This window comes from Python bivittatus, unplaced genomic scaffold (genome assembly GCF_059951505.1).
Source record: "Python bivittatus isolate LINGU-HERP-01145 unplaced genomic scaffold, Pbiv_v1 ctg000700_np1212, whole genome shotgun sequence".
NCBI lineage: Eukaryota > Metazoa > Chordata > Lepidosauria > Squamata > Pythonidae > Python > Python bivittatus.
Window position 1 is genome coordinate 60,065,376 of NW_028277098.1, and position 72,089 is coordinate 60,137,464.

Genomic DNA, 72,089 nt, shown 5'->3' on the forward strand with positions numbered 1-72,089 from the left:
GAATCCCTGTAGTCTAGTGCAATGGCATGTGGTGCAACGGTGTCTGCATAGCTGAGGGAAGAAAGCCACAGATCTGGGAGGCAGGGTTTGCCAGGGAAAGGGGCTTTTCCCCCTAATTGTGTGCAGCTTAGGTGGCTCAATCTGCAGAATAGAAGTTCTGGTATTTGAGGTTTCAGGCAGCTGAGCTGGGAGAAAATTGGTTTGGCTATCCATCAGGGATGTCTGGCTGCTCCTATGGGTGCAGTGCCGTTGTGGGTAGGACATATGAATGCATCATCTATATTCTTCCTCTCTGTCACTCAAATACAGGTAGTCTTCATTTAGCAACTGCCTCTTTTAGCAACCATTCACAGTTATGACGGTGATGAAAAAATAACTTTACAACCAATCCTCGCATTTCCGACCTTCACAGGTCTGTAAAGCAAAGGAAAGCTGAAGTAAGATCATAAGCACAGTTGCAATTTCATTTAGTGACTGCTTTGCATAATGATTGAGTTGCTGGTCCCAATTGTGGTTGCTTAACAAGGACTACCTGAGGTCTTAATGGTACAATATTACAAGATGACAGGAAGCATACATAGTTTTAGAGACAATATAATTATATCAAATAGTGAAAAGAAGACAGATTAAAATGTCAGAGCTATTATGCCAACTCAGTGTAGTTTATAGATTCATCCTAAAACATTCTAATTTAACTACTGTTGAGTACATTTTATTTTAGCCACATAGCCACAGCCATAGGCAGTTCTGAAATTGCAAATGGGCATATTCAAAGTTCTCTGAGCATCTGATTTGGCTTTGATTGCAGCTCTTGTGTTTAGAATAGTAAAAACACTACGTTCCAATATACTATATAAAGAATTGTACATGTGTCATTTCTTGAAGCACAGGTTCCTTAATAAGCGGCAGCAAGGCTAAAATCCACACAAAAGGGCTGAATAGAATATGTGGCTACAAATATGTAAGGCATGTGCATAACTGGACATTTGATAATTGCATAGATTACATTGGAAGGAATGTGCTTTCTCTGAAGACTTAAATGATGAAAGATTTCTCTTCCATATACAAATCAGTAAAGTTTATGGAGGGTAAATAATTAGGAACTGCTGCATGCTGAAATATAAGGCAAACCATGTATTCAGGATCCACATTCACTGGAGTTAAAATATCATAGTTCCATTTCACAGAACCATTGATTCTGGGACTGTTCAATGTTTTACTGAAGATTTAGTGAAAGAATAAAAGATCAAGATAATAGTCTGAGAAAGAAAGATCAAACATACCAAATTGTTAGGTTATGTGGCCATTGTTCATGAAATTTATGCACAGAAGATAGAATCTATGTTATAGAAACATAGATTGGACCATAGAGTAGTAAAACTGAAACATCTTTCTTCTATAGTTAGTCCTTGATTTTGTGTATTCCTTCCTCTTCCATACACCTTTCCTCTCTGGTAAATTCTGCTTACAGGGGCCTCTTTAAGGCCATCTCATAATGTGGGTCAGGATGAAAATTGGTCTCTTAATGAATGAGGGAGGCAAATCACAATCACACTCTTCTTCCTTTTCTTAGGTATCTTAGCTGATAACACCTGCAGCTCAATAACCGGGTCAGGCTTGGTTATATCACAGAAATCTTTGGTTTCCTTGCCCCAGTTTCCCACTTAAATAGTCTCCTGCTTTGTTGACCTCCTTGTTCCATTAGCAAAATCTCTTTATTGCTGATGTCCTTCCTTGTTGCCCTCAATTTATTTGAGAATTGCCCTTCTGTATGGAACGCAGCCGTTCCGAGTCATCTGCAGACTCAGTGAATCAGTGGAAGGCGAAGTTTGCTTGCTTCTTTTTCTCCTATATTTTAGCTGCCAGGAGGCTATTGGTGCATATCTTTCTAGAAATATTTCAGATTGCCCTTTAGGGTGGCCTAAAACTCTTGGTATCTCTTTTGAGATGCATCATTTGGAATCTTGGGGAGAGAATATGAGAATATTCTGTCATTTGGAAAGAGGGTAAAGTAGTAGAGGGTGTATTTTGCATGCAGAATTTTTAAAATTAAAGCCTGTTATTTAAATTCTGTTTCTATTTGAAAAAGAGGTAAATGAAGATCAGGCAGGAGATAGGAAAGACATCTACCAGAAATACTGGAGAGCCATTATTGTAGGTAATACAAGGCAAGATGATTAAATGATTCAACCTGTATGGGGCAGTTTCCTATACTCCAGATTTTCTTATCCTTGTATAGAATAAAGTCCATCTGAACCCCATTTGTGAAGATAGCAGTGAATTGACTAGCTTATTTTTTATTAGATCTACTAGACTAGCTTCATCCGCTTGATACTCCACCTGTGTTGGAAGTAGAGCATCTAAAATTCCCAGTTAACAGAGCCAACTAATCATTAAAAATATCACAGGCAAGTTTTTATCCCAGCCCCTTGCATTCAGAACAAAAATAAAGGTATTGCAATGCGTTTCCCCCCATATATAGGCAATTGGTTATTGCCTATAAGTGATTCCAAACAAGGGAAATAATAATTGTTGCACACCAGAAGATTAATGTTGCACAATGTTTACAAAATTAATGTGTCAGTAGGGCCCAGCTACAAATTACAGATAAATATGTGTAAGGAGAGCCCAGATAATCTGTAACATGAGTGAAAAATGGATCCCTTTGAGACAATTGGTATTGGAAATATACCAATGGAGAGGATGTTTAATCTCTATCCCATCCACAATTTCTTCATTCAGAATTCATTTTTCTTGGTGCTTTTATACTGATAGCACTTGGAACATGGAAAAACACACATGGGGAGAAAAAACATTAAGTATTCACTATTGTTTCTTTGCTTCTTAAATGTCCCTGAATCTCATCTTCCTACTTTATTTCTAATACAGACAGGATAGAGGTGTTGTTGGCCAATAGGAAAGTGGGATCTAATCTGTTCTAAATTGGGCTGACTTTCCCTGGAAGAGCATGTTCTTATCCTAAGCATATTCCTTGCCCATCACTCTTTGAGGATCCTCAGGTGACAACAATGGCAAGGAGTGTGTTGGCACAATTTCATCTAGGGCAGGGTTCCTCAACTTTGGTGACTTGAAGATGTGTGGACTTCAACTCCCAGAACAGCATGGCTGGCTGGGGAATTCTGAGAGTTGAAGTCCACACATCTTCAAGTCGCCAAGGTTGAGGAACCCTGATCTAGGGGACCAGTTGCAACTGTTCCTGAGTCAGTCTTACTTGCCCATGCCTTGGTTACATAACCATAGACTGCTGCAGCGTATTCTGCCCAATATAGATTGTGGTCAGTTTTATGTACTAATTATTTCAATCATCGCTTCAGAAAAAAGCTATTCCTGGGACTTCTTTCATGCGGTGTCATTTGGCACGGCCAATATTAATAAAGCACCAAGAAAAGAAAAACTATTTTCTTGATAAGAAAAGCCTTTCTGCTTACTCAATTATTCCTGCTATTTTTCTGGTTCTGGTGAAATAGACCAGGCTCGTAAATGCCACACACCCTTCTTTAAGCTGTTTTTCTTTTGCTGCATCAGGCAAACTCAGCTGTGATCCTAGAATTTATTAACACCTTTCTGTGACCTGGAAGGAGGGGGATGCAGGGGAAGCCATTGCATTTGAATGACAACATTGACACCTTGTGGCAGAAATAAAGAAATTTGAACTGAAGATGGAAACATGACATACTGCTTGTGCTTCTTTGAATGCTGATGGGAGATGATGGGAATTATGATCCAGCGCATCTGGAGAGCCCCAGTTTGGAGATGGCAAGCATATACTGGCTGGTGTGATTGAAATGTGTATCTAATTTATACAGCTCTGGATAGTTTTAATGCTGGATTATGAAGCCTTATCAATGTATAATGTCTGCATCTAGGAAGGGAGCAGAACGATGCCTTCTGGGACTGCAACATAATTTTTGGAAGAACCTAACAGAACTAGTGTATGCTGGACTCTCTTTGGGACAGGTTCATAAATTATGATGAATGTGAGAGTTTGATGTCCCTGCCCATTGCTTAGGAATATCAGAAGAGCTGTGTTCAGACTCTCTGTTCCAGTATTCTACTCCTGCAATAGCAAACTGAAGTCAATGAAACATCTGCCAAAAGAACCTGAGAGCAATCTCACTCTCAAATTTGTGACTCTGCCACTGGTAGAAAAGCACATCACCATCATGACTAGAAGCCACTGAGAGCCTTGCTCTTTGTGCATGTTTCATGTATGCTGGTACACTGGGCAATTCTTATTACAATGTACATAAGTTCCTCCTGGCAACTATTCATCTTTGATAATATATGTCATCAACTCAACACATGTGATGTCTAAAAGGTAGCTGTGTTTATTTGCTATTATGGTGATATATTAGGATTTAAAGATGAAAACTTTATTTGGTGGAAGAAAAGCCATAAATGGGCATGTTGTAAGAAATTCCACAATTTAGCCACCAGAGGGCAAGGTGAGATCACTGTTTCTATTGCTGAACAATTTCATAGGCTGGGTGTACCAGTGTTTCTTAGCCTCAGCGACTTTAAGATCTGTGGACTTCAACTCCCAGAATTTCCCAGCCAACATCTTAAAGTTGCTGAAGTTGAGAAACACTGGTCTACCAGATTTGGGTTGCAGAAATTCAAAAAACCATAAGTGTCCCGATTTTTGCAGCACAAATCTGACAGCCTTACATAGAGTATGTGCAGATCCAATGGGAATGACATTTGAAGAGAAAGACTGGCTTTTTGAACCAGAGTTTTATGAGCATAATGGTTACATTGATCCCCTTTAAGATATGTCTGCTTGAACCATTCAGTTTGGCAGTCAAACATTAATGCTAAAGCATGAGAAGCAGAACCAATGCTTTCCCCAGAACATAGTACCGAGGGAAGCCTTTCCTACAAATGTTTCTCTGAGAACTACATTTCTCATCCTTAGATTAGGCTCGGTGATAATTAATTCCCAAGTGGCTCAAGAGAATGAAATAGCCGAGCAAACATATCACATTAGAAGTGCAGCACCTTTAGGAGCTATGATACCCCAATATAGAGTCCACTGCATATCAAAATAGGGAAAACAATTAAAATGCTCTAAATCTCCCAATAACCACAATGATACCTGTGTTTTCACATGAGAGCTCACAACATTTCAGCCACTATTTTTTAAAATTTCATTTGATGTTTGCAGTACCATGCAAAACTGTGTGATGGTGGCCTCTTCCTGAAAAGGTTGCTGACCTCTGAGCTACGCATAATGCAGTTTGTGTGTGTCTGTGTTTTAGCATGTTATATGAACCTAGCCATTGTTTATGCTTATGATATGTGAACCTAGCCAATTGTAGCTTATAAAACCTTGGTTTAATTTACTGAACCCTTTCACTAAATCCACATATCTGACCCACCCCGCCCCGCCCCGCCCCGCCACCAAATAGCTAGTGCAGACACCTTCTTTTCAAAGTGCAGCCTTAAACATCTCCCTGGTGGATTTAATTTCTGCTCATTTCTCATTAACATCAAATGTTTCAGACTTCCTCTTGGCAATTGGTAGTTTTCAAGTCATTCCATGCAATTATAAAAAGGATTTTATTGAACAATAATGGTATCTACAATTCATGCATCTACATTTTTAAAATATTATCCGCATGCACTTTACATATATAAAAAGGTTTTGATGGTATTTTGAGCTTCTCAGAATCTCCTAAGACCTACTTTCTCCTTGTTCTTGTCTTTCCCTCCATGAATTTTATGAAAATAAAATAATTCAGTGGATGATAGATGAAAGCATCATTGATTCTTATGGTAGTAGTTGGTACTACGACATGCATGAAATTCAACACAGGCAATTCTACAGTCAAGCAAACAAATTACAGCAAATGTAATTAGACTTACAGGAAGCAAGAAGGGAATGCTGTTGTAACAAGGATTTAGAATGTACCTTTTATTGGACTACTGTGCTGAAAATGGGAACTTACAGAGCAGTACAAGGCTAAAATCCTCAGTTCTTCATTATATGCTGGCTGAATATCTTGCTTGAATGAAAGTGAGTCTTACCAGCCATTTTAATGCTTGTGGTTCTCATTGCATTTTATTGCTGGCTGGAAACATGCCTTCAAATAGTAGCATTCTTTATATGCACTCAAGCAGCACATGGAACGAAATATGAAATATGTATGCTGAAAGCACTGAGTAATTATCTGAATTGCAGTATAGCAGAAGAAAGAAACAAAAAACAACCTCTTCTGGTGGATGGAAAAGGTTAATAATATGCAGTGTGTAGGAAGGCTCAGATAGGGCTCAATGCCATAAGAAATTTACATAGTAAAATGTTCTTTTTCCTGAAAATGGAAAGGATTCTCTTACTCCCCACCCCAACAGAACGTGGTATGAATCAAGTTTTTCTATCCATTTGATGCCCCCTTCAAATTGTGAGAAAATGTTAGATTTGAGGGCTCTGTTAATCTCTCAAAGTGCAATGTCCTCCAAATCTGAGGCAAAAATATTACTTAAAATCCTCCTGCTACAAAAGCACTGACTGCAGAACATTAAGAGATTAAATAGGATGCTGACAATAAATCTTGGTTGCTGAGCATTATAGCAAATTAAGAACGGAAAAGATGGAGGGAAAGGTTCTTGCTGAAACTATTGAAGTGTAAAAATATGTTTGGGTCTTTCTGGGGAATTATGAATATTATAAATGGCAAGCATTTGTGAGGGTTTGGAAACATAATGGTGACATTTGATGTCTAGCATCACAATTAGCTGAGTGTGTAATTTTTATGAGTTGGTAAGCTTGTTGGGCTTTTGATTCCTCACTGATAATGTGTATTGTTGTACTGTGTACGTTAAAACTAATGGAAAAGAAAGATGAAAGTATCATAATGATGCTACTTAGTTGGCAACTAACACCTGGGGAGTTATACTCATGTCAACTAACTTGTCACTGTGTTTGTCTCTTGGTTTTGCTTTTTTCTTGTTCTCCACCTCATCTCTCTAATTGTCCCTTGCTGAGTGGCCAACCCTTTAATCTGTTTTCATTTTGTTTGGATTCAGTCTTGTCCACCCCCACTACATACATGCTACTTTTTCATTGCAGTCCTCCTACATGGAAAATTAAATTGCAAAGGTATCCCAGCTGGCATCAAATTTCTAATGCTACACACATGAAACGCTTGCAAAGAAAAACACTTCTCTACCACCCACCAAAGAGAATGGGTACCACCCAACACATGTCATGAAAACTAGGTAAGTGATTGCTGAAAAGAGGGAAGTAGAGAGAAAGTGGGAAAGAGGTAAGCAAAGATTTGGCTGGCATATGTGTTGTTACTGGATTGACTAATATAAACAACATCTCTCGGACCAAGTTACCAATTCTTCCTACATTATACCACTGCAGAAGCTCAGCCAAATGAAGCAGTAATATGAGTGAGGAAGAATGCTTGTTATGCCATAGGATTGCAGGAAAGACTTGGCCTTGTGCTTATGATGGAGGTGGTCTAAGGAAAGAAACAAGAGCAGTGGTTAAATCTCTATGACATTGGCCCACCGCAGGCAAAGTGGGGCATCCGAGGGCACATGATTGCGACGAATCTCATTCCCATCCAGCCTCAAGACTTGTAGCTTGGAAAAATTCATGATGTCTACAAAGCTGCAAAAACTGTTGATGGTGAATTCTGGGAACAAAAATAAAGAATTATGTGTCATTTACACTTTTCTTTTATGCAGCCAAAGAACTATGTATCACATTCTTATCAACAGAGACAAATCACATTAGCTCGGATCCCTCATGCAACTTCAGGAATTAGCTAATTCAAAGGGAGCTTCAGTTACTCTAAAGATATAAATCAGGGTTCCCCACCTGATGCCTTCCAGATCTGTTGGATCAAGCCCCAAAATTCCCTGAGTCAGTATGGATTTTGGACATTCTGCTTGGGTTTTCTAGAATTTGAGGTCCTGTAGGTCTGCAAGGCAACAATGGTATTGTGGACTCTGTTGTAAGGTAAGGTTAGCAGTTTCACCATGTATTGTGTAGATTGAAGCAGCAACAGATATAAAATGAGCCATGGTTGTCCTTTGACTATTGCTACCAGATCTGGGTTGCACCCAGCTGGATGACCATCAAATGGCAGAAAAAAGGTGCCTGTCTATTTTTCAGCATTTTCAACCCAAATATGGTAGCCCCATCTTTTACATAATAATAACAACAGTTAAATTTTTGACCCAGATTTTATTGGTCTTAGCAGCTGATCTCTAGCTATAAAGTTGGAAGCTGCTAGGGTTTAACATTTTTAACATTTGCATAGATATTATAGAAAAATTATTTGAATTGTATAATACTCCATTATAAATCTGAAAAATCTGAGACTAGGATCATTTTCTGCTACAGACTATTTTCATTATGAAAGCCACACCCTGCCATCTGAGAAAAGAAAATCCTTCCCCACCTGTGCCGTTTTCCTTTAATGATACCAATGTACCTTTTCAAAGCAATTCCTATTCATAGGTGACTAAAGCAGCACATAAATAATGAAATGTGTCTGTAAAAATATGAACATCACAGTTAAATTTAATAGGAGGCTTTTACCATGAATCATAGAATCACAAGAGTTAAAAGGGGCCATTTAGGCCATCAAATCCAATTTCATATTATGCAAAAGTAAAAATCTCCTTTAAATCAAACTGACTCCCAGTGACTACCTGGACCCAACCATGTTTCCTTGGCCACAATATAGAAGTGGTCTGCCATTACCCTGGTCTGGGATGTTGTCCCACTGGCAAATTATCCTTACTGTTAGGATACTTTTCCCCCTAACACTCAATTACCATCTGCCTTCCTTTAACTTCAATCCATTACTCCATTACTCATTTGCCCTCTGAGATGATGGTAAATAGCAACTTTCAGAGTTCTATTACATCTTCTATCTGTTTTCTAAGATAAAACATTCCCAGTTCTTCCTATCTCTTCAGAAGAATTATTTTCTAGTCCTCTGATCATCCTCACTGTCCTTCTCTGAACCTGCTTCATTTGTCTGAATTCTTCTTGATTTGGTCCTCAGAAGTTCACAATACTCAGGGTCTGATAGTGCAAAACAAAGAAAGGAACAATTCCTTTCATTGATGCAAACCAAAATTGCATTTGCCTTTTTTGCAATCACTTCACCCTGCTGATTCATTCCATTTGTATAGAGCAGTGTTTTTCAATCTTAGCAACTTTAAGATGTGTAGACTTCAACTCCCAGAATACCACAGGCTGGCTCGGGAATTCTGGGAGTAGAAGTCCACCCATCTTACAGTTGCCAAGGCTGAGAAACACTGGTATAGAGCTATTATTCCAAGATCTTTTTTATCACTTGTCAAACTAAGTAATAGGCTGTGAAGTTCTAGGAAGCACTCAAAAAAGCCAACAAAAATAATCAGGAAAACAATCTTAAAATTACAAGAAATCCACTTAAAACCAAAGTTAAAAGATACTATCTATTTTTAAATATATATTTATTTATTTATATTTAAAATTTGTCACTGCCCATCTCACAACAGAACGACTCTGGGCAGCTTACAGTAAAAAAAGAATAAATATTAATTAAAAGAAATAAATATTAATTAATTAATTAAAATACACTACTGCAACAAACTTCCTATATAACACTTCCAAGAGGCCAATATTAATTAGGTGTTAATAAACTCGGGGAGTGTCTTCAAGGTGCCATGCAAGTTGGCAAACCCAATTCCTTCTGGAAAATTGGGAGGCTACAGGCCTAGAGGTGAGTATTCCGTAGGGTGGGAGCCATCTACCTATTATCCCAAAGGATCAGAACCAATTTAAAACCCTATGTAAATAAACCAAGGGTAGAAAAACAGGAAAACGGCAAGCTTTCTTTTAAGACCTGAACATTGAAATAGGTAGCACTTAGGCTTTGAAGCGGTCACTGAAAAGGCCAGTTTCTGGGAAACTCCTTGTTCTTTCAGGCCAAGGGATATATGTGGGAGCAGCCAGTCTTTTAGAGTACTTTCATGAAAAAAACTCAAACAAAATTTTAAATTGCTAACTGATTATTTTCCTATTTACTTTCTCTTCTGTTTTCTTTTCGATTGGATTTTAGTTTTGAAATTCCTTGGGACGGGAACCTCTTTATTGTTTTAATCTATCAAGAACCTATGCTTTGTTGTTGTTTAGTCGTTAAGTCGTGTCCGACTCTTTGTGACCCCATGAACCATATTGCGCCAGGCCTTCCTGTCCTTCACTGCCTCCCTGAGTTTGCTCAGTTTCATGCTCATTGCTTCAGTGATGCTATCTAACCATCTCATCCTCTGCCGTCCTCTTCTCCTTTTGCCTTCAATCTTTCCCAGCATCAGGGTCTTCTCCAAAGAGATCTCTCTTCGCATTAGGTGACCAAAATATCTGAGCTTGAGCTTCATTATCGATCCTTCCAATGAGCAATCAGGGTTGATTTCCTTTAAGATTGACTGGTTTGACCTCCTAGCAGTCCAGGGGACTCTCAAGAGTCTTCTCCAGCACCACAGTTCAAAGGCATCAATTCTTCGGCGCTCGGCCTTTTTATGGTCCAGCTCTCACAGCCATACATTACTACTGGAAAAACCATAGCTTTGACTATGCGGATCTTTGTTGGCAAGGTGACGTCTCTGCTTTTTAATATGCTATCTAGGCTTGCCATAGCTTTCCTCCCAAGGAGCAAGCGTCTTTTAATTTCATGGCTGCAGTCTCCGTCTGCGGTGATCTTGGAGCCCAAATAAATGAAGTCTGTTACTGCTTCCATTTCTACCCCTTCTATTTGCCAGGAATTGATGGGTCCAGATGCCATGATCTTAGTTTTTTAATGTTGAGTTTCAAGCCAGCTTTTGCACTCTCCTCTTTCACCCTCATCAAGAGGCTCTTTAGTTCTTCTTCACTTTCTGCCATTAGGGTGGTATCGTCCGCATATCTGAGGTTGTTGATGATTCTCCCTGCAATCTTAATTCCGGCTTGTGATTCTTCCAGCCTGGCATTTCTCATGATGTACTCTGCATATAGGTTAAATAAGCAGGGTGACAGTATACAGCCTTGTCGTACACCTTTCCCTATTTTGAACCAATCGGTTGTTCCATGACCGGTTCTGACTGTTGCTTCTTGGCCCGCATACAGATTTCTCAGGAGACAGGTAAGGTGGTCTGGTACTCCCATCTCTTTAAGAATTTGCCACAGTTTGTTGTGATCCACACAATCAAAGGCTTTTGCATAGTCAATGAAGCAGAAGTAGATATTTTTCTGGAACTCTCGTGCTTTCTCCATGATCCAGCGAATGTTGGCGATTTGATCTCTAGTTCCTCTGCCTCTTCGAAACCCAGCTTGTACATCCGGTAGTTCTCGGTTCATGTATTGCTGAAGCCTAGCTTGTAGGATTTTGAGCATAACCTTGCTAGCATGTGAAATGAGTGCAATTGTACGATAGTTTGAGCATTCTTTGGCGTTGCCCTTCTTTGGAATTGGAACATAAACTGACCTTTTCCAATCCCGTGGCCACTGTTGCGTTTTCCAAACTTGCTGGCATATTGAGTGCAGCACTTTAACACCATCATCTTTTAGTATTTTAAATAACTCAGCTGGAATACTGTCATCTCCACTAGCTTTGTTGTTAGCAATGCTTCCTAAGGCCCACTTGACTTCACTCTCTAGGATGTCTGGCTCAAGGTCAGTGATCACATCAGCGTGGACATCAGGGACATTAAGATCTTTCTTGTATAGTTCTTCTGTGTATTCTTGCCACCTCTTCTTAATCTCTTCTGCTTCTGTTAGGTCCCTGCCTTTTTTGTCCTTTATCATGCCCATCTTTGCACTAAACGTTCCTTTCATATCTCCAATTTTCTTGTAGAGATCTCTAGTCTTCCCCATTCTATTGTTTTCCTCGATTTCTTTGCATTGTTCATTTAAGAAGGCCTTCTTATCTCTCCTTGCTATTCTCTGGAAATCTGCATTCAATTGCTTATATCTTTCCCTTTCACCCTTGCTTTTCGCATTCCTTCTTTCCACAGCTATTTGTAAAGCCTCATCAGACAGCCATTTTGCTTTCTTGCATTTCTTTTACTTTGGGATGGTTTTAGTTGCTGCCTCCTGTACAATGTTACGGACCTCCGTCCATAGTTCTTCAGGCACTCTGTCTACCAAATCTAATCCTCTAAATCTATTCATCACCTTCACTGTGTACTCACAAGGAATATGATCTAAGTCATACCTGAGTGGTCTAGTGGTTTTCCCTACGTTCTTCAATTTAAGCCTAAATTTTGCAGTAAGAAGCTCATGATCTGAGCCACAGTCAGCTCCTGGTCTTGTTTTTGCTGTCTGTATAGAGCTTCTCCATCTTTGGCTGCAAAGTATATAATCAATCTGGTTTCGGTACTGACCATCTGGTGATGTCCATGTGTAGAGTCGTCTCTTGTGTTGTTGGAAAAGAGTGTTTGCTATGACTAGCTTGTTCTCTTGACAGAACTCTATTAGCCTTTGCCCTGCTTCATTTTGTACTCCAAGGCCAAACTTGCCTGTTATTCCGATTACTCCTTGACTTCCTACTTTAGCATTCCAGTCCCCTATGATGAAAAGAACATCTTTTTTTGGTGCTAGTTCTAGAAGGTGTTGTAGGTCTTCATAGAAGCAGTCAACTTCAGCTTCTTCAGCATCAGTGGTTGGGGCATAGACTTGGATGACTGTGATATTGAATGGTTTGCCTTGGATACGCACTGAGATCATTCTGTCGTTTTTGAGGTTGTACCCCATTACTGCCTTTCCCACTCTCTTATTGACTATGAGTGCAACTCCATTTCTTCTAAGGGTTTCTTGCCCACAGTAGTAGATATAATGGTCACCTGAATTAAATTCACCCATTCCCGTCCATTTCAGTTCGCTGATTCCCAAGATGTCGATGTTCAATCTTGTCATCTCATGTTTGACCACATCCAGCTTGCCTTGGTTCATAGATCTTACATTCCAGGTACCTATACAATATTGTTCTTTACAGCATCGGACCTTCTTTTCGCTTCCAGATACATCCACAGCTGAATGTCCTTTCGGCTTTGGCCCAGCCGCTTCACTCTTTCTGGAGCTACTTGGAATTGCCCTCCGCTCTTCCCCAGTAGCATATTGGACACCTTCTGACCTGAGGGGCTCATCTTCCGGCGTCATATCTTTTAGCCTTTTAACATTGTCCATGGGGTTTTCTTGGCAAGGATACTGGAGTGGGTTGCCATTTCCTTCTCCAGTGGACCACATTTTGTCAGAACTCTCTGTCATGACCTGTCCGTCTTGGGTGGCCCTGCACGGTATAGCTCATGGCTTCACTGAGTTACGCAAGCCCCTTCGCCACGACAAGGCAGTGATCCATGAAGGGGAGAACCTATGCTACGCTGTGAATATTGATGGCTATTGCATAAAAACTTCATAGGAGCTAAAAGTAATTGGGAGATATACGTGCTGTGTTGTCAAAAGATCACAGAGGCCTTGAAGAATAAAAATAAGCCAGAAGCTCTGTATCTAACAATTATTCTAGTCTTCTCTGCTGTTCTTAAGTAATTGTTCTTACAATGAGATTCTGAAGGCTTCCAAGGCAGATGGCTAGAGAGATATATGCTGGAGGAAATGAGTTGTATTGCTTCTTTTAAGCAGCCAGAGGGCATCCAAGGCCTAACCCTTATTTATTTGTAACAGCTTCTACTTTTTGAGTGTGTGTGCGCCTTTAAGTCAGCCTTGATTCCTGGTGACTGCCTGGACAAGTCCCTGCAGTTTTCTTGGCAAGATTTCAGAAGTGGTTTTCCATTGCTTCCTTCCTAGGGCTGAAAGAGAGAGAGAGAGAGAGAGAGTGGTCCAAGGTCACCCAGCTGGCTTCATGCCTAAGATGGGACTAGAACTCACCATCTCCCAATTTCCAGCCAGGTGCCTTAATTACTGCACCAAACTGGCTCTCTACTGTACTACAAACTGGAAAGGGTAACATATCCCACAAAGCAATAGAAGTTGGGAGAGGTTTAACTTGCAACCAGTTAATCTTTTGCATACTTCTTAGAACATGAGAAGACAGCTGAATGGAAGAATAATGCATCACATCATTGTTGGTATATAACTATTTTACGGGGGGAAATTGAAAGAATCAAGTGGTACCTGAAGAAGGAGAGGAAAGTATCAAGCATTATACTTTCTAAATGGAAGTTTTCAGGAGTGAATAACTTGATATCATGGGCACATTCAAGCATAGCAATCTATCCTTCTTGGGTTAAAGATAAACTCTCTTTGGATAACATGGCAACAGAGAAACCTCCATGTGTTTATGCAGTCTATTGAAAAAACACTGATCCTATTGCTTTATGCAACATCTTCTAGCAGTCAATCAGTCTGTAGCTTAATTCTACCACACTTTTTCTACATTCAAATTTGACTTAGGGAAAAAAGTTATTTATTTGTTGTTGTTGTTGTTGATGGGGAAGGTTGAAATGTGCTTTCCAGATCTTTGTTCTTTAACTTTCCACAAATAATCAAACCAGACTTGGCCTCATGAGGGTTTTAGTGAAGATAAACAAGGCTATTTGGAACCAATGCCATTGCCTGGAAACTTCACTTGCCCTTAGGTAGTCAAACCGCATGGGCTACATGATGGCTTAATGGTTTCTAAATGAAAGACCATTAGCAGAGTGTCAAAGCAGCAACCAGTTAGAACTATGAACTTATTTAAAAAGGTATTCAAAAAGGAAAAGTAAGGAGAAGCAAGCAATCATCAGGAGTGGAAGCAATATGGGGTCTAAGAGAATCTACAATTTGCTGTATAACAGCACACTGAAGTAGTGCAATTTTTTTTCTTGCTTCCATAATAAACTGTAAAATGGGGTGTAGAAAATGTCAGCAAAACAAGTCCTCAATTCCATTTTATCAAATTGTTATCATTTTGGAACTCATCAGTGTACATGCAGAATTCTGCATGTTGCTGCAGGGCCAAGGAGAATAGCAACTCATGCCGTCTGTTAAGCCTCTACTTCCCGCATGATATACAGGAGTTGGGAAAAAGCCTGAGATAGGAAGCAGGCATGCCTTTTTAAGAAAGCTGAGAGTTTTGGAGCCCGGCTTGCTACACACTGCTGCATTTTTGCAGTACTGCAGGCTTTGGGCCAAACAGTTCTGGCTGATTTTTAGAAAGAAATTGCCTGCAAAGTCTGTTTGCCTGAATCCAAAGTAGTACCCTATCTACAGCATGAACACTGATTTCAAAATGCCTTCATCCTTCTGAAGTAACTGTTTTTTGTCTCTAGCCTCCAAATTTTCAATTCAGTCTTTTAGCTGTGATTACTGTTTGAACTCTGCAGATGAGCTGAAATGAAAAGAAAATGAGTGAGAGAAACATGACTATTTTTCATCTGAGAGGTGCCTAAAGAAGAACATTCTGTGTAAGAGATAAAGGTCAGCTTTATCTTAAAAGCCTAGCAGCTATCAGGTCTGTATGTAACACTAATTCTGCTCCTGTATCTTCTTGCTCTGCTGCTTTTCTCCTTTACTTTGGGGGAGAAAAAAAGCAAAGGTCTTATGAAAAAAATGTTAAAATACTTTAAAGGTCAGCTGCAGAACTTCTTGAAAAATAAGGGAACCCATAAAGAGGAATCTGGAGAAATGGTTTGTCTATCACAGAGTCAGATAGAGATTTGAAGAAAAGTTTGAGACTGGCAAAGCTGTGTTGCCTCCTTCCAAGATCTGATGATCCATCTTTAGACCTCTAGATCTCTGGCAGGCAAGTTTATGATAAATACAACAGGTGCACTGATTCAGAAGATTTTAAAGATTAATATACACCTGAGACCAGAGGTTTTTCTTTTGGGATTGATGGACAAACAGTTGGGAAAAGTCATGAAACTCTGTTTTTGTACATGGTAACTGCAGCAAGATTATTGTATGCACAAAGCTGGAAAGATTCTGCAATACCTACAATGGAGGAATGGTTGGTGAAGATGATGGAACTTGCTGAGATGGCTAAATTGACTTCTTTGATCAGAGAACAGACAATATCTACATTTACTGCTGACTGGAAACCCCTTATGGATTTTTGAGTGAAACAAAAAAATGAACTTATGATTTAGGGTTTTGATGATTAGACAGGATAGATTATAGAAAGAAGAGAGTTATGTTGTAACCATAGAGTAAGAGGTAAATTTATAATTGTACTTATAACTGTTGTAAAGAAGATCGGAAGCTACTTTTTTGTATCTTTTTTCTTTCTTTCCTATTTTTCTTTTACTTTTTTTCCCTTTCTTGCACTTTTAGCTTTCTCTGATTTCTATTTTTCTTACTTTATATTAGTTTGTATTAGATTTTATCTTCCTTTTAAAAATCTTTAATAAATATATACATATAAAAGATAAACACAACAACTGAGAACCAAGAGAAACTAGGAGGACATAGTTAGTTTGTTTGAAATCTGGATTCAGTATAGACCTGGGAATAACTGCCAAAGTAATTCTGAGTATTTTATTTTAGAATTGGTGCCACTCTGGAAATGAAAGCTTAGCAAGAGGTTAGCATCAGAATGCCTACTCAGCTCCCAAGCCTTCCCAAATAAGACAAAAAAAGAGAATATAGTGAGAGATCTCAGTGAATTCTAATGATACATCTGAGATCTTGTGGGAGATTTTGTCAACATCTTGTGCTATATTTCACATCTTTGGCAGGGACTGGCGCAGACCTCTGGCGTAAAACGTTCTGCATGCTCAATTTATCTACAAAGGATCTCACTAACTATGGATAGAAGTTCTGACTGGTTAGAAGTTATAGTCCTTAGAGGAAGAACCTGAATTATGCTGTCAGCTTATGATTTGGCTAATGACTATCTCATTGGATTTTTTTTTAGGAGGTTTTCTAAAACAACCAGCAAAAATTGCAGTGTGGGCTATGATTTTTGCTAGGATATCTGTAATTGTAAAATATGATTGCATGTTATGAGAATTTCCTTATATTGGCTTCAGGCTGTTGTACTCCCTGGGGGACAGAAATGCTTCTGAGTACAGTTTGTTACAAACTGCATTTTCTATTTCAACTGATTTGTACAATCCATGATTAGTTTGAAGTTCTATCGACTAATTACACTGAACTAAGCCACATTCTCTTTTGTTTAGATAAAATGGACTTGACAAACTCAAGTTTCAGATTTTCTCACCTTGTGACTTATTTAGGCTTATCCTCCTAACAATATACCAGGAGTGGGTAATGATGTGGTAGGTAGGTGATTGGGCTGCATTCCAGTGGGCAGAGCCAGGATTAGACCTAAAACCCTGTATGTAAAACATATAATCTTGTGCACTCAGATCCCACATTCACAGGTAAACACATTTGTACATCCATTCTCACAGTGACATAAGCCTACCCACACCCTTGTTTCCTCTCCCTTGATTTCTCTCCTCTCTTTCTCCTATAGGCATTCAAACATATACACATGCATATTGATTAGGGAGGGTATCCCAGTGGGGAAGACTTTAACCTCACACACACACCCTCCAGCAATCCCATGCAAAGTACTGTAGCTACTTTGCAGTGGGAGTGGGAGTAGCTATTTTGGTTGTACTGGAATCACTGGGACAGCACTGTAATTAGCAACAGGGGAACAACCGTGGCTCCCTGTGTCCAGCTGATCTGGGCAGTGGGAAAAGGGGGCTGAACTCCCAGGGGTCAGAGCTCAAGTAAATGAAGCAGTACCTGATATGCCTTTATAAGGCAAAATAGTAAATAACCTTATGTTAGCCTCAGCTAGAAATAAAGGAATAATTAAAACAAGCCAGACAGCTGTCTCTTCTTCAAGAACTGCAAGAAACCCAAAGCCAATGGTGGACTTGACTCTAAACTTGGAATGCAACTTAACCAAGTATTTTCTCCACCTCAGAATGACTGTTTTTTACCTGTTCTAGGTGTCTCATTTGTATAGAGCCAAAAATTCTACAAGAATCCTCTTTGATGAAGCCTATAAAACATTATTCCAATCAGAATTTCAAAGCAGTTAAAATATTAAAAGGTAGCTAACAGAGCTCTATACATGTTTATTTAAAGCTCCATTTGAATTTAGTAAGGATTACTCCTAGGCAAGTAGGTATAAAATCAGTGCTTAAAGCAGCAATCTTATACATTCTTAATTTGGTGTAAGATTCATTTGCATTCCTGGAGGTTCCTGTTAAACCAACATGTAAGAACACACAACCCCTCAAAAATGATGTCAGAAAGATAACTGATATGTTATTAACATGATCTCTCCAATGTTTGCCACTACCAATCAGTGAAAAAATTAATGGACTTTACATGGCACATTAATCGTTCTAAGATTAGGGAATAGCTGTCATTCTTGAATTACTTAATTCATCCATCAAAGGAGAATACAATCCTTTTAGCCACTAAGTGTGTTTCTTGTTTTGTTTTTACTTCTTTACCTACACTAATTTCTTCTTGAAATATGAGTATGTCACTGGTATCCATGATGACTGGAATTATGTCATATAATACTAAATGCTAAAAAGTCAAACTATATTTCCCCCTAAGGCCAACTGCCATTGGCCATCAACTGTTTCTTTGATCCTAGAAAATGTATCTAGATAGGAAATATTGAGATAAGATTAAACCACAAATGAGGGTGGACATAGCAAAGAGCCCTTGGATTCCTTAGCTTCTACACACTAACATAGCCTTCTCTAATGTACTATAGTGCTTTTCAAATGGCTGAAGAAAATGAGCATTACTTTCCAACACATTACAGTAGTATCAGGAATGAGAAAGTCTGCTTTAGTTTCAACCTCTGCTCCCCCATCCCTGCCCATGTCTTTCCAGCTGTGCTTTCCTGGTAACAGCTATTAAAGGAATAACCTCTTCCTGTGTCAGTGGTATTGGCTGATGGAAATCAACTTGTCTTCTCCACAGCAAGTCTACTTTTCCCTCATTCCTCCCTTCCCTCTTGTCCATCCTCCTCCTCATGATGGAGCTGTTTAAATATAGCGGTCTTTGGGAAAAATAGAATATTCCCTGAACTCAAAGACCAAGAGAGGAACTGAACTGATTCTTCCTGGTTTCAATTTCCTCACTCTCATTTTGTGCTTTGACCAAAACAGGAGCTACTCAAAGAGATACCCTTTCCCACATCCTGAGAGAGGGAGAGAGGGAGAGAGAGAGAGAGAGAAGCTTAATCTTATGAATCTATTTTAAAACACTCCCCAAACTGATCCAGGCTGTTTTAACTATTTTCTGACTGAGGTTGAGAGACCTGCTTCTTATTTCCTCTTATCACATGGGAAAGAAAAACTTCCAGTAGAGGAGTAAAGGGGAGAAGCAAGTCAAATGACTGTCAATTTTCAAGAGTTTCCAGCAGCTTTGCTGGATGCCTCCCTTGTGTTCACAACCAACAGCCGTGGCCTTTCTTCTCTCTCTCTCTCTGCTCTTCAGGCTGCTTTATGAGAGTGTTGTGAGTTCTCAGGAACAAAGCATCTGGCTGCAGGCACCACATTCTCCCAGCTGGAAGTTTAGGAGTAAGCTTCCTTTTCTATTCACTGCCTTGACAAGGAACAACTGAGATATATTTGAATTGTTCACATAGCAAGCCTTATCTCATGTCAAAATTAGACACTGTCTCTGTCTAGTAACGTCCAGTCTCTTTTCCATTTGTAAATCCCCCATTTTCCTAGTACTTCTTTCATCTTTGACCTTATCAAGGAAAAGCCATTAAGGAGACAGAGACGGGATAACTGTACAATGATTTCTAACATTGCATTCAAGGAAGCAGCTGATATCCTTTTACTTGAAATGTTCTCATTTCAAAACGGCTTATCCACCCAGCCATATTCTTCTTCAGTGCCACCCCATAATAGCTCACTGTTCAGAACATGAAAGCTTACCATTTATTTTGTTCCCTTGTAGATAAAGATTTTCAAGGCTTGTACTGACTCGTGGGATCTTCTGAAGCCGGTTATAAGAGAGGTCCAGTTCCAGGAGGCTGCTAGTATTGAAAGCATTTGGGGAGAGACCTTCGTTTGTCAGGATGTTATGAGACATCCGTACATAGAGCAATTTAGGGGAGACCTTGAAGTAATCTTCAGGGACTATATTTATGTGATTATGCTCCAAATACAGTTGCTCTAAGGAGCTTGGAAGCCCATCCGGGACTCTTCTGAGTTGGTTGTAGCTCAGATCTGCAAGGATCAGAGAGTTTAACCCTTTGAGGTTTGATCCTATTTCTTGGATCTGGTTGTGGCTGAGATACAAGGCAGTGAGGTTCTCTAAGCCTTCAAGGGCATTGGATGGGATTTTGGAGATCTGATTGTAAGCCAGATGAAGCTCTCGCAGTGACTGGGGCAAAGGGTAAGGCATTTTGGTCAGGTTGTTATGGTCAAGGTACAGCCTTTCTAGGTTCTTGAGTTTGGCAAAGACCCTCTTGCCCATTTTCTCACTGGTTATTTGATTGCCATGCAGTGCCAACCACTCCAGGCTGGTTGCATTGTCAAAGGCTCCCTCTTGGATCGCCACAATTTGGTTGTTCTGAAAGTAGGCGTATTTCATCCGAGCAGGCACAAATGGAAGATACTTAAGATTGCGAGCATCACAATACAAGGCAGAAGAGAAATGAGGGGGGCATTCACATTCTTGGGGGCACTCCCTAGAAACAGGAGGTTCAGGGACAGGCTCTCCAACAGAGGATCCAGCTGGCACAAAAGAGTAAGAAGAATATGGGGGAATCTCATCTTCATAATATGGTGAATAGCTGTAGGATGAAGACTGGCTGCGTAAATATTGCTGTAACCAGAACATGTCCTCATAGTGATCATCATACTGGCTCAAGGATATTCCACAGAAGCCAGCTACGATCAAAACAGAAGCCCAGTGCATTGTGCCACAAACTTTGGACCGACCTGTAAAGGGTGCAATAAGAAAAAGAGAGAAAAAACAACCATCAGAAATGTTAACTCAGGAAAACAAAGCAGCAGTTGCTAATGTGTATAAAAGTGGCTGAGATCATGCATGAATTAAACTTACATACTTTCCATAGATATTAGTATGAGTCATGTTTATGGAATCAATAAAATGTATTATTAGATTTTTAATGTCAGGCATAGGGGCTTTATTCATTTTACAAGGCTTATAAGCTGTTCCAATCAAAGTCAACTTTGAGCAGTACACAATTCCCATCTTTGTCAATTCAGATTAAAATTGAACAATCAACACAATTTAAACAGTAACAATCCAATCAATCCATGGGAAATAGGTAAAAAATTGGGAATACCATAATCAATTTGTATGTTAAGACTACATTTTAAAATATGATCCTTCCCAGAAGAGTAGACTGAAATTTTTTTCTTAGTATCTTGGTTTTATACAAACACACAGACTCTCTCTCTCTCACACACATATATATACATTGGATATGATAGAAATAGAGTTGTGTGTTGTGGTTTAGCCAATTCTTAGAGAAAAAAACTTTTGAATTTTCCTGCATATTGCCTAACTTCTTTACTGCCTTTTTTCCCATGTAAATATATGTGATTTTTATCTGCATAGAATGCAGTAAACCATCAGAACAGCCTGTTGAGATACTGACCTCACCAGCCTTCTGTAATAGGGAGTAGGCTATCCTGAATAGAACCACTGAATAAAACTCTGTGGATGTGGTAAGCGCAGAGAACTAAGCTTTATCACTCATTTCTTCACAGCAGAGGAGGTTATTCCTGAAAGAAGTGGGACTTTCCCTTTCTTTTACCACTGTTGCATTGCATATCACTCATATAATTTCTTGGAGTTCCTTGGAAATCAAGGTGCTCCTTGGATCTGCAACTGATGGAAAACCCCTCAGGAGAAATTATATCCAACACCCTGGCCACCTTCTTGTTCCATCTGGCAACCAGATGCAAGGTGGAACTGTATCGGAAACAATCTGGATCCATCAGGCATATGAGGTAGACCATCTTAATTGGTCTACCAACTCTACAGAAGTCAGGGACAGCAATGAAGAGCAATTTGACCATCAGACCACAGATTGATGGCTATGTCCTCCATTTTCAGATCACACGTCATTTGCTAAGAGATGAGCATTAGATCTTATAACAATAAATGCCAAATGTATGGCCCTATTGGGGATATTACAATATAGGATGCCATAAACAATAAGGACTGAACTCCAGTTAATACTGGTAGGAATACCAGTAGAACAGGGATGCATAACATGAGGTTCCTGGGATGCACATGACCCTCAAAAGGCTTGGATACAATCCCTAGAACCCTTGCAAACACTGTAATTTTTACTGTAACAAAAAGAAAAAAATGTTAAGCAGACAACTTGTAATGATATGAACTGTGTTTAAATTGAAATGAAATTCGATTTAAAAAATTAATCCAGGTTTCGTCGTCCTCCTATTTTTTGGATTGAGTGACTACCTCACTCAGAGAGCAGGTAGTCTTCATCCTGAAAAATATTGCACATTTGCAACGGCTTTTACCAGAAATATTTTCAAGATGCCTGGAAATCTCACTAGGTGAGCATTCTAAAGAACACAACTGGTTCCATGTTACTTATGTTACCAATTATACCAGCATTCTTCAAAGGAATGCTGTTCATTTCTACTGGACTGCAACTCCAGTCACCCCTGCTGATATGACTTATGTGAGTTGACAACCAACACATACTGTATGTAGGGCACCATCTTGGGAAACTTGATTAATAAATCTTTGACATGCCAGTTGAGATTAAATCAGTCAGTTAGCAACTAATGGATATATATCGACAAAAAGACATCTTAAAATAGCAAGCATATTTGAAAAGATCAGAGTAAATGATGAGTAAAAAATAGCATTAAAGGAATGAAGTGAAGAAACATAGACTTCCATCCTGTCCCTAATTCTGGTCACTAGAACAAAAGATATCTCAGCTCCTTTGTGCTTGTAACTACAGAGACTAGACTTCCCTTGGCTTGGGGAACTACCTAACATCTTGAGTAAAAAGTTATGTTAGGCAATGACTTATGCCTGAAAGCTTGTAGAACTGTCATCAGAGTAGACCAAAGGTAGGAGATCTGTGGTCCTTCAGACATTAGTTAACTCTTAGCCTCCCTCATCACTGGTGTACTGGTTGGGGTTGATGGAAATCAGATTCCAATAACACCAGAAAGTCCACAAATTGGATTATTTCCCCATTGTTTTATTTCAAAGGAAGCCACCTCATTAGAGTAAGAAACTATGTCTTCATCTAGTCGCTATTGTGCAAAACAGTGTAAAAGAATAAGGTTTATTAACTGAAACCAAACTTCATTTCCTGATATGTAACAGCAAAGATGACAATGTATAATTATAGTAGATCTGCATTCTGGCTAACCTTAAATTTGACTAGGGTGGTTATCTATTTTAGATGCCACATTGTATTTTTGTTTTCCTTAGGTTCAGATTGACAGCATAATTACAAAAGCTGGCAACATCATGCCATCCTATCAATATTCTTTCTCAAACCTTATACAACAAAAAATAATACTTAGAATTTATTGGACTCCACTACATCTGTATAGAAAAGGACTGTCAAAAACAGCAGTTTGTTGGAGATGTAATAAAGACAATGCTTCTTTAAAACATATGATTTTACAATGTCCTATACATTAAGTTTTGAGAGAAAGTACTGGACTATATAAATATGATTGTGCGACAAAAGCTACAATTTTCAGAGGATAATATTCTTTTGAACTACATACCTAGTACATGGAACTTGACAACTGGACAACATAAATGGGTGCTCTGTGCCCTTACTATGGCCAAAAGACTGATATTGCAACATTGGAAATATAAATGTATGGCCCCATTTAGTCAATGGACTGAAGACCTGATTACACTTGCTACTTATGAGCGGACTACCTATAGACGTAGACTTTGTATGGGCAAGTACAATGAAATATGGGACTCATTTATACAAAATACACTGGATTAAAAAAATAGGATAGTCATATAACTCTATTAGAAATATATGTGTACTTGAATAATATTTATATTAGATAAGCATATATAGAATTGGAACTGTGTACTATTATAATGATATATTTTTTGTTGTATTTTTTTCACTTTTATGTTAAAGCACTTCTATGTATTTTTTTCTTTTTTTGTAATTAAAAATAATAATAAAAATATTCTTTCTCAAACAACAGAAAGTTAACAGCTAACTGATTTACCTTAATGGTCGGTTGCAATGCAATCCTATAATATCTACTTAGATATAAATTCCAGTTTCTATTTATTGTAAATATTTTATTCCATTATTCAACTGCAGTTTCAGAGAAATCTGTAAGATGAAATAAAAGCATAAAAATGTGAGCCCTGAAATATAATTAAATGAAAGACCAGAAAATAATAAATGCAATAGAAAATATTGCAAGAATGAAACTACATGTGAAATCCTCAGGAAAATAGAAGTAATTTTGCTGCCACCAGAGGAAAACAATGTAGGTGCCAGGTGGCAGTTCCAAAGAAGTCCATTTTACCACTGGGACACTATGACCAAGAAACCTCCTGGCAGAACATTTCATCTCAGACAGAAGCTGAAAAAAGTACTTAAAGAGAGTTTTGGAACTGAGAATGAAGAAGGCTCTGTGGTTACTCTATAAATTGAGTCAAAGTCACTTTTGGGGGATCTGCTGTATCCTCAGATATAGGGGATCAGGTAATGTAAAAAGTGCTATGCTACTTGCTTCCACTATGTTCAACTTGTATATATGGAAAATAAATCCAAATATTACAAAAGATCATAACTTTCCAATGATCTCTCATTGCGAAGGAAGCCTGACCCTGTTACACAGTGTCCTTGGAACTTCTCAGTGTTTGAGAAAGTGAGGACAAACACCAATATATTATTATGGCAGGGCGGGAGCTGTTTCAGTGGATACAATACTCATATTTAGCACAGTGTTCAGGCATTGTCTAGAGTAGATGTAGGCATCGAAGGTTAAATGAACACAGTCCCTTATTATAACACTTTTGCCCATCTGGAAGAATCGATGAGCAGTCCTCAGATTTCTGTTATGTCATTAAGCTCTGAGCAAGAGAGTTTCTGCATTCCTGCCCATATAAAGAGAGATGCATACAGATGCATATATAGAGCATATATATAAATATGCACACATATACTTTGTATATATAATATACAGCATATAATATTATATACAGCATACACACACACACACACACACAGAGTATATACATATACACATGCATACTCTGTGTGTGTATGTATGTATATGTGTGTGTGTGTGGGTGTATATACGCACACACACATACATACACACACATATCCTCTTATGGGTGGTATGGGTGGTATGTGTCTTCCTTAATCTCGGGTCCTCTCCCAGAGGCCTGGGAGTTTGAGGGTTCTGTTCAGTATCTTAGCTGTTCCTAGCACTGCACTCTTCTGGACAGAAAGCTCTGATGTTGTTCCTGGGTTCTGTTGAAGCCACTCTCCCAGATTAGGAGTCACAGCCCAAAGTGCTCCTACCATCACTAGGACCACTTTGGCCTTTACTTTCCACATCCTCTCTAGTTCCTCCTTCAGGCCTTGGTACTTCTCCAGCTTCTCATACTCCTCCTTCCTGATGTTGCTGTCACTTGGCACTGCTACATCTATCACCACTGCTGTCTTCTGATTCTTGTCTACTACCACAATGTCTGTTCGATTGGCCAGTACCTACATGTCCATGTGGATCTGGATGTCCCACAGGATCTTAGCCCTGTTATTCTCCATGACCTTCTGTGGAATCTCCCATCTGGACTTGGGAGGGTCTAGCCCATACACTGTTCAGATGTTCCTGCACACAATGCCAGCTACTTGGTTGTACCATTCAGTGTATGCTGTTCCTGCCTGCATCTTACATCCTGCCACTATGTGCTGGACTGTCTCTGAGGCCTCTCTGCACAGTCTGCACCTTAGGTCCTGTCTAGTGTGGTAGATCCCTGCTTTTATGGATCTGGTGCTTGATGCCTGTCCTTGTGCTGCTATGATCAGTGCCTCAGTACTATCTTTTAGTCCAGTCTTTTTCAGCCACTAGTAGGATTTCCCAGTGTCAGTCACCTCAGCTAATGTATAATGTTAATGGTATATCCCATGCAGGGCCTTGTATTGCCATGGCACTTTCTCTGCTTGAACTTCCTCCCATGTCTGCTGCTGCCTCAGGCATTCTCTCAGCAGCTTATCTGTGGGTGCCATCTTACTGATGTACTCCTTGATGGTCTGGGTTTCATCCAGGACAGTGGCTTTGACACGCACCAGATCCTGCCTGCCCTCTTTCTGGCTGTTGTATAGTCTCTGGGTGTTGGACTTGGGGTGGAAACCTCCGTACATTGTGAGGAGCTTCCAGGTCTTCACATCAGCAGCCTCCATATCCACCTTTGGCCAGCTCACTATACCAGCAGGGTATCTGATGACTGGCAGGGCATACGTGATGATGGCATGGATCTTGTTCTTCCCATTGAGCTGGCTCTTCAGGACCTGTCTTATCCTTTGGTGGTACTTGGATGTTGCTGTCTTCCTTGCCTCCTCATCATGGTTCCCATGTGACTTGGGATACCAAGGTACTTGTAGCTGGTCTGTATGTCTACTGTGTGGCCTGCTGGTAGTTCCACCCCATCAGTCTTAACTACCTTCCCTGTCTTTACTACCATCCAGCCACACTTCTCCAGACCGAATGATATCCAATGTCCTTACTGTAGATCCATGTCAGGTGGAACAGCGAACCAATGTCTCGTTCACTCTTAGCATACAGCTTGATGTCATCCATGTAGAGAAGGTGGCTGATGGTAATTCCACTCTTGAATTTGTAATATATTCCTATTATATTATTATATAATATTCATATTATATATACTTGTATATATTGATATATACACAGAGACATGTACACACACACAGATCTGGCATGTTGTAAACCAGAATGCCTGCTGCCTACCAGTATCAAAATGATCTTTATTTTCAAAACTCATTTGTTACCTGTTGGCATGCTCAAAAAATAAAATAGTGGGTAGCTATAATCCCACGCTTTCTTTTTCCCACTTATTGGGGCAGGTGGTGGGGGGAAAGATCAGTTGAGGTTGTTAAGGGCATGCTGAGAGAACCAAAAAAGAGGCAAAAAGCAACCTTTTCCATAAATGAGTGTTTTATGATTGGTCTTAGTAGCAATTTTGTAAAAACACACACAGCATGTTCAAAATTCCAGTTGTGCTCATGGGTTCAAAGGCTGACTGCTGAGTTAGAACATATCCCAGATAAAGGAATCATTTGACACTACTGTACATTTCTAGTAATATAATGATTGGGAATAAAGTAAATATTAATTTGGCTAGTTAGGATATATAACCAACAGTCATATATTTCAAAGATGTTATCAGTTCCCCCAAGGGTGATCTGTAGATGTCAAAGTACTCCTGGACACTTTTCTATATGCCCTCCAGGCCCTATGCCCCATGGACTTCTTTTGAAATATTTTTGAATGGAAAAGAATTAAACAGGAGGCTAGCATGTTCCAAAGCATGAAAAGCATGATCAAGCATTGTCTTTATTTACAAGAAAGCTCACAGCTATTTTGTGACAGTACCCATAACATGCTGTCAAAAAGTTTGCAGACTCCTATTGTAGTATATCTTTAATTTAATACAATAATTTGGGGGGGGGGGCATATCTTATGAGATTTATGTTAAAAATTGCTCACTGTGACAAAGTAGAAGCAAAGCATGTGAAATGTGAATGACCATCCCAGCCAAAAAGCTTCCTTTCATTCACACTACAGCAATCGCAGCAAGAGTAATTTTCATTCTCATGTATGAAAAAGCTATAGTATATTCCTAACACTGAGTAATGCTGCAGTTATCCATAAAGCCTTCCAGAATGGATTCCATGTTTTCCTAATGTTCTTGTTTTGACATACTATTCTGTGGCTTGCCAGCAACATAAATTTATGGCTTTTAATTTTTTTTTTCCTTTGAATCCTGCACAGTGGACATAGAAATAATTGTTTCCTGCTCAGCTTCTCACTACTGTTTAAAGAATGAGAGATTGAATCCTCTTGTATTAACCTCTCATGTTAGGCTAGAAGGGCTTTTCTAGGTGGAAATCTTGGGTTGAGAATCCTCCCAAGAGAAATACTTAGCATGTCCCAATGAATGGACATAAACATTTTGAGCACCAGTGGCAAAAAATCAGTTCAAAGACAACTGAAAATGAATGAGGGAGCATATTATAAAGGAAGGCAGCAAAAGTTTTCTTCACTGCCACCAATGCATCTTGTAGCATCCAGCTACAAGTTTTCTCATGTGGTCCAGAGGCATCTAACATAAACCCCTTCAAATGCAATGTTGGAGCCCACAGGCGCTTGCTGTGACTCATTTGCAAGAAACTGAAGAGATAAAATTATTCTTCTCAGTGGTGACCAGGATGCCACAGAAGATACAGGTTCAAACGAAGATGTCCAATGTACTGCCTAATCTAGTTTTATGGAGTGATTTTCAGCATTTGAGGCCCAAGAATATGGACAAGATGCTTGAAGCTGTATATTTGCCTATATGTCTTCTCAATCTCTGCCCTCTCATAGCTGATTTGTTTTAGTTGAAGAAGGTTGATTGGGTGAGTCCAGAGTGTGGAAGATGTAATTCTGTGGAAGGAGCAATTGATGGATGTCTTGAAGTAGGCAGTATTGCAACTGCTGCTCAAGAAACCTAGTCTGGATCCTTAATCTTTTAGGGAAGGTGCTTGGGAAAGCAATGGTCGGTGTACAGCAGTAGAAGGTCTTCGAAGAAATGGATTACTAGATCCATTCCCTTCAGGATTCAGGCCCTGATGGATAGATATAAGAAGAAATATGGGAAGCATGTGACCTTGGTGATTCTCCTTGATGATGTCTCTGCAGTTTTTGATAATGCTCACCATGGTATCCTTGTGGAACAGCTCTGTGGGTTGGAAATGGGGGCACTGTTTTATGCTGGGTTTTGTTGCAAAATAAGGGGCACATTCAAAGGATAACATTGGGTTACTGTATCTTGGCCTCCTGACAATTAATCTGTTGGGTTTTTCAGGGTTCCTTTCTGTTCCAATGTTGTTATTTAATATCTGCATGAAACCATTGGGAGTGGTTAGCTGGAGATTTGGAATTATTATCAGTATGTCTGTGATTCCAGTAGTAATGTATGGCTGTGAGAGCTGGACCATAAAAAAGGCCGAGCGCCGAAGAATTGATGCCTTTGAACTGTGGTGCTGGAGAAGACTCTTGAGAGTCCCCTGGACTGCTAGGAGGTCAAACCAGTCAATCTTAAAGGAAATCAACCCTGATTGCTCATTGGAAGGATCGATAATGAAGCTCAAGCTCAGATATTTTGGTCACCTAATGCGAAGAGAGATCTCTTTGGAGAAGACCCTGATGCTGGGAAAGATTGAAGGCAAAAGGAGAAGAGGACGGCAGAGGATGAGATGGTTAGATAGCATCACTGAAGCAATGAGCATGAAACTGAGCAAACTCAGGGAGGCAGTGAAGGACAGGAAGGCCTGGCGCAATATGGTTCATGGGGTCACGAAGAGTCGGACACGACTTAACGACTAAACAACAACAACAACAACAATGTCTGTGATATTCAGTGCTATAGACTTGTTCAGGTGTTACGTTATGTCATGAATACTTTGGGTAATTTCACCACCGATAATGCTGTACTATAATGATATGAGTGTCTATATATGCCATACATTCAGTGTTGATGTATGAAGATATTCTGGCTTCTGTAGAAGCCAGCCCCTCTCATTATTATGTTGAAGCCAACTGAACACATCAAGGCTTGCCTTTCTGCCAAGGTTGAGAATAAATGTGCTGATGCTTTCAGGAGGCCAATGTTCATCCAAATAACATGTTGGCTAGGGTGGGGTTTATCAACAGTATCCACCATGTGAGCAAAGTTTATTTCTCTTTATCATCTGAATCAGGTGGGAAGGCTCTAAATTGATATCTGGGATACAGTGCTAGGGTACATGAGAGTCAAAAACCGATTGAATCCCAACACTGAAGAAGTTTGATAGATGCTTCTCTTATTTGGAAATTAAGGAGGTCGCCTGCTCTGCACTCTGTAAAAAAAATCTTGGAGCCGGTGTGCAATATAAGGGATGATCCTAGAGCCATCACTATCAACTGAGGCAAATGGCTTCCATGGCAAGGAATGACATTTTCCAGTTCTAGTGGTGCACCACTAGTATGGCAATGCCTGCATCTAACTGTGGTTTGCTATGACAACCTCCAAGAGGATATTCTTGATATAAGCATCCAAATGATAGAATTCCTTCCCTGTCCAGTAATTAACAATGCCAAACTTGTGAAGTTTTGGTGCCAATTTAAGTTAATGTCAGAGTCTGCACACTCAATCCCAAAGTTCAGTAAATCCTCTGGAGACCAAAAAGTTCCATTACAGATTTCTTTATTTTAGGAGAAGCGCACAGCATCATAGTTTGTTGAGTCTGCCTCAACATAGCAAAGCCTTGTCTTTTTAAGCCCAACTTCCCCCCCTTCTAGGTTTCTATTCCCACTTGCAGCTCTTCGCGCCTTCCACCAGTTCTCACACGTCCTGGCCTTGGATGTCTGGCTGAAGATAGAGATAACGACACCTGGCCTCCTCCTTCCCCCCCTTATGGCAGGTCAAGCAAACGGTTAGAATAACATTCCCAGCATTACTCTATTAATCTATGTTTAGCAATTAAAGCAAAAGTATAATTAGTAATTAAAACATATAAAACAATCGAAGAATCTGGTTTGCGTAGATCCTGACAGTTGTAGCTGCTCACTCAGGCTTTGAATTAAACCTGTGTTGCCATGCCTTTTGTTCCAGTGTTTTTTTTAATGAAACCAGCTTATTTTTAGTTATTTGATGAATTCAAATATGTTTTTGATGGACATCGTATATGAACTTTGTGATGATGATTTTAATTCTTCTAACTTACTATAAATTATTTTTAACAATGAATGTAGATTAGAAATTGTGTATATGTATACATAAATGAATAAATAAATGCATATAGTATCCTAGATCTTTATAAAGCATCATGTATGAGAGATACATCTTGTTTTACTACATCTCTAAAAAATTGGAAAAGAATAGCAACATGTAAAGGATAGAACATTCTTCATGTAGACAAGAAGAACCATTAAAAGGGGAATTCCCTGTTAGATACAACAAAACATTATTTTCAGCTCCATCCTTCAACATATTGTGCTTGTATCACGCAGGAAAGAAATGAGCTTTTTGCACCTACTGTGTCCTCTTCTCCTTGATCAAAAAATGCCTACTGTGCATAGAGAGGAGGAAATAGATCTGCGATGCTTTGTACACAGCACCGCCAGCCACCAGGGCCAAAGGCAAGAGATTGTTGATGTTGCACCCAAACTATTTAAAGGCATCAGAGTGTCCGTCCCTCCACTACGCGATCCAACTGATCTGTAGGAAGAAGGGGCATACCACATTTGATCTTTAAAAAAATTAATTGAAAATTAAAATAGGAAGCGGAAGCAAGAAGAAAAAAAAACCATAGACCTTCTTTTTACAAGGTCCACAAAATGGAAGCTGAAAGTCGTGCTGCTTATCTCTGAAATGTCACAGGCTCTAGTCAAATAAGTGCCACAACATTTATGCAGCCGTAGTCCATATAGTTATTATTGTTATTTATTACCAGTATTTGTACAATGTCTGTCAAGGAGCTTGCAACTATATACTCACAATTACAATAGATGCCTTGCCTGGAAGGTAAAGGAATCATATTCTTTGCAGAGAAATATAACTTCACAAAAGAAATGCTACTTAGCCACATTATGTCTGGTTCTTATTCAGCTTCTTAGTAACTATTAAGCATCTGTTTTACACTGACACCCACTAATATTGAATGGAAAGACTTCTTTCTGCTTGCGCATCCATGAGCTCTTACAGCTGTGGCTGAGGAGCTGCATAGGTTGTTCAGACTATATACTATAGAGAAATTTAGTGTGCAAGCAACTTTTCAGTAAATGCCACTTCTCATACCATTCCAGTGTCACTTTGCCCAGAAAAACAAGACATTCCTCTCCTTGCTTGGAAAATGGACTTGTGCCACTACTGTCCGCATCAAAAAATAAAGCATAAAGGTTGCTGTGTTGGCCATTAGGGGAAAAAAACCTCAAATCCCTTTTATGGAAACACTTTTTAGTGCCAATTCAAATATTAAAATTATATGCAAGCTTCTGAGTCCTCCATAACTCTTGGTCAAACTACACGATAACCACATGAGGCAGAGGACCAGTAAGCTGGTGTTCAAACCATTAGTCATGAAATGGGATGTAGGAATCATCAGCCAGCATTGACTTTAGGCTACACCTAAATGTGTAGCTGCTTTGATATGATGATATTAGGATGTACCTAAGATTATCTTAGGTGCAGTCTGAATCCTTTTTGAATCTCTTCAGTGTGACTGTGCATGTGTCAGAGAACTGCTACTTAGAGATTAGTACCTAGTAACTGGAAGGCAGCTATTCTTAGAGAATAAGCTCCTTTCAGTGACATGGAATCATCTTCCTTCACTATAGGATCCTGCTGCTGAATTCCATATTCTTTAAGTCACATCTCCTTCAACATTCCAGCTAAAAAGTACAGGTCAGTGAAGATGGCATCCTTTATCATCAAGCTTTTCCCCTCTCTCCTCCAGTTTTGTTTATTATCTAGCCTGAGAAAGAGCATTAGAGAACTCGAAAATTTGCATACTATTTTGTGACATTTTGCTTGGCTCAAAACAACATTCTACACATTGACTGACTGTCCTCAAAGCAGTATTAAGAAAGAGTTCTGCTCCACTATACTACTCCTGGAAGGATTCTCTTGCATAGAAGTTCTCCTTCCAAACCCACATTTGTGGAAGTTTCTTATCTATTATCCTCCTATTATCTGCTTATAGGTGTCCTTCTACAGTCCAATTACTGTACATTAGCTATGGGATTTATATCATACTGATTAAAGGAACACATTTTAGTTGATTGGTCTGAACTGAAATTCTGATTCCTTGTCTGAGATGTCCCAATGATTTCTAGTCATCATTTAGTACTTACTAACTGTTAATTCCTTCCTATGGCTTGATAATATGCATCAATAATCTGATGCAGATGGTTATAGTAACAATGCAGCCAGATACAGTGTCTTGAGCATGCAATGAAAGGAGACTGAACATGGGATCTGGCAAGATTGGGAGTTTATTTCATGTCATCATTTATTGCCAAGAATTTTGCAAATTATGAAAAAAAAAGAAAAACCAACCTAAACCCCACCATTATTAGCAAAGTCAGAATGTCTCCCTTAACCCAAACACATTTGCAGCCTTGCTATATACAATTCTTATTTTATTTCTGTGTTGATCACCAAGGTTAATATTGTACCAATCCATGACAAGAAACCAAAACTCTTATTTTGGTGCAGCCATACCAAAGATTGCATATTAATTTACAAAATATGTGGTTCAAAAATTAACTCACCTACACCTTTTTCCAGAGCTTCAGTGTTTGACTGTGTGATCCTCCTGGGTACTAAAGACCATGTGTGTGCAAGTTGCAATTTGCCAAGCTTGGTGCCCGCCCAGACTCTTGATCAAATATTGGAGTGGCCTCTAAGCAGCAGGCAGTTTGCAGACAGAGTGAAGAGACCTTAAAGTGCTTGGTGTTATAAATAACCCAAGATTTTTCTCTCCCTCTCTTTGCAGAAAGTTTGGCAATTTTTTCAGCCTCTTTCTGTTGAATAGGTTAGTGGAACCTTGATTGTTGTTTTTAACAGATTTGTGCAAATGCTGCCTGTATTTCCTATCAGGAAGAAACAGTGAAGCAGGGAGTAATTTGGGGGATCAGGCTGAAGCCGCAAACATGCTGCTTCAAACTGAAGTGTCTTTTACCAGCTATTGATGTGGAAACAAAGGGATGAAATCTGCAGCTCTGCAAGTGCCAGGCATCTTCAGTGTCCATAGGGAGGTTGCCCAATCAAGTGTATCTTAGAATGTCATGCTTGCCACGATCAACCATTGATTTGTCCTAATTGGTATCTGGCCCCACAGAGGCCACATGCTGGATTTGGTCATCTGTTTGGCTGGAGCCAATGATCCGAAAGTGATGAAGGTGCTCTTTGTAATAACTCTGGTCAGTTTTAGGCTGCTAATTGCTATAAACCTCAGCAGGAGTGGAGGACTAATAAAGATGGTCTAACCAAGGTGTCTGATGAATTTGGATGGTTTTCTGAATGTATTTGAGGAATTTCTCATCTCATCTGTTGGCAGCCATTCTGTAGCACAAAGATGGCTAGGCAACTGATGTTATGAGCTCATCTACACAACCCCATTAATGTGTTTTCCTTCCATCCTTGAGATCTGCTGCCCCCACAACAAACATTTTATTGTGTTCCCAGAAGAAGGCCAATAGGATTATTGCTGTAACACAGGAGTAGCTAATGCTGCTGTTGGGGACAGCAACATGCTATCCAGCAAGCAAGGAAGGAGGAACCAGGCATAGAATTGAGTAATCTATGTCCTTCAGAACTTGCTGCCTGAGCTAGTGGGGCCCTGGTTGAATGCTGCCTCTCCCTCTTCTCTTCCAAACTATTCACTGGCCCATGTGGCCATTCCAAATGGGCACTAATTAGGCATTGCTTCCTAATTACACCTGTGAATGTGTTGCTGAATCAGCTCTCTTTCTTTCAGTTCCTGCTCATGGATACTGCGCTGATCTCCTCCCAGCAGTTTTTCCAATGGGAATAGTGACCTTGTGGAAGTTCTTCCACAAGGTAAATATTCCCCAACACCCCCCAAATCAAGTTTCCAAACCATGGAAAACATCACTTTCCTGCCAGATGATCTTATTCCTGCAGTAGCAGTGGGGTGGCAGCAAGAGGGCAGTTTTATTGTGAAGTCATCTCCTCAGCAAACGGTATGTGGGCTGTCTTGGAGCTTGGACATGGAGAATGCATGGATGAGTCCAATGGATCCCAGGCACTCTCTTTGCTTTAGCAGAGCTAAATCAGTACCTTAATATACCAGGAAGCAGAGGGCAATTAAGTTGATAGGTGTACTTGCTGGAGCTCAAGTGGAGAGCCTTCAAGACAGAACAAATTGAACATGGAGTTGGGCCTTCTTAAGGTTCATCTGAAATGCTACTCCATGATAGGAGGTGCAGCAAAGAAAGTTTTCACATCTGCCTCTATTGCATCTGGACAGAATAGGCCAATAACACTTTTCTGTATTAACACCTCCATTGAGATGTTGGGAAAATGGAGCCAGAAGAGTCAGAGGCTCGCTGTGAGCATTTTTCATCATTCTCTGTAGACAACCTCAAACATATTCACCTCAGCTTAGACTGTAGTTTTCAGGCAGGACACAGGGAGGGATGGGGCACCATCAATATGCTGATAACACCTAGCTATAGATGCATTCTACCATCTAACTCTGAGGAAGCAGTCTGTATCCTTGAACATTGCTTAATTTTGATAATAGATTGGATGAGGGAGATGTTGTTGGTAATGATAAAATAGGACTTGAGAATAAAGGTGAAATCTATTTGATATGGAGCTGCCCCAGAAAGAGCAGATTTGCAATTTGGAAATACTACTTCACTCCACCACCCACCCCCACAACTGTATTTGCAGGGGGCAATTGTGACAAGGAGCATGTTTGTACAACTATAGATAATGTAACAATTCTGATCCTTCCTGAGTTGGGAGGTGCTCAGCATTGACCTTTAAAGCCCTAAAAGGCTTACAGCCTGACCATTGGGGAACCACTTTTCTTGCTATGAACTTCCCAGTTTCTTAGATGAATAGTTCTGCCAGAGCTCAGCCATCTAGTATGTGGGAGAGGGCACCTGCATACTATTTTAATAGTTGTGGTTTTAATGTTTTCAGTGTACTGATTTTACTGCTGCATTTTATGTTTTTGTTTTATTGCTCTAAGCCATCATGAGCACACAAATAAGCAGAGAGGCAGAGTATATATTTAATAATAACAACAGTAATAATAATAGGGATTTGTCAAAATTGACAGCAGAATTCACCATTTACATCAACTCCCCCCCATTCCCCAGTGGAGCTTGTAGCAGATTGACTCTCTCAAGACTCATCAGTCTCAAATAATTTCTTCCTGTTCACTATTCCTGACCTTGGGTTCTCTTCAATTCTTTTGCCTTTCTGACGTTTCACTGTGCAGTATTTCCTCTACAGTGGCTACGATTATTCCAGTCTCAAGCCAGATGTTCTATAATAAATTCTTTAAAATAATAATTTCATGAGGTAGCAGAAAAGATTGTGCATGCTTACAGACAGCTCCCTAAATGGAACCACATATATTGGAAACAGCCAGTGAATATAATGCAGTGCTAGCTCTGATTTGCATCTATTCTTGTAACAGCATTATTGAACTTAATGCCAACCATGCTACCAAAGGTTCATATAACCATCCTCCTAATGGTAGTCTCTAACTTTTTTTAGATTAGTAGACATGTTGGGAATTTTGAGGGAATGTCAGAGGAAACATCATAACATGGCTATCAAGAGGTGGCCCTTGTGAAACACATGCCACTGGTGGGCACAACACATTAAAAACAACAATTCAACAGATAGAGTACTGAGGCTAGAAGATAAGATGGGATGCAGGACTCTTGAATACAAGGCAAGTCTGTGGTCTATACCCAAAACACAGAGACATTCTTGCAACTCTAGGAGGTTGAAGGAATCTGTATATGCATGTGACTATTCCTGAGATCAAGAATATAACGTTAACAAGGATTAGTGAAAAAGGTTTTTTAACTATAACACAGATTTATTTACAGGAAATACATTACAGGGATAGGCAAAGGCCAGCACATAACATCCTTCTAGGAGAAGAGTCAATGAGAATGTGTTCCATGTGTACATGTCTGGGAAGAAAGGTAAAAGGAATGGACCTCAGATTAGCAATCTCATAGACAAAGAGCAGATAGTGATAGACAAAGAGGTGACACAGAGTAAATCCTTAACTATCTGTATCCCATTGTGGTCAATAGGTCATGAGGTGCTGTAGAGTCAATGCCATTAGATCTAAACTTCCCACAGGATATCCATCATCTTTCTAATTTAATTAAAGTTTATTTCACTGAAATGAAACTCTTAAAGGAAAAAGGTCAATGTCTATTAAGTTGGAAAAAGCTTTTCTTCCTAATTAATCTGGTAATTTACATAAAAACAGGTACAGTGCCAAATTTGGCACAAATGGGATGGAGCTGGTTTTATGAAAGTTACATGCTGGAAGCTCCAAGATCTAAAGTTTTGCTTGCTGATTGACTGAGATGTATTTAACCAGCATTAAAGTTCTAGCTGATATATTATATCGATTAACAGTAGTTTACCATAACTCTTTTACACTATTATTGCCTTGTGAGGAATGGCCCTTTTATTTATACATATATTAGCTAAGTAGGGGCGGTGGAGGGAAGGGTTTGAATGCAGAAATTAATATACTGTTAAGCAGCATTATTTTCCCCCAAGCAACAATCTGCTTCTGCAGATGCCTGAGGCTAGTTGCCAACAAGCTGTGAAAATAAAGTCTTAACGTCTTTTGCTAAGTCACATTTCAAACTACACAATTTAACTTAGATTCCTCTCTGGAAAGGTAGAAATATGATCTCTTTTCCTGACTACAAGAATACTGGATGAACTTCATTGCTCATCCACAAGCAAATATATACACAAAAGCTTAAACAACTTGTTATATTTTCACTTGACACATGATACAACATTTCTACTAAAAAGAGATTAAATCATGAAACCCAATTAAAAACACAAACATACAGTACATCAGCACCTTCTAAGATACATCTACTGCTCAATTAACAGTGTTTCTAAAGGGGGGAAACAGCAATTATTTTTTGTAACACTGGGTGTTTGAGAGCTGAATAATGACTTTTTTTTTTTTTTTTAACTTTAAGCTGGTAGGCAGTAGCAGTACTCCTTTACGAGTGTACTAAGGAAAATAAAGAGCAGGCATCTTACCTAGGTACTATTTATTGCTGTATATACTGTATGATTTCTGTGGTAAATATGATGATTCTTTTGAAAGCCAGATTTTATAGCATCATGCTGGTCTCCCATTGAAGGTGCGACTTCAGTTCTCCAACCATCCATATATATCTCTTGCTCAAAGGAGAAAGAAGATCAACCTGTCTATGTTACTTCACACCTGGTGACTGTAGTCACTGATGGTGACTGGCAGTGCTAGAAGTTTATTTTCAAGTCTCCCCCAGAGCAGGGGAACTAAAAGTACAAAGATCCATACATGCACTTACACAAACAAAATATGTCTTCTTTGATCTAATTGCACCTCACAGAGGGAGATTTATGAACATTAGCTGAACCATATTTATTTTGTCTTTGTTGAGAAAACTCAAGTAATTCTTTCCTTTCTTTTAAAATAATCATCTCTCTGTGGGTTACTTATTTTAACTCATGATTAGAGTCCCAGGAATTGCTTTCATGTTTCCATTTCTGTACCCTGTTCTATTTGAACCTTCTAGTATGTGTGATTTGAATTCTTAATTTTTTTCATTCTCAAAATGTTACCTTATTTTCCTGCCTGCAGAAGCTCAAGTGACATGAATATAAAAGTATTTCTTGTTGATAATAGAAATAACTGTGATTGCAACCACTTAGCATAAGCAGACCTAAAAATTTATCAACTCTAATATTGTTGACTGTCTCAGAAGGTGATTCTTCCTCAGTTTTTAAAGCATGCAAATTTATTCTGAAGCAGTGTGGGGAAGAAAGGAAAAAAATGCCAGGAAAAAAAAATGCTAACTAGTTTACACCATTTCATGCAGATATAACCAGCTACTGCTTAATCCAGTGTTTGGACTAACCTTGGCCACCTGAAGATGTGCGGACTTCAAACTCCCAGAATTTTGCAACTTTGCCACCAAATAAGGAAAAATGATCCAACTTGATCATTTCCAACAATTTTTAGAGAATGAACTGTTCAATTAATCAGTCAGTAGTACAGAAATATACTAGTGGTAAAACAACTAGTTTTCCCTAAGTATAATATTTAGTATGAATTTAATGTATTTCTTCCATTGAAATTCCATTCCCATTGTGGCATATCAGTTACAGAGGATTCTTGTAAAAAGCAGTAGTTTTATAAAGTCACCACAAACACTGAATTAGCAAATACTGAAACTTCAGCTGGGAACATGTACATTGGGCAACTCAACTTTTTTGCCGCTCTGCAAGTCCACGAATGGCTGCGAAAGCGCCACAAGTATTGATTTTGTGGTTACAATTAAGTTTTAGCGAGTAGGTGAATTCACAAATGCAGAATCTATGAATAATAAGAATCAGCTGTATTACCGCTGAATTCTGCATTCATTTAATCATATGGTTTAAACTAGTTTGATTTCTGAGTCATATTTCACCAACAATGTATAAATAAGACCCAGGAAATGTTCCAAATTTTGTGTTATAAGGCATTCAAACTCAGTGAAATCTCTAAGTGTACCTTCTCTGAAGGTATCAGAACTGGTTGAGTGGTTCTGATCATTCCAAGGAGAAACTCTCAAAAGATTTTCTCTTTGTCTGATTAATAATCAAATCTCACATGCTATACAATTTGTTGTCTCTCCACTGAGCAAAGTTCTTTGTGCTTTCCTTTTCATGAAAATAATTATTCAATAACATGGCAAAATATGCTCTTTTCCTATATTTACATAGGAAATTATGTAAGAATTACATCTACCTATTACATCTACCTGTCCCATCAGGTCCAGCAGGAGAGGCATGTTGCGGGTCCTGTCTGCTAAGGAATTCCATCTGACGGGATGTAGGAGACGAGCCTTTTCTGCTGTGGCCCCCACCCTCTGGAACATCATCCTCCCTGAGGTGAGGTTATCCCCAACCTTTATGGCCATTTGTGTTTTTTTAAATCAGGCCTAGGGATCCCCTGACAGCAGGGAGCCCGCTCAGTGGCTACATCATGCGTAATATTCTGATTTTAAATCATGGGCTTAATAATTAATTTAATTGGTTTAATTGGTTTTATAATATGTGTAAATTGGTTTTATCATACGCTGCCCAGTGTTATCTTGTGTGAGATGGGTGGCCATATAAATTTGTTAAATAAAGTAAATAAATAAAAATAAAATAAAATTTTAATATGCTGCTTATTATCGCATAATCTCTTATAAGCTGTTTATTTCAGTTTTTATCTGTCCAAAGATATTTGTGCAATCCATCAGGGAGTCCTGCTTCCTTAGTGGAGGTAACCCTTCCATGGGGTGTTTAATCTATAATCCAAGTAAAACAGCTATCTTGACAGCTTCAGACTCTGTATGTATTGGAAACACTTGGGGTGAGCAAGGGGCTTGGTAATTTGGAAGGTCCCCAGAGTGAGCTGAGGTAGGAGAAGACCTTCGGGTGGCCAGAGGTGACAGGGCTGCTGGACAAGTCAAGTCTTGGGGAGGAGGAGGACTCCCAGAGCAAGCAAGAGGGAACAGGAGCAGCTGAGGATCATAGTGAGAGAAATGACACTACTGTATCTGCTAGGTTGTCCTGTGGCATCTTCATATGACAATCCCCAACTCCTGACTGAATAAAGTCAGTAACACAGGGGCAGCTGCAGGTGGAACTTCTGTGACCTGTTCCCTAATCCTATAGGCAAGAAAAACTAGGTAGCAGCCCTTCACAACCTGGCTATGATCTCATCTCCTTGTGGAAAAGAAAATAAAGCATGTATCCAGTCTGGAGTAGAAAAAAGACAAAAAAAAAAAAGAGTTCTGATGAAAAGGAGAAGCAGATGTGAGCATTTGCTTGAGAATGCTCATTGTCTTGCCAGTCTCTGTTGCACCTGAGAAATACCATTCAGGAAGCATGGAAGAGTGCTGGTGGCCAAGCAACATGGGAGGATAGACAAAACCATTTGATTTTCCTCTCAATGGAGAACAAACCTGAAAGGCAAAAAAGTGATTGTCACTGAAAGTGAGAAAGAAATACTTTGCATAGAGATTCAGCAAAACTGTGACTTGTCAAAGAAAGATGAAGCTACGATGGACATTCTAACTGGCTGGGTACAAGGTGATGCTGAGTTGTTGGCTGGCTCATGTTATGCATGAGTGATATTTCTATTTGTATATTGATTAGATTACTGAAGGAGAACAAAATGCAATGTATTGCAGGTCTGGACTTTCCTCCTATTGTCATGTTGACATGTCCAGGTTCTGCAAAAAGGCAAATGGCTGTAGCTTGATAGTAGAGGACTTGCAGCAATATAAATATGGCTGCACTGGTTGCTATCTGAGCAATCCTACAATCTACTGTATGTATGTATGTACTGTATGTATGTGCATATATATATATATACACACACACACACATACATATATACACATGAGCTATGGTAACATCCTGGCTCCATACTGCCTCCAATAATTAGTATTTTCCGTTGCTATTTTTTAAAATCCCCTTTAATTTATATTGTTGCTCCAAAACGATTGTCAATATAATGGTGTTGCCCAAAGAGGAAGAGAACCTTCTTAAACAGATTCCAAAATAACTGAGCAAATAACAAAATAAGACTATGCAAATCGGAAGCAGTAAAAAGCAGAGAGTAAATAGGCAAAGCTTATGAAAGCATGAGCTTAGCAAGGTTTAACACAGTGTTTCTCAACCTTAACAGCTTTAAGATGCGTGGTCTTCAACTCCCAGAATTCCCCAGCCAGCATGCTGGCTGAGGAATTCTGGGAGTTGAAGTCCACGCATCTTAAAGCTGTTAAGGTTGAGAAACACTGGCTAACAGTTCAACATATAGTTTCTCAATTCTAAGCAAGCTATTAATTCAGTGTGTCCTCTGCAATTAGCAACCTGTGTTCATGGAAATGATTCTTTTGTTATAGGCAGGGATTTGATAAAGACTGAAGGAAAAAAAGTGACAGAATGGAACCTTATTACACAGATAAATTTTGGGGATTTTGTTATAATTATTCCGAAGTCTTTCAAATATCAAAGCAGTCTCCTGTTTCTGCAGCATTAAAATTTATCTACTGCTCCAAACCTCTTTGAAATTCCGTTCCGTTGGGGATAAGTAATATATTTCAGCTTCACAGTCCAAGGCCATTGTCTTCTAGCAGCATAGAAACAAATGTACTATTGTGTTATTTAACATAGAAAAAATAAAATGCCAATAAATCCCAATGATAATGACACTCTTGGCTCTAAGGCTATATTCAAAGAGCCAGCTCAACTAAATCCTTTAGAAGTGCTGTGAGAATTAGGAACTGTTGAACCTCACAGCCGCTATAAAAGCAATAGTTAAATATTTCAAAAGTCATTTCAGAAGTAGAAGACCTGGCATATTGGGCCTCTTTAGCTTCCCAACTGTTTTGAGGGTTTCATGGAAGTTACTCCCCTGTAATATTTGACTGCCTGTGGATCTCATGGATGGCCAGCTTATTTAGGCTTCTGGGACCAAATAGGTTCTGCTGTCAGGTGGCGCTCAGCAAAGGTAGGGTGATAAATGGAACTTCCCTTTCTAGCAAAGAGGTCATGCAGATTTCAAAAGATCTAGTCAGCAAAAGTCCATTAAGTATTACCAGAGATAACAACATACTGCATCTATTTTAACCTTGATCAAATAAACCAACTTTATATTCATTCCTTTTACTTTTTACTTGATCTTTAATCTCTTCAAATACTGTCCTAAAACTTGGTTTCTTATTTTTTTCTTTGCCTCTTCTCACAAAACTTTAACAAGACTCTTTTGTAAATCCAATATAAAAAAGTTATCCAGGTCACTCTCTTGATTTATGATTTGTATATCCCTTTTAATTATTAAGACATCAGCTGGTTTCATTTGTATATCCAGTATAGCATCTTTTTTCGTATCATTCTTGTAGCCTGTCATTTTAAAATCCCTTTTCAAATCAGGCTCAGTCTTGTCTAGTAAAACTTGTTCCTCTTTCATATCATCTTTTAAACATGGCTTATCTATAATGGCAGAGATTTTTAAAATTAACTTCTGGGTTCATTGTTCATAAATATCCATCAATATATCCAATGTTAAAGTATTTTGCTCCATTCTACATTAGTAAGTCAAATTTAAATGTTCTTCTCCTTTAATTGTAATCTTTACTTCCTTCTGGTTCCCGCTAGTGTCCAACCTTCAAAGTCCCATCCTATCATTTTTTTTAAGAATTAGAAACAACAGCATTTTCCTATGGGAAGGATTCTTATAATTAATTTCAAATCTTATTTCAAGTCCATCTGGACCCTTAGTCCATTTGTAATTTTCCAAAATCAATGTTTTAATCACCCTTTAGCTGTTTATTCCATAAGAAAAGAATTTTAAAAAATCCTTAAAGCTGTATTTAAAACTTCTTTCACTAAAGATTGAAGGAAGCTCACCCAGTGTTTTAAAACCTGTCATTGCAAAGGTTCCTAATAGATAAAAAGTAGTTAAGAAGCAATTTCCAAAAGTGATTATTTTATCTATCTATCTATCTATCTATCTATCTATCTATCTATCTATCTATCTATCATATTTATGTAGCCTCCCATCTCACACAAAGTGACTCTTTAAGAATTAAGAAATGAGGCTTGGCAAACTTTATGTCCATATAGGCTGTGAGCTTAGTTGGAATCCTTTAACTCCTAGCTGCTCAGCTCATGAGCCGACTGCAAAAACTTTGATTCCTGCAGTTTTCTCATGAGAAGCAGCTGTCTGGAGTACATGTGGGCGATCTCATGATCTCTTCTTTTTCCAGAGAGATTTTGCTGGCCAGAATCCACCACCTGACCATCGATCTCCACCACAATGTTGCCCCCTCTCCTTCAGGGACGTCTAGTTTGCCGTCCTCACTGGAAGTCCCAGACTTCAAAAGACCTGAGATACACACACACAGATGTGTGGGTGCCTCAGTCTATACATTGCCCTTCCCAACCACACATACTCCCTTATTATCTGCCTGGCTGATTTGAGCTTGCAGGGTTGGTGCACTCTGGGTTCCTTTGATTAAACAATGTCATCTATTGGGACCCCAGAAGCACACCAGTATGAGTGGGTGCATGCTATAAGGGCCAGTCATAAGTCCCCCTCATTCAGCATGCTGAAGAAGTGCTAAGTGAGGACTACTTGTACAAGATGATGAGGATGATGATGATGATGATGGTTGGTCACACAGTCAGTCAGATGTTTAGACTGGATTTGGCATTTTTATCCACCTATCGAGTCCTTCCCAAGAACCTGGGATAGGCAGATGTTGTTGTCTGATGGTGTTAAAGGTGTCGCAGGATATAAGCTGTTCCAAACAAAGCTGCCTTTTGCAATTGACTGATGGTGATTTTGTCAATGCCAATGTTCTTCAAGTGGTGCTCCAGATGTTTTGTTGTTATTGTTGTTGTTGTTGTTATTCTTATTACTGGTCTGGTTATCCTAATCTAATTTATTTCAGCACCCTAATCAACTTCTTGTGTTGTTTATTGTCTTTTCTGCTGATCAAACAAAATATGCTATAATCAGATATATGATTTTCTGCAACTGGTTTTACTGAAACTTCTAGAAGAACTAAGTCCAGTGAGCCTGCAAAAATTGCAATATATACAGGCAGCCAAATATAATTCACAATAAAATGTCACAAACATGCTTAATGATCAGTAACAATAAGCACCCAATAAGAACCCTACAGTTATGGTAAACAGGTATCTTCTGGTTTCTCCAGGTGATGCTCACGTATGCTCACAATTTCAGTAACACTACAGCAGGGTCCCTCAACCTTGGCAACTTTAAGACATGTGGACTTCAACTCCCAGAATTCCCCAGCCAGCATATATAGCTGGGGAATTCTGGGAGCTGAAGTCCACACGTCTTAAAGTTGCCAAGGTTGAGAAATTCTGTGCTAGAGACTAGTAAAGATGTACCTTTTATTTCCCTTTTTAAGTTCCAGTCTGTTTTTTCTCCTTCTGTCAATGTATACATTGCTACTAAATATCATATAACTGGGGCCAGAAGTTTTGAATGTGTTTTGACAATTGCAAGAGAGAGAGAGAAAGAGGCTGCGTCACAAGAGAACATATGAAAAAGGAGCCTTCCTTCCCACACTAGGAAGGTTCTAATTACATTGCTGCCTCATTTTCAGGAGATTTAGTTCCCTTACAGTTCTGAGATTAATGTTCTGTAGGATTGGAGGAAGAACATAAGAGGTTCTTATGCTAGCTATCAACTGCATTCATCTGATCTAGTTCACAGGATGGTTGGATACATAGAAGAAACTGTTCTTTATATAGGAGTATCAATGGTAGGACATTCTCTTCATGATACACAACAATAATATAAATCATAATGTTTTAAAGCAAGCGGATAGCAACATACTAAAAACAGAAAACATAAAAATCCTGACAAGGTTCATTCATTAGTTAGCACCTCGTTATTGATAGCTTGGCTACCAAAATGGATACCTTGTTTTTGGCCCTCAAAGGATTCCTAATGCATCCAACCAGAAGAAATCAAGAGATTACTATGTAAACTGCAAAAAGTGGGAGAAGTGCTTTATCTGATCTTCCAGACACTTAGAGTCATTTGGCACTATACACGTCCACACATCTTAAAGTTACCAAGGTTGAGAAACGCTGGATTAGAATGATAGAGCTGGAATGTATCATAGAGGCTATCTAGTGTACCACTACCACCCAGCAGGTGACCATCCAACCTCCTCTAGTGAAGGAGAACACACCATGTCACATGGCAGCCAGTTCCACTGGCTGACAGCTCATATAGTCTAGAATTCCTCCTGATGTCTAACCTAAATCTCCTTCTTTGTAGTTTTAGCCCTTTGGTTCTGGTCCTGCACTCCAGGATACTACTGAATAGGGGGCAAGATACAAGCTGTGAATTAGAAATGCCCTGGTATGAACTGTGTAGGGTAGTGATTATAATAGAGCACTGGACTGGATCCACACACAGGCAGGAGTGGAAGACTTGCAACCTTGGTGATCTCTTCATGGGGAGGCACATTCACATCCTTATTTGTTGTCAACAGATTGGGATTAGATTTGGCAACCAGAAAAATGGCTCACGGTGTATAGAATTTGGAACTAGGCTAGATGCTGCCACCAAGCCATTTGATGTAATCAGTAAAGTTGTGGCCAAAATATTCCCATCCATGTTCTCTTGTGTCTAACTGATATTCCCCATGCTATATTTAACACTGCAGGGCAAACTCAATAGATTGCTTCCATTACTGAAAAGTAGGTATGGTGTACATGAAAACAGTTGTTACACTGAGGGCCTTTTAAATTGCTCCAGATGATGGATATTCTTATACAAAGAATAAAGCTTCCTTCTCTTTCTTCTTTGTACCTTTTTTCTTTCTTTTCTATTTTTCTTTAACTTTTTTCTTTTCCTGCACTTTTTTCTTTCTCTTTGCTTTCTTTTTCCTTACTTTATAATAGTTTGTTTAGTTTTTATCTTCTCTTTTTAAAGTTTTAATAAAAATTATATATACATGTATTTTAAAAAAGACTTGTTCAATGAGCTGTAGTTAAACATTCCTGATGAATTATTATGCAGCTAATGTAAAAAATTAGAGGGAAATTCTAGGCTGGGCTTGAAATTTGCTCTACCACAACATATTTACTATTAGCCAATTTGGTTATTTAAATCACATGAGAAACCTCTGAACTCTTACTTGAAGGGCACTTCCCATAGTTACATATGGAACTTTCCACTAAAGTGTCCAAACCAAGTCTTTTCCAATCCGAACAACTGCATGCATTTATTTATTTCCACGTATGTAATCCATTCCCAAAGGCTCTGCATTACTCAAAACATAATTTCATCTGAGGCCAAAACTTCATGATGTGGCAGCAGTTATGTTTAAAGCAGAGAGGTGGCCATGTTCTTTTTATTTTGGAAAGGTTTTTTAGATAAGCAAAACTCCAGAAAGTGTGATCCCAATGTACTTTAAAAGTTAATTGCTGCAATTATTTCTAATTTTAGAAATTAGGGACAATGTTTTAACATTTTCTAATGAACTCTGTGATTCAAAAATAGTGAGTCTGTCTGCCTATATTAATCTCTACTGGTCCATATTATTTGCAGGAACTAGTTTAGGTACATAGCTGGCTTCCTGCTCTTTTAACAAATAACTATAACAGGTCAAAAGCTTCTTACCTTTATTCCAGATCCACACATCTTAAAGTTGCCAAAGCTAAGAAACACTGTTCTACTCTGTAATAGGAAGCTTTGCACTGTGGAAGGGCTCTGAAAAAAATGGAAGTTGAAGATGGCAAAGAGAACAAAGAACATGAACACAGGCCAATAATATACCTTAGTATATTATGGTGTCTTGTGTTATGTTTTACAGACTGTCAGCACAGGGCCTCTAGTACAGATTGGGATTCCAGCACCTGGTAGGGTGTGTTAACTCTTCACTCTTCCTATGCTGTAATTTGGGCTATCAAAAAACAACTGATTGGAAATGCAAACTGCAGGTACAGGAGGCTTCATCTGGTTTGTGAGAATTTATTATACAAAATGTTGCATTTAAGATCCAAACTTTGTATAATTTGACTTGGGGGTAGGGGTGGGGAGAGAAACATGATACATTGCAAGTGCACTGGCAAAGGTGACCAGACCAGACCACACCTGGAACTAACTGGATGATTAGACTGTATCCCCTATGATTGAATCAGCCTTTAAAATATGTAATGGAGTTGTTGTCATTTTCTCCCTGTTAAATCTTGATTGTTATGTCTTTTAAAATTACTTATTATTTCTCCTATTTCCTTTCAAGAAATGTGAGGGCTCTAAAATACACATTATGTGGGGGCCTTGGTATTCTTCCACCACATCTCATTACAGACTGAACCTCAGTCCCATGTTTTCCCTCCTCCATAGGAGGTTACTGTCAGAGAAATTGGAGAACATTTGCAGATGTTCAGAGTGGCCTTTCCCCCATTGGGAGCAAAGAACAATGTCATCATTTCTACAGTGAGGTTCCTGTTTGTTTGAAGTATGATTTATAAACAAAACATTGCAAATATGCCAAGACAGACAAGCTGGATGAAACGAAGAAATGGCTGGAATAAACAGAGCTTCAGATCTGGAAGATTTCAGCAGAAAGAAAAGAAACAAGGCTAATTAACGTTAGATTCTGAAGATAGTTTCCTACAGGACTGTGGATGACAGGCTCCGTGTTTTCTCGCTGGCTTGTCTTTGTACACATGCAGACTTCTTTCTGCCAATTCTACCTCTCTCTGCTGGCATAAATTGCCCTTTTTCAAATAAGTCTATCTGTCTAACTCAGTGAATACATGGTGAAAGTCAGATCTACCTTACAGATTGTTAGGATATTGCCAAAGAGAACTTGTAGAGGTGCAAGGAACATGGCAAACATGTCCATCAGTAAGGTTGCACTCTTAAGCACACAGATATGGGAATGAGTCCTACTGAATTCAGTGGCAACTGCTTTTGAAGGAATGAGCCACAGAAAAAACTGGAGGCAATTTGTGGTATTTTTGGATCCAGCATTAGAAGTGCAACTACTGTAGTCATGGTGATTCAGAGTGCCTTTTATCAGTATAGATCAGTGTTTCTCAACCTCAGCAGGTTTAAGATATATGGACTTCAACTCCTAGAATTCCCTAGTCAGCCATGCTGGTTGCACTTCTAATGCTGGAATTCTGGGAGTTGAAGTCCACACATCTTAAACCTGCCAAGGTTGAGAAACACTGGTATAGATTATATCTTGACTATGAGCCCATCCAGACAGAGTTAATATGTTATCGGTTACACATGTTCTGGTAAAGATTATTACTGCAAAGCACTACACATGTGGCTACTTTTGAAAATGGTTTTGAACTCTAATTAGTCCAAACCTGGCCAGCAGTTTTGTTGATAGAAATGGGCTAATAAACTGTTTTAGTACTTTGCTTCCAGCTCATTTCTGGATCCAGTTCAGAATATCGGTATCAACTTCAAGGGTAGAGTTTTATAAGGATCCCTGAATTTAGTAGCACTTAAATCTGAGTAGCTGTGCATAGCACTGCTCTGTAAAAGGTCTGAAAACTTACTATTAGCATCTATTTGCTGCAAGTTGGACTGATATCCTGTATATAAAACATTTCTAGACACTGAGTAAAGGGGAGACTTTCCTGAGTTTGGTAAACTATCTACAAACAGTGGCTAATTGTCTGTCTCTAAGTAACTTCAAAGGTCAGGACTGCAGCTGGAGAACTTCCCTCTGGATTTTATTCATCTATGACCTCAATTTCCCCAATAACAGATTATTTTATTCAATCCAAACAACATTCTTGAAATGAGATTTCTGTTCATGAAATCAGCAAGCGTTTTGAGAGATGATGTGGCTAGAAGCATCAGCTCTGCCATCAGGCCTGAAATCCTGAATTTGTATCTGTTTCCCTCTTCCAATAAGCTCCTATTCATCTGTATCACATTTGTTGTTTAAGGGCACTTCTAACCAGAACTCTGTGCCAATCTGAAGGCAGCTATGAACCTCTTGGTGCCCACAGTGTCAGTGGGGTTAGAGAGTTGAGCTGATTTATTAGTAGCTGAGCTTCAGTGTAATTGACATTGTTGTGAAACCAGGTTTTTGCTGTGAGGTGCTGTGGCTCCATTTCCGCATGACAGCAAACTTCCTTTCCCTGTTTCCCAGAGCTGTGGGTCTTGTAAAGGAAATGCTGCTTTGATATCTTGGCAGTTTCTCCTTAGTAGTGTTGAGAAAAATAAGCAGGGGTGAAAGGGACAAGTATTTCCCTCCTTCTGTCCAGTACTGGACAACTGACCAATGCGCCACTATACTGGATCTTTTCTTCTTCTTTTCTTTAATGGAATGAGGATGAAGGGATTTTTGTTACTGCAGCATTTATAGGAGCTCAGGACAAGACAGTGATTTTTTGTTCCTTGAGCATTTGGAGTTGTCAGAGGTGAAGATAATTTACGGATCACCTTCAAACTGTTTCAGTCATGGCGTGGAAGTGTTCTAGAGCTTTCATAAGAAACCACAATTTCTTGGAGATTTATTTCAATCTTGGAAGAAGAGCCAGAGACAAAAGTTTCTAACTGCATGGAAAAATTCTTTTAAGTAAAAGTAGCGTTAAACTAATAGCCATTAATGTATTAACCACAAATTACTTTATGTTTTAAATCATGTTTTTCTCTTATACACCTTTTCTATTTTTTAGGAACGCCAACACATTCTGGTTCCTCAATTAATTTCAGTTGAATTTTAACACCCTTCAGTAGTAACTTTTGCTATAATCTAGGGCAGTGGTCTTCAAACTTGAGATACCCAAGGAAACCTTCTCAATGTGAAAAATCTGTGCAGAACCTAATAATAAATAGGTTTCATGTAATACCTTGTCACAGACTTCTTTCTTTTAAACAAACAAAGGAATGAAAATCTTATAATTTCACTGTAATCATAAGGGTAAATTGCCATGTGGAACCCTTGGATGATTATCATGGACCCCTGGGCTTCCAAGGAATAGAATTTGAATACTGCAGATCTAGGGCATGATAGGGAAGGTTCTCTTGATGAAATGAAGGAAACATTAATAGAGGAGTATTCAGAGAAGAATATCTCTGTGACTGTGTTGTAATAAGTACCTACAGTATTACATTTGTCATATTACTACAGATTAGTTTCCAGGTTATTTAGTAGGTTATTTTCAATCCAGTAAATTACAAAGGACCTTTGTTGTTTTCTGTCATTCTACAACCACCATGAATTCATAGTGTCATCCATTGTTTTGTCATTTTTGTGCCAGTTGGAGATTTAAATAGGTGTTTGTAACTTAGTGGTTATGGGTAGAACAGATGTGATTAAGAAGAATTATAAACTGGACAATCCCTGGTTCAAATTTCAGCTCAATTATGTACTCATTGAATGTGTTTGAGCAATTTACTCTCTCATTCTAACTCTCCCCAGTATGGAAATAATAATTCTGGCCACCATATGGAATTACTAAAAAGTTAAGTAATATATACCTATTTTAAAACTATCCACAGAGGTTCATTTAGCACCCATCCTGATGATATTCCACAAGTCATTAAAAACCAGGCTGTTCTCCCAGGCCTTGGGATAGGTTATTTGGGAAGCCCTGGGTGATTGGTTGTTATTTAGTTTGTCTGGACACTTAGGTTCTTTTTTTACTGTTTTTCTATTTTAAGTGTAAGCTTCCCAGAGTCATTGTTGAGTTGAGTGGCTTCTAAATCTACTAAATCAAGCAAGCAAGCAAGCTACGCTAAACATTTTCATTACACTCTTGAATGCCTGCTTATTTATCACCCCAGTAACTATCCAAGCAATATGGAACAAGCAAATCTGTCATTTTTTCCTTCTCTTAGTTACTCGTTTTTTCCAGGCTTAAAGTTCAGTTTGTCCCATTTCCATATTAGTTTGAGGTATTTTTAAAATAATTTTTTAAAACTTTATATTTTTGTGCGCCATTCTGTCCTATACACATTTTTCTTCACATTTTTGCTTAACACAGTTTTGGAAGTATTTTCACTAATACAACATTTTATAGTTTCATTTATGTGTGTGTATACTGATGAACTGCATTGTCAAATTTTTATACATGTAAATTTTGAAAGATAAGTGATTGTTTTATTGATTAAAAACACACACACAATTCAATAAAATTGCAAAGCAACGAATATTTTTCCTATCCCTATTGAGTGATATCATAATCCTGCACTGCATTCTGATGTTCAGCTATACTCTGCTTTCTCAGAGCTTTGATTTTAGTGTCCTGTGAGACTAAACTGGTTTTGTTTCAGGGTACTTGATAAAGGGGGAAGAAACATTCTAAGGAGTTAATTAATCAAAACTAGTTCCATTAATTTAGATAGAGGCCAGAGGCCAGCAAAGCCTTGAAAACTCAAACTCTGAGCTATTAATCAAGAGCAGGAAGATAACTTGCTCCGGGAAGCATTTAACAGGGGAGGGGCAGCTCCCTTTTGCCTCTGTTCTTTTGCTTTCTGTCCTGGTTCAGAATGAGCAAACATAAACTGCCTCGATTTACAAGTAGTTATGGGTGGTATCACAGTCAGTTACAAAGGCAGGCAGAGAGCCAGCTGTGCGGGTGCACCCTGGGTAAAATAAAGGAGGTGAAACCTTGTCCAGTAGCTGGCCATTAGAGAGTTCAGTCCAGAGTCAAATGGAATAGAGGTTTTGGGAAAAGGGGCATGGCTATCACAGGGAAGCAAATGTGGTCTACAACAGTCCAGAAGTCAAGCACCAGAATTAGTCAACCACTCCAAATTGATGGGTGGAGAGTCAAGGAGCAGAACAGGAAGCAAGGCCACCGAGTGGTCTCTGGTGGCTCCTCTTAAATAGTCCAGATGCAGGTGTGGCTCAGTTATGGGTGCTGACATTTTTTTCCTTTGAACCAAATGACTCTGCTGGGTTCTCTGAAGCTGCCAATGTGTCCTGAGCCTGGGTGCCCTGCCAGGATCTGGCCCCTCCTCATCTGACTTCTCCCACAACTGCTCTTGCTGAGTCAGCCTCAGTAGATTAATTGTGTGCTGACTCCTAAGGCTGATGAGCTAATGGATCCAGCCACTCAGCCTCTTACTCAGAGGAGTCCATCATGTTTTCCACCAGAGGAGATATCTGACTTTCTAGTTTGGCTTCTGCCAGATAAGAGTAATACCCCAATCCAGAGGAGGCTGGAAGATAGGCAGCTTGGTAAATAGATAAGAATTGGGATCCTTTTGTTTATTTATATTAGGGATTAGTCTGAGTTGATCTTTGTATTCTTATTCTTGCCTTGTTCTACCTGTATGATGTGTGTGTATATATATTGGTGCCTGCAGGATTTATTCCTGTCTGGAAAGGATTTATTTATTTCTTCTGAAATCAGAAGTCTCATTCTGTCAGGGAATTCTGACTATCACACATCCTGGTTAGCTGGTTAGCTATAGAAGGGCACGAAACTGGGTGAGATGAGGAGGCTCCACTTGCTTCCTCCTGAGAGAAAGGTTCAGAGTAGTGATTTCTCAGTAAAGAGTGGTAGTGGCAGCTACAGACAACCCCCCTCCCCAAGATTGTGGAAGGTTGCAACCATAGGGATTGTGGAGCCAGAGGGGCCAACCCTATCCATGTGTAAGTGCAGGCTCCATTACAGGATATCACTGGAAAAAAAAACCCATTAAAGCAAAGGCACTCAAACTTGAGCATGTTGTAAGTTCTGAAGGTTGGCATCATGCAGAACTTCTTGGTGAACTGAAAACTTTATTTGAGAAAAGAAACAACCTCCATACCCTACATTAAGTGCTCATCCAGCTACCAACTCTCAAAGTGCAGGGAAATTACTCTGAGATTTCCCACCTTAATTATAGCTTAGATCATGGGCTATGGAGCCTAAGCTAATTAACGCTGTCTCCTCACATGTCAATTAGAAGCTGGGAAAACTAGGATCTCAGTTCTATAATGACAGGTCTGAGATCTCATCAAGAGATGAGGTTGACTTGAACCATTGAGAACATTCAAAGAATTTTAAAAAGGGTAACAAAAGATAATATGTATTGTCGAAGGCTTTCACGGCCGGCATACGATGGCTGGTGTGGGTCTTCCGGGCTGTGTGGCCGTGTTCTTGAAGTTTTGTTTCCTAACGTTTCGCCAGCACCTCTGAAGATGCCGGTCACAGGTGCTGGCGAAACGTTAGGAAACAAAACTTCAAGAACACGGCCACACAGCCCGGAAGACCCACACCAGCCAAAAGATAATATCTTTGATTCTTCGGTATTGTTTCTTCTTCTCTAACATTATGCAGGAAGCGTCAAATGCTTGACTTTCTTAACCTGTAAAAGCTTTAGTTTACAGCTGATGGTAATAATGTTGAGCTAGGAAAGTGTTTCTAACAACAAGGATGAGCCTTGATGGTTCACAATATAACAATAAAGGCTATACAAATGGAAATATGTCTCATATATCTGTAGAATTGTGTTGTTCTTTTTGATAATTGTTTACATAAAATGCATACAGGTAGTTCTCAATTTACGGCCATTCATTTAATGACAGTTTGAAGTTACAGCACTGAAAAAAGTGACTTACCACTGGTCCTCACACATACGACCGTCGCAGCGTTCCCCTGATCAAAATTTAGACACTTGGCAATCAGCATGTATTTACAACAGTTGCAGCATCCTGGGGTCACATGATCTCCATTTGCGACCTTCCCAGGGGGCTTCCGACAAGCAAAGTCAATGGAGGAAGCTGGATTCACTTAATGACTGCATGATTCACTTAACGACCCTGGCAAAAAGGTTGTAAAATTGGGTGTGACTCACTTAACAACTGCATTGCTTAGTGACAGAAGTTTCAGTCCCAATACCTGTACAGAAAAGAACTTGAGAAGTAATCAAACAGCACAAGAAAGCACTTTGGTTCCATTTCTATTTTCATTTGACAAATTCAAATATCAGGGGCAAACTTACAATATCACAGTAAAACAGTCAAATCTAATAACTTAAGCTCTGTGATTCCAATATACAGTTTTACAAACCTGTAATTTAGTTTTCTAGGTAGATGTTGTTGTAGAGTAATAGGTAGAAAAAAACGAATGTGCTCTTCAGCACATATAGGAACTTGTTAATAGAAATATTAAAGAAATGGTGCCACCAATAAGAATACTTAGATAAATTTCCCAGGTGAAATGGTACTTGTGTAAAAGGTGCTCCCCCTTAGAGCATATGGGTGTGAATGCTACATCTTATTAAATCTCTTTCCTTCTGTACTGGGGCAAAAAGCCTTCAAACACTTGTTTCTCTTTGTTGCAGCAAGAGACTATGACCTGAATTTCCCCCATTTCTCTATCACTCTAGGAACTCTGTGTTTGAATTCCTTTTGTTTTTCATTCCTTTCTGCTGCGGGAGGTAAATGGTTACTATACTAGCAATCCGCCCCTCCCCTTTGGGTTTGTTGTTGTTAAATATCTACATTTATCTGATAAATTTATCTGATAAATAAATAAATATTATTTATATTTAAGGTTATCTGAGGAACCGCCTCGCCCTGGTCACTTCAGCCCGTCCCACTCGGTCCAGAAGAAGGGGCAGGTTGCAGACCCCACCGGTCAGGGAATTTCGATTGGTGGGGTCTAGGCAGAGAGCCTTTTCTGCTGCAGCGCCCGCCCTATGGAACATCCTGCCTCCTGAGATCTGGTGTGCCCCCTCCCTCATGGCCTTCAGGAAAGGTATTAAATCCTGGCTTTGCCAGAAGGCCTGGGGGCCAGAGGGGGGCCCACACCTGTGGAGATGGCTGGTGGGATGATGGGTTGCCCCCCCCCTAGCATCTTACAGATTTTTATAGGGCCAAAATTAGAGGAGGTTTTTTAGGGTATTTTTAATATGTTTTTTAATTATTTATAGTTTTTAGCCATCTTGGAGAGAATTGTATTTCTTTTTTTTTATTGTGAGCCGCCCAGAGTCACCCGTGGGGGAGATGGGCGGCATACAAGCTGAATAAATAAATAAATAAATAAATAAATAAATAAATAAATAAATAAAAGACCGCTCAAAACAGGTAGCTAAAAAAATTCTGCTTGGCATATCAGATGGGTTTAATCTTTTTGCTCACTGGATACCTCTTCTGTCTGTGTTGTACTTTCTGTGTTAAATGGAATGGCTTATGCTCGTCATGGCTGGTCTGGATGATCAGAAAACCCACTGATTCCCCAATTGAAAGTTACCATCTTTATATCCTGGTGATCTCTGGGGTGGTCACCTAAAGAAATGAAGGTACATGGAAGACTTTTTGCAGAGGTGCCCAATTTGCCACTTGAAATGTTTCATTTAGAAACATACCATAAATTTAGTAGCATGGTAATATACAATACTGTATATCCATAGTGCTTTATATATGCCTTGATATAAGTGCAGGCATAAAGTTATCTCGTATTAAAGTATTATTCCAGCTTTCTAATCCCTATAACAAGTGGTGGGACTTAATTATATTGTAGGAAATCACATAATTAGGTATGACTGAGGGTTCCTGGACCTCATTCCTTGATCTGTGAGAAACACTGGTTTCCTAGGAGACTAGAGTGCTCAAGGACGATTGAATGGCCTGTACATTCTTATCACATTTACTCCTTAACAAAGTACAGATAGTGCATGCCAAAACACCTCTTTGGAGTGCCCATGCTCAGGATTTAGTGTCTCATCGGAAAATTGTTATCTTGTCTTCGTTACCAAGCAATAACTTAATCATTGCCTAATAATATTACTGCACCTGTCATGTGTTATACATATGTGTAACTTCTATATATACTCATATGAACCTCACATTGGGGTTCTTTACCTTAAGGCACAGGGTCCAGTGACTCACTGCATTCAATAAAACTATTGTTTGGATCCTATTCAGTTGTTCTGATAAGGTCTTCAGGTGCATTTTCACCACACTATCTGCAGAGCAATTTAAAGATACATATACAGACTTTCTGAATTTGGTCTTCCCAAGTTATTCTCCTTTCACCTCCAGAGGGCCTCTGCATTTCAGAACTTGCCACAGTCCAAAACAGTGTTTCTCAACCTTGACCACTTCATGATGTGTGGACGTCAACTCCCAGAATTCCCCAGCCAGCATGGCTGGTTGGGGAATTCTGGGAGTTGAAGTCTACACATCTTAAAGTGGTCAAGGTTGAGAAACACTGGTCCAAAATTTCCAAGAACATCTTTGAACAATAGCCCCATTCTTTCTAATCCTGGCATTTGAAAATAAAGAGAGTCTGGGGCACATTACCTTGTACAATCTGCATCTTTGCTTCTTGCAGCTATTTGCTAAGGATCAAAAGATTAAAAAAAAATTATAATCCATCAACCAAATTAAAAAAACAAACTAGTGGGCTATTTTGCCTACCTATACATATTCTACCCATGCTGAGATCTCTGCGTTCACTTTTGTAATCTTTTATTCCTGGTTATCCAATAGATTGCACTTTGAAGCTAATCTGGGTCACATAACCCTGTTGGGGATTTGAATTCAGCAGGAACCTTTGGTAGAGCACGTGTTTCTGATCACAAGCAGAGCAAGCTTTTTAAAGTAGCAGAGTGCCCCAAAGAGAAGAAAAGTAAATACTTATAATATAGTTGCCCTGGATGCAGAGTATGGGCTTGGTCCAGCTATCAGTGAATGCTAACAGATGCTCATTATACATGAAATAAAAGTAGATTAGGAAAGATATGAGGATAGAAAATTCTTGCTTCTACCTAAACTACACCTTGAAGAGATGGAAGCACAGGAGAAAGGGAGAGAGAAACAAGAAATTCCATTTGCCTCTTAAACACAGAGACTTATTTTACTAACAATAAGCCATATGAGAAACAGGGAGAACTTCTGAAGACCTTTCCTCTTATCTATCTCTTGCCATCTGCATTACTGATCAAATAGGTGTGAAATGATGCAGTCTGCAAGGATCTTGAACCGCAAACCCAGAAGAATGTTGTGTGAATTTTGAGATGTGGAATAAATTAACTGTAGTCATAAAACAACCATCTTGAAGTCGTTAATGAATCAAACAATAGGTCTTTTAGTTTCATAAAAAGACAAGCATAGCTACAGAAGAAATATCTAACAGAAGACTAAGTTGTACCATATGATTGGCTTCTCCATGCTAGTTACTGGAGAACATTCTGTACCCAACAGTGCTGATGGGCATATTTAGAATTTTGTGAGCTCAGGCACTATCACAAAATGGCTACCATGATGGTGTTCTGTGGCCACTCATAGAACACCATTTACTAGAAAGCTAATAGATGATTTTGCTGTTTCTCATTATCCTGTTTAGCTTCTCAAAAGACTCTCTACCTACTTACTGTTTACTGTTGTCTTTTTCCTGGGCAGGTGGACACATTTTCAAAGTACTGGGATGCAGTCACCCAAGACGTATTCTCCCAAGAATGCTTCTAGGGACTATATGGAACCCAGAAGAAATTTTGGAAATAGATGATGAAGCAGCACACTAATCTCTCATTTATTTTTGAAATGAAAGCAAATGAAATGAAATAATGAAAGCAAAGCAGAGCAGAGCAGTTCAATCACAGTAGGTGTGAAAAGAGGTGTCATTGAGCACTGGGTCTTTGGTATCCCAGGCATCACGCTGGGAATTCAGAATCCTCACAACTTTTGGGTGATGAAAATCTGTGGCTGTCGTTATTAAGCAGGGTTTTAAAAAGCACATTAAGTAGTTTTAGGAGAACATGAAATCTGCCTTATTAGATGAGAGCTGTTTACTTTTCTGTGTGATCAAAAGGGTCCTTAAGTGTCATTGTTTTGTAATTGAAGAAAGCAGCTATGTAAAGCCACTCTGGATTTACACTCCATTTAGAAATTGAAATTTATGAATGGCAAGCACAGTAATTTGTCACTCATTCCTTTACTATATCAGTATCTAAAACTTATATGGGTGCTATAAGCTAAAGTGGAATGAAACTTGGAAAGATTTATATTATTTTTTCTTCAGTATAACAGGTTAGTAAGCAAAGGATTGTAAAGAATTACAACCAGAATAAGAATTTAAGGTATAGAACAATACCTTAGAATATTAATAAAATAATTTCAGACATTACTAACGTTCAATTGTAATACTTTATAACAAGATTTAACTATAAGAATTGTTCTTATTATTGATATTAAAGCTATAAGGACTCAAATATTGTGATACAAAATAAAGAAAGATAAACTGAAAATAGCCAGCAGATTTAAAAAAATATCTAGGTTATATTGTGATCTTCTCATAGATTTCGTGAAAAGGACTTCATAGTACCATAAGGGGACTATGTGAAATTACAAGAACTAGAATTTAAGGTATAAAATAACAGATTGATATCAAAGTTACAGAAATTACTAACATTTAGAACTTTAACATTAAGCTCTGACTATAAGAATGTTACTACTAATATAAGGATTATGAAGGCTATGATATGGCTATACACTGTAGACAACACAACAGAGTAGCAAAAATGAATTTAAAAAAAGACTAAAAATAGTGAACAAACAATCCAGACTATCAGGTAATAATAAACTAAGAGTTTGCATTACTAACAATAAACATGTAGATTTGGTTAATTTAAGTCACCCAAAGATGGCAAAATGAATGCATAACAGGCACAAGCAGCAAAGAAAATCCCAAGGTTGGAATAGTAGTGCTTAAGTTAAATGTAAGCATTCAGATCCACCTTTATAGCACCTGTAATGTCATTTGTTTCCTAATAGCCATCGTCCCAGAGATAAATTTTGTTACCTTTTAGGTGGTGTCTGGGTTTAAATTTGATAAAAGAAGGTTGACAAAAAGGTAACTGATCTATCTGGGTATTTGCTTAGAAAAGATGCTATGCATAAATGTCAGGAACCCTTGTAGAAAGAACAATACAATAATTCATGTGCCTCTGACTCATTAGGTCCAGAAAGTCATGGACATAAGGAGCTTATCATAGAGAACACCAGAAAATCTACTTCGCATAATTTCAGGCAATAAGACATTCAGATGGGCCAGGGAAAAGACCAAAGACTTGAGGAAGGGTCACGAAAAAGATTAGAAGGCAGGGCAAAATTTCTAGTTAGATTTCTGACTGCATAGCAACAGGTGGTTCTCCTAAGATCATTTTATATATACATCATAGATGCTGTTTTATGGTTCCTTTGGCTTTTGCAAGCTCAATGGGTGCCATAAAAGATGGAGAAAGGCTACAACTCTTTAGTCTTGGATACAGTGAAATTATCCACCTGCAGTGAAGTTTATCATACAGGGTTAAGCGGGCTAGGCCATCTGGATAATATATTTGCTTAAGCCAATACCATGAGTTTGCTTTGCCTAATCTGGTCCTGTAAGGAAATAAGGCCAACTTCAATTTGTAACATGGCATTTGGAACACAATAGGGAATACCAAAAATCTTCCTTAGGAATTTAGATAATAATTTTCAAGATGATATGACTTTATAGGGGCATGTCTTCATGGGTGCATAGGATTAAAATTCTAAAAGAATTCAGACAGTGCAAACAAAAAGTCCCTTGTCCAAAGAGGGAGACTGTTTTCCATTGTATGATCAGCCACTTCAAATATTCTTCTTGTTTCTGACAATCAGCATTTCCCAACCTGGGTGCCTTTAGGTATATGGACATCAACTCCTATCAATGGACATGTTCAGCAGTGAATTCTGGAGACTCAAGGTCTACTGTAGAGAATAAGGAAGATGACTTTGATGGAGATATGCAGGAATTATTACCTAGGCAAAAGGGTCTGAAGCATTTTTAAAGTCCAGAATAATGAAATAATATTCAGAAGTGACTCAGATGCCTCCCTAATTCAATAAACTATGAGATGGAGGAGGAAGTACAACATAATAAGACTTGTAGGATTCTGTTATTATAGCCAATCTCAGTAAAAGTAGTTTTAGCCTTCCTGTAGAGTAGATTTCCTGGTCTGGTCTACTTAGTGGGGCTGACATCTACATATCTGGTGAACAGCCAGGCTGGGAAAGGATAATCAAAATAAAGAACTTTACAGTTTTCCTCTGTAGGCAACTCAGTTCCAAGCAGGAGGTCAATTACACAGTTGGCAAGTTAGAATCTGCAATTTGAAGCCATAGGTTTACAGAAATAGTACAAGTAATTATATTTCTTGATAACTGTGTTCATGGAATATATGGGCTAGAGCAATAGAGCATTTTGGATATGAAGCAAAAAGGGCAACTACTTTGGAGTGTGCAAGGATGTGAATGCAACTACTTCAAGCAGTCATGCCTTTTCCTGGAATCATGTGAGTGCCCTCCATAGCAGCTGTACAATCCCCGGAAAAGGTATGCTCGGTTTGAGTTGCAAACAAGTGCTACATCCTCAGCCATGTGTTCTCTGAAATATCTTATTGCCCTCAAATCTGAAGTGCTGCACTGTAAGGAATTTTACAGAAGGCCTATGAAAAATGTCCTCTCTTTTTGTCTTCTCCTGACAAAATTGATATTATTAGATTTCTCTAAGCTTCTCTAATTTCTCCTGATATTATTAGATTTCTCTAAGCTGTGTGAATGCTCCAGCTGTTTCCAAGGTTTTATTTTCAAGGAGTTCAGTGGAGGCTAATGGTGCTTTAGAGTAGCTGGATTTATTTATAAATATATAAGTTAAACATAGCTAGAGGCACAGCTTAACCCTCCAATAGACCGTCTGTCTTTCTTCCTCCACCAATAAGACAACCCCCCAAACTTGGATATCGTGGAATATATCTTTGTCTTTATTAGAGAAGGAGTCCTTATTAGGACCATGCAAAACGTCTGAAAGAGGTGGTTTGGTATGGATGTAGCACCTCTTTCTGAATTGTTAAAACAGCCATGCTTCAGAAGCTGCTCCTTCCTGTCTCCACATGTGTGAGGACACACAGTCACCTCACTTTGCAGAGACAGCTGGGAGAAGCTTCTAAAGAAGCCCTGCAAGCTTTGAAGAAAAAACACAGCTGCTTTAATGATTCAGAAAGAGGTGTTTCCTACGTGGTCCCATGTGTTCCAAAGCACTTCTTTTAAAGAAATTGCCCGGCCTGGTTTTCAGATCCTTCAAATTTTTTAGACGGCTCAAAAATCTGGAAATCTGCAGTTCAGATTAATGGGCACTCCAGGTCATAGAACTTGTAGAATGGCTTGCTGTTCCTCAGAGTGAAGTAACTTTTCCAATTTCAACTACTCTGAAATGGAATAACTTGGCAGTCTTGCAAAAAAAAAAAAAAAAGTATATGAACAGGATACAGCTTGGCTCTTATATGGATTAAAAGGTGGATGGCTGTCTGTCTCTTAAAATGCCTGAGATACAACATGAAGAAAAACACCAGGTCTCTGGGAAAGCTATTACAATTCTACTGTGTCTAAGCAGCACCTGTGTAGTAGTTAAATCAAACAAAATATCAAAATAAAATGTATTTGAAATAAATTCTTGTCTGGGCATCAATCACCTAATTTCTCTTTTTGCTTTACTTGTACTTGGGGAATTGCCAGTCCAGAATTCCTTTTCTGGTTTACTGTTTATATAATCTCCACAGAGGTAAGAATTTGATTAAAGGAAAATTACAGAGAATATATAAATTGCAGTGAGAATGCACAGGATAAAGTCAGTGCTGGTTTCACACGTTGCAATAAGCCATACTGTAATTTGTTTTATGATTAAGGCTACCAGATCTGGGCTACAAAAATCTGAAGGTAGATGCAGAAAATGCTAATTCTACTGCCATCTAGTGGTCATCCAGATACTTGCAGTCCAGATCTGATTGTCCTGATTTGTAAAACAAGCCACAATAGTCTAGTTTACACATTAAACTATCCCATAAGTTATGATTTGCAAAGCACAACAAGTGGGTTCACAAAACACCCTAAGCCACAGGAAATGTCTCACATTTTTATTTATTTATTTATCAAAGTGATATGGCTGCCCATCTCATGAAAAAGTGACTCTGGGAAGCGTACAATAAAACTATGAAACAGTAATATATATAAAAAACAATATTATCCAAAAAAATTTAAAAATTGCAATTAAAGGCTACGAGAAGGCAGCAGGTGTCAACAACAATGGAGCCACCTCAGAACCTCGCTGGTCCCCTGGGGCCCCCAGGCGTGATGGCATAACCAAGTTTTGAGGGACTTCCAGAAAATCAACAGGAATGGAGCCAGCCTCACTTGGGGGGGGGGGGTTTTTAAAAAGGCGGGCGCCATGGAAGAAAAAGCCAGCCTCCTGGATCCTGCCAAGTGTAGTTCCCTAGCAGACAGGATCCTCTTCTGCTGGATGTGATGGGATGGGCAGATGTAACTGGGGAGAGGCAGTCCCTCAGATAATCCGACCCCATGCCATGAAGGGCTTTAAAAGTCAAAACTAGCACCTTGAATTGGACCCAGAAGCAAACTGGTAACCAATGTAGCTCATGGAGCAGAGGTGTAACATGTGCTGTTCTAGAGGCACATATAACCTGCCCACACCGCTGCATTTTGCACCAGCTGAAGTTTCCGGATACTCTTCAAGGGCAGCCCCATGTAGAGTGTATTATAATAGTCCAGTTGGGAGATGATTAGGGCATGAGTGACCATGAGCAGAGCCTCCCAATCTAGGAATGGGCCAACTGGCACACAACACGAAGCTATTTTGGTTAGGGTTATGTAAACCCAGCCATCGCGCCTGACAAAAATTTGATCTGTTGTTTATCAGCTAAGAACATCCATTACAGATTATTTTCAGAATGAAAAAGAAATACGTTTGGTCCAATTTTTTGTGCAAACCTTTAAATCTCTATGTGGACCAGAATTACATGTGCCCTAAAATCTGCCGTTTTCAAAATTTTGGTATGTAGTTTGAAAGTTTAAAAATGTAGTCATAAGTGTACCAATAACTGCACAAATTATACAATTGTGAAAAGTATGTTGATGTCGGGTTCAGCCCAAAGAACTCCACGAGACAGTGCAGTACAGTTCTGTTGCGTTTATTAGCTTTACCTCAATACAGAAATCTCTCCAGACTGAACCTAAGATCCCAAGCCAGCAAGCCACAATACCCTGAATTTCTTAGGTGGTGCCAGTCTCATCTTCTTAAACTTCCCACATTCCTGTTGAGGGCTAAGGAAACGCTTTTCTCCCTGAGCGTGGCCTTCATAACACCATTCTATCACAGTTGAAGTGTAAATTGTGAAAAATGGATTGTAAAAATGCTGCACTCAGAAAAGTGTGTGCAAAAATAATATATTATGTAAAATATGCATAAAATGCACATGGATTTTTTGAAACTTTATGAGATGTACCCACTGCCTCAATCCATTTGGACAGTATTATTAATGATGTAAAATGTAAATAGTATATAAATATAGTAAAACTAAATCTGGATCTCATATTTCTTCATCAATAAAATAAGAAACTGAATCAAAACTAACAGATCTACTTCTACTGCCCCCACTCTCTAAGCTTCCCTCCATCTCCGGAAGCTTTCTACGGGCATTACCAAGCGCAGGGAACTGGGTCCCCTGCTAATCAGCATGGCTACGCTCTTGGCATTACAGTAGCTCCTAGATTCCTTCTGGCACCCACAATGCTGTCACTGTAATAATGGAAGACTCTGTTCAGTTCCAAATGAATGTGTAGTTACATCTAATGACAGCCTAGATGATTTAGGCGCATGATTTTCTTTAGTGTATATAGTCACCATTAATGCTTGTTCATCCCTGTTCTTTCTTATCTCAGATACACTGTAACCAGTTTGTGAATGCCTAAACAAGGAATTATGCCTAAACATGCTGCCCCTGTTCATGCTGCATGTTTGCAAAACACTAGAACATTTTCCTTGCAAAATGCATATGTAATACATACATCTGTCTATTATATGCAGCATATATTATGGAGTTTGTTAACAGGTGAACTTTAACCCAATGCTTTGCCTCAACAATTCTACTAATTCATTGTAAATGTGTCCCATCTAAATTTAGATGGCAGTAATATTAGACATAATGGATTTTCCTGGTAAAGATAGATTATTCTAAAACAAATTCCTGATGGAAGTTTTTTTTTTTTTTTTTTTTTTCTCCCCTTGCTCACTGTCTTGCTCCTGGATGCATAGGATAATTAATGTCCACTTCCAGATCCCTATTCCCTCAGCCACATCACCTCATGATGAAATAAATCATAGTCAATCTTGGTATTAAGTCCAGAGAAAATCTCATAGCCTTAGATGGATTTAACAAGATGATTTCAAAATAACTTCCCTCTTTGAAGGGCAATTTATCCAAACTTGGGCCCATCACAGCTGCTTGCAACTTGAACACATACAGGTAGTCCTCATTTAGCAACTGCCTTGTTTAGCGACCATTCACAGTTACAATGGTGATGAAAAAGTAACTTTGTGACCAGTCCTTGCATTTACGCAGATCTGTAAAGCAAAGGAAAGCTGAAGTAAGATTGTAAAATTGTGATGTTTCACTTAGCAACCGCTTTGCTTAACAACTGAGTTGCCAGTCCCAATTGTGGTCGCTAAATGAGGACTGGGGGATGCGGTGGCGCAGTGGCTTAATGACGCTGAAAGTTGCCGGCCAGAAATGGTCGACGCTTCAGCGGTTCGAGTCCAGCCTTCGCGTTAACAGGGTGAGCTCCTGTTTCCTCCCCAGTTCCTGTCAACCCAACAGTTCGAAAACTCACATGAGTAGATAAATGGGGACTCTCACTCCGGTGGGAGGAAAAATGCTGGCGGCGCCTTACAAAAAAGGAGTCGGGAGCAGTTGCCGGTAAGCGCGAAAAACCGCGCGCGCCTGAAAAGGGCGCGAAGCAACGGAAACCCCGCCTCCTGCGCACGCCAGCTGGGCTCTGCCCTAGGAAGGAGGCTCTGGCAAACCACTTCCGAAAAACAATTGCCTTGAAAACTGCAAGGACTCGTCCAAGCAGTCACTGCAGAGTCGGTAACGATTGAGCGCAGATAAAAAAAAAAAAAAAAAAAAAAAATGAGGACTAGCTGTACAAACTCTTTTCTTCCATCAAGCTAGTAATGTGGAACTCACTAAGTTACGTGTCATACTTAGTTGGCAGTTTATGACTCATCCCATCTAAAAATGTGCATCTATGCATTTGCAGTACAGTGTTCTCTGTTTGAGAGCACTTAGAATCCAAGTATATATAATCACAGGGCTACAAATAAAAAACAACAACGCTGAAGGATAAGAATCCTCAACATAGTCACAGAATTACATAGTTTTTAGTGAGTGGATTGTTGCTTCTATGATTACAGGCACCAGTGCTTCTGGATGTCTTGATAGTCACTGATACATAGCTTGATAGTTACTGTACATAGCACAAAAGCCTAGGTTGTTTATTTCTTTGTGTTCATCAACAGCATTGTATGTACTATCAGTGTAAGTACCCAGCTCCTAATCCAGGCTTCTTGTGAGCAACATATATGATAAAACATAATAGCTATACAATGCCTTAACTCCTGGAGGAAAGTCAGGATATAAAACTACAGTTAGTACCCATTTGCTGTAGGGGGCATCAGATTCTTCCTTTAATGAGCATCCTTCCCTTAAGGTGATGACTGTCAACCAGCAATATTTCTTGATGAATCAGCAGCATCAAATGACTGTTTTGATGCAAAACAAAACTAAACTCAGAAGACACAGACCATAGATTTCCTTTGTTGAGTTGAGATTTATCCTCAGATGTTAGGTCTGTTGCTAACCTGAATTTTTTCTTAACTCCCCCCCCCCCCCCATAACTCGTAGGTATATCCACTATAAAATATCATGTTGGCAAACAGACCTCAGTCGTATTCAACAATTCACATTTTAGCAATCAAGAGACACAGCTCTGTAGTGGAGGGGAGGGGAGGCTGGGGAGGGAAACTGAAAAAACAGATATGCATAAAATGTGCATATGCTACTGCAAATTCATAAATAATTGCTATAATTTGAATAATTGAAAGGCAATATATCTTGCCAGAGTAAGATGGATTCTTAAGAAGAAGCTACATGGGAAATGCAATCATATGAATATTTTGCCTCATTCAGTATTAGATTACTGGAGGATGCAGTTTTTGAGCAGGGAAATGGTGAGAGGAGGAGGAACTGAATATGCTTAACTTTTCTCCCCATTTACTTTTCTACCCAAAATTGCTGCTTTTCATCCACCCATTTAAAAAAAAAAAATCTGTGGGGTAAGAGATCCATCTGTAGTTCTTACAAAAGTGGTTTGTAGAATGGTTTTGAGGAAAAAATCAGGGGGGAAATGGTTAAGTAGGCTGTTTCCACTCCAACACTTCTCCATGGCACAGAAATATACAAAAACTTTGGGAAAGTCTTGTGTGATTATTGTGTTATGGTTAGGCTGGTTTTCAATGAAAAAGAGCAGACAAGCAGGCCTTATGCAATTCCTGGGCAATGCAACAGTGGTTTCTAGAGAAACAGCATCAGAGTTTGTCCTGTTCCTTAAAAGATCTGGCAATACTGATATCATATCAATATTGGGTTTTGATTGGAAGCATCAAGGCTCTCATGTCCTGCTCCAACAGAAGAATTCTGGATTCACCCAAGAGGGGACAATACTATGCAGAGCTGCTTCTTATATTCTCATTCAATATTAGATGAACAAAAGAACTAATAGTTCACCTCCCTTTTATATGTTATTTTCAGACACTATTTTGGCCTTTAAACTGCAAAGTCTGGGACCCAGATATGAAGGAGCTTCTGCTTCTATAACCCTTTCTAACTGCCTTTGTTATTATCCTTTTGGTGCCTGGCAGAATCTGTTCTATGTACTCAGGTGTTTAGTGAGTAAAGGAGCTGGGCAGATCTGTTTACTGCTTTTATTGTTGCCATTTTTGTAAAATAATAGGCTTTCTGATTGAATACCAAATTAATATTTTATTTATAAACATTTTACTAAGATCCAGATGAGGCAGAAACAAATGCATAAATGTTGAATACAGTCATATGATCATCCCTCCCTCCTTACCTCTCCCATGTTGATATGGGGCACTAACTTCATTGATACCTATGGAGGTCTGCATAAGATCACTGAGACTGAGTTATGTGCCTAGGAGTTCAGAAGCCTTTGTCTTCCACTTTACCCATCTTAATGTTGTTGTCCTGTATTCTTATCATGCTTCCTTGCAGGTTCTGAATAATTTTGTCTGGTTCATCCTACTTCATCTTGACCACAGTGCAAAGAGCTATTTTCTCACTTAATGAAAACCAAAGTATTATATTTTTAACTGGTAAGTACAGGAGGGCATAACCTCATTTTTAAATTGTGCTTTGCTAATATTTTTTCTTTGTGGCTTGTGTCCACCCTCCCTTTCCTTTCTGTCAGAGATTCTGTACTTTTAACAACTGCACAAGTCAAACCGCTAGAGGTGCAAACTGACCAATCTTCTTCTGTTGGTATGCAGCAGACATAACAAATATAGCACTTTTCCCTCCCTCCCTTCCTTCCTTCCTTTTAAAACTCTGAGCTCTCTACAAGTTGGCAAGGAGATTCAATGTTTTGCCTAAAATAAAAAGAAAGAAAAGTTCAACTAAGCCAGGTGTAAGGGGAAGCCCTCCATCAACTGCTGAGGAAGTTCCTGAGAGCTACTGGCAGAAGAGGGCTTGTCGGCACTGCCTGGTTGCCCCACTGCCAGAATGTGTAGGCAATTATTTCAAAGGGTGGGCAAAAATGAATGATATTGCCCTCTATTAATCCCCTTCAAAGTAATCTCAGGGTGCACTTTTCCCTGTTTTATCATCTTGAGTGCTTCTGTCTGGGCTAGGGCATTTCAGCTGATCGCAAGCTAGACTCAGCGGTTCATTGGTTACTTTGCAGGGAAGGACTGGCCCTTCAACTGAGCCAGTGCTTACAATGCAGTCTAATAGTTTCTATACCTCCCTTTATTAACACTGCTGAAATAGCCTAGAGGTTAAGTTCTCTGCTTAGCACAAAAAAGGTGGTAGGTTTGAGACCGGCAGAAACTTTTTTTTTACTTTATTAGTTTTGTTTTCTTGAGTTGGGGGTGAAATCTTTCTACCTCAGGTGACTGGAAAAATGGTAAAGCAATAACCCATTGGCTCAGTAGTTATAGAAGAAAAGTAAAATCATGATTGAAAACCCACCACATTTCTTCCAGGTTTCAAACATTTTCTATCTAAGAAAAGGTCTTAGCCACTGTGCTATTTTAGTAGGGCTGGTAAAGGGAGGTACAGAATCTATTAGGACAGTATTGTCCAAACTTGGCCACTTTAAGATGAGTGGACTTCAACTCCCAGAATTCCCCAGCCAGCATTCTGGGAGTTGAAGTCCACTCATCTTAAAGTGGCCAAGTTTGGACAACATTGTATTAGGATGTAACTGTATGCAAAAAGGCTTCTTGTTTTATGCTGCTTGCCGGCATGTATGGGCATTTTGATGACTTAACATTGCATATATGGTTTCAATTTAAATTTATAGGTATATATGTGTGTCCCTTTGTGTGTGTTTGTATGTATGTATACACAAAGTATACACAAAGTATATATGTTCAGGAAGACCCACCCACAGGAGAAAAAGTGACTGGCAGTTGCTTTTCTGGAAGGGAAAAATGGGAGATTACAGCAGCAGCAGATCTGTCCAGTGGGAGGACATGCAAGCCTCCAATTGAGAATGAATACCTTGCAATCTGTTACCAAAGTGTCTCAGTCCAAATAGGATTGTTTAAGCCAGCATATAGTTAAGTTGGCATGAGCACAGGATAGCAGCAGTTTAACTGCTAAGTATAGACATGTCCCAAACCATAGTCCCTGGAACTTATTTGCAAAGCTCTTTCTTCATTCAGAAACATATCATAAAAAACAGAGGTCTTGATTTCACATGTCTTCAGTGCATGTAGACTCAATTTGTGATGGAAGCATGGTCACTCACTTGTCTTCTCCACCACAAGGTTAGCTGTTCTCACTGTTCCATTAGCCCTCACTTATTCATTGTCTTAAATAAGGATTTTACTGAAAGAAGAGAGATAAGTCAGGTAAATATGAAGGTTAGTTCAGACACAGTCAAAAGTAACTAAGTGACCAAAAAAAAAAAAGGAGCAGATGGAAATTGTATTTCCCATCCAAAAGAGGATAGCTTCTAGCCCTTTATGTAGAGTGGCTAGGACAAAAGATGCAAAATATTTGAAAACTGATAATTATAAATAGAGCACATTTGATATTCAGCAGTTGTTGAAATTCTTTTGTAATGACTTCTTAGCTTTTCTACAATAGAATCTATTTCTCAGAAGTTCTTGTCTGACTATTTAACTATTTCCAGTCCAGGTAGCTGGGGAAAAGCTTGATAGCAATGAGTCTGAATTATTGGCTTGTATGTATAGTAAATGGTGTCCAATGCATGAAGGCAAGGCAAATCTGTGATGTGATAGCAGAGTAGATGAGCATACTTCTGTTCCCAACTGCACATCAAATACATGTACATTGATAATATATACAGTACATTCGGAAAGTATTCAGACCCCCTTCACTTTTTTCAATTTTGTTATGTTGCAGCCTGATACTACAATCGTTCAAATTCATTTTTTTTCTCATTCATCTACACTCAGTACCCCATAATGACAAAGTGAAAACAGAATTTTAGAAATGTTTGCAAATGTATGAAAAAGGAAAAACTGAACTATCATATTGGCGTAAGTATTCAGACCCTTTGCAACAACGCTTGAAATTTAGCCCAGGTGTCTCCCATTTCTCTTGATTGTTGCTGAGCTGTTTCTACACCTTGACTGGAGTTCACCTGGGGTAAATTAAATTGATTGGACATGATTTGGAAAGGCACACACCTCTCTATAGAAGGCTTCACAGCTGATCATGTATACTGTATCAGAGCAAAAGCCATGAGGTCAAAGGAACTGCCTGCAGAGCTCAGAGACAGGATTACTACAAGGCACAGATCTGGGGAAGGCTACAAAAAACTTTCTGCTGCACTGAAGGTTCCCAAGAGCACAGTAGCCTCCATAATTCTCAAATGGAAGAAGTTTGGCACAACCAGGACTCTTCCAAGAGCTGGTCGCCCGGCCAAACTAAGCAATCGGGGGAGAAGAGCCATAGTAAGAGAGGTGACCAAAAACCTGATGGTCACTCTGACTGAGCTCCAGAGATCCTGTGTGGAGATGGGACAAAGATCCAGAAGGACAACCATCACTGCAGCCCTCCACTGATCTGGGCTTTATGGCAGAGTGGCTAGATGGAAGCCTCTCCTCAGTGCAAATCACATTAAAGCCTGCTTGGAGTTTGCAAAAAAAGCACCTGAAGGACTCTCAGACTGTGAGGAACAAGATTCTCTGGTCTGATGAAACCAAGATCAAACTGTTTGGCCTCAATTCTAAACGTTATGTCTGGAGGAAACCAGGCACCACTCATCACCTGCCCAATATCATCCCAACAGTGAAGCATGGTGGTGGCAGCATTGTGCTGTGGGGGTGTTTTTCAGCAGCAGGGACTGGGAGACTGGTCAGGGTTGAGGGAAAGCTAAATGGAGCAAAGTACAGAGATATCCTCAATGAAAACCTGTTCCACAGCGCTCATGACCTGAGACTGGGCCGAAGGTTCACCTTCCAACATGACAATGATCCTAAGCACGCAGCCAAGACAACACAGGAATGGCTTAGGGACAAATCTGTGAATGTCCTAGAGTGGCCCACCCAGAGCCCTGACTTGAACCCTATTGAACATCTCTGGAGAGACCTGGAAATGGCTGTCCACTGACAGTCCCCATCCAACCTGATTGAGCTTGAGAGGATTTGCAAAGAAGAATGGCAGAAAATCCCCCAATCTAGGTGTGCAAAGCTTGTTGCATCCTACTGAAAAAACTCGAGGCTGTAATTGCTGCCAAAGGTGCTTCAACAAAGTACTGAGTAAAGGGTCTGAATACTTAAGTATATGTGATATTTCAGTTTTTTCTTTTTAATAAATTTACAGACATTTCTAAAATTCTGTTTTCACTTTGTCATTATGGGGTACTGAGTGTAGATTAATGAGAAAAAAATGAATCTGAATGATTGTAGTATCAGGCTGCAACATAACAAAATTGAAAACTGAAGGGGATCTGAATACCTTCCAAATGCACTGTATGGATACTGTTCTTCATATTTTCTCCAGTTTTAACATATTCCATCTGGAACTGTGGAGAGGGTCAACTTTAGGTTGTTGCTGGTTCCCAGACAAGAAACTATCAGGTTCCTGTGCCTTTAACAGACACATGTCAGACAGACATTCAATATATTAAGTTTCTCCAGTATGGACCAACAATTATAAGAGAATGGCTGGTGTGGGTCTTCCGGGCTGTGTGGCCGTGTTCTGGAAGTTTTGTTTCCTAATGTTTCGCCAGCATCTGTGACTGGCATCTTCAGAGAGCAGGAGCAGTTCTCTCTGTGCCCAGGATGATGTGCCCCATTTGTGGGTATTTATAGAGATCTGAGGGGGGATTGGGGGGTGGGTGGGTGGGGGGTTTGGGTTAATGAGTGGCTGCTTATTTTGGTGTCAGAATATGTGTGTATCTTCCTGGGGATTAGGCAGGGTTTTTTCTTCTATTGAGTTGTTAATGAGTGG

The 72,089-nt window shown here is 39.2% G+C and overlaps 1 protein-coding gene across 1 annotated transcript; it reads right to left on the bottom strand.

Moving 5' to 3' along the window:
* Positions 1 to 5,561: 5,561 nt before the first annotated feature.
* On the bottom strand, positions 5,562 to 33,651 carry FMOD (fibromodulin). Its single transcript, XM_088154068.1, has 3 exons — positions 33,511 to 33,651; positions 19,879 to 20,889; positions 5,562 to 7,667 (listed from the first exon to the last, which is right to left on the bottom strand). Exons 2-3 carry the CDS (start codon positions 20,864 to 20,866, stop codon positions 7,516 to 7,518), a joined length of 1,140 nt encoding a protein of 379 aa, XP_088010194.1. The 5' UTR covers positions 20,867 to 20,889; positions 33,511 to 33,651; the 3' UTR covers positions 5,562 to 7,515.
* Between the last annotated feature and the right edge of the window lie 38,438 nt (positions 33,652 to 72,089).

Bases quoted from the DNA above. Each gene is read 5' to 3' on its own strand.
- FMOD (XM_088154068.1), bottom strand. From the start codon at position 20,866: ATGCACTGGGCTTCTGTTTTGATCGTAGCTGGCTTCTGTGGAATATCC. The intron at 7,668-19,878 runs GTAAGCTTTCAT...TTTTGTTCCCAG, and splicing joins ACAAGGGAACAAAATAAATG to AATTCACCATCAACAGTTTT.